Source organism: Meriones unguiculatus, chromosome 7 (assembly GCF_030254825.1).
Source record: "Meriones unguiculatus strain TT.TT164.6M chromosome 7, Bangor_MerUng_6.1, whole genome shotgun sequence".
Lineage (NCBI taxonomy): Eukaryota > Metazoa > Chordata > Mammalia > Rodentia > Muridae > Meriones > Meriones unguiculatus.
The window spans coordinates 64,742,412-64,814,500 of record NC_083355.1 but is presented as its reverse complement, the minus strand read 5'-3'; the positions used below and the strand labels follow the sequence as shown (position 1 = coordinate 64,814,500).

Genomic DNA, 72,089 nt, shown 5'->3' with positions numbered 1-72,089 from the left:
TAAAGGTTTATCTATCTTGTTGATTTTCTCAAAAAAGCAACTCTGATTTCATTGATTCTTTGAATTGTTTTATTTGTTTCTAATTTATTGATTTTAGCCCTGAGTTTGATTATATACAGACATCTACTGCTCTTTGGTGTGTCTGCTTCTTTTTTCTTGGACTTTTAAGACAGCCATTATGTTGCTTAAGTGAACTTTCCTCTTAGCATTTCTTTCATTCTGTCCCTTAAGTTTGGATATGTTGTGCCTTCATTTTCATTGAATTCTAGGAAGTCTTTAATTTCATTCTTTATTTCTTCTTTGAACCAGCTGTCATTCAGTAGCAAACTGTTCAGTTTCCATGTATGTGTAGGCTATTTGCTGTTTCTGTTGTTGAGGTCCAGCCTTAGTATTTGGGGCATAGATGTTCAGGATTGTGATGTCTTCCTGGTTTAATTCTCCTTGATTAATTTTGGTTGAAAGTCTACTTTATTGGATATTAGAATGGTTACTCCTGCTTGCTTCTTGGGTCCATTTGCTTGGAAAAACATCTTCGAGCACTTTACTCTCAGGTAATGTCTCTCTTTATGACTTAGATGTGTTTCTTGAATGCAATAGATTTTTGTGTCTTGTTTACATGTCCAAACTGTTAGTCTGTGTCTTTTTATCTGAGAATTAAGTCCATTAAGGTTTAAAGAGATTAATGACCAGTGGCTGTTAGATTCTTTGGTTTTGATGTTGGCTATGGTAGTGTATTTGTGTGCTTGGTTACTTTTTGTTTTGCTGTGCTTTGGTTATTTATTTCCTGTGTTTTCTTGAGAGTAGTTAGTTTTCTTGGGCTGTATTTTTCCTTCTAGTATCTTCTGTAACGCTGGATTTGTGTGTAAGGTATTGTTGAAAACTTTTTTTTTGTCGTTGAGTATCTTGTTTTCTCCACCTATGAGGACTGAATGTTTTGCTGGGTATAGTATCCTAGGCTGAGATCTTTGTTCTATTAGAGTCTGTTAGAGTCTATTAGAGTCCTTCCAGGCCCTTGTATATTTCATAGTCTCTGTTGAGAAGTCAGGTGTGATTCTGATGGGTTTGCCATTAAGGTTACTTGGCTTTTTTCCCTTGCAACTTATAGTATTTTTTGTTTGTTCTGCATACTTACTGTTTTGATTATTATGTGGTGTGAGGATTTTCTTCTCTGGTCTAATTTATTAGGTGTTTTGTAGGCCTCTTGTATTTTTATAGGCCTCTCCTTTAAGTTGGGGAAATTAACTTCTATGATTTTTTTGAAAGTATTTTATGGGCTTTGGAGGAAGGACTCTTCTTTTCCCTCTATTCCTATTATCCTTAGGTTTTGGATTTTCATGTTGTCTTGGATTTATTGGATGATTTGTGTCAGAAATTTTTTTAGATTTATTATTTTCTTTGATGGATACATCAAATTCTTCCATTGTATCTTCCACACCTGAAATTCTTTCTTCCATCTCTTGTAGTCTGTTGGTTATGCTTACCTCTGTAGTTCCTTTTATCCCTGCCATTTTCTCCCTCTCCATGATTTCCTCCGTTTAAGTTTTCTTTAATTTTCCAATTTTATCTTCAGGTCTCAAACGGTTTTTTTTATTTCCTTCACCTCTGTGACTATATTTTCTTGTTTTCCCTTCAATTCCTTCACCTGTTTGAATATTTTTCTGTTTTTTTTTTTTAATTTATTTCAGTGGTTTAATATTTCCTCTCTGAAAGCCACACAATGTTTGGCTGCATCTTCCTGTATTTCTTTAAGGATGGCCGTAATCTGTTTTACTATATCTTCCTCTAATACTTTATGCAATTTATTGCTTCCTCCATTGACCTCTTCATAAGCATAGATATGAGAACATCTTCTTGAATTTCACTTATGTTAGGGTGTCCAGGGTTACTTGTGCCTTAGTAACTGGGTTCTGGGAATGCCATACTGCTTTGCCTTTTGTTGGTTGTGTTTTACACTGGCCTCTACCCTTCTGGTTGTCTCAGGTGTTTTCTGTTAATTTCTGTTGCCTGCTGGGTCCTGGGGTGGGGAGAATCCTCATGGCAAGGTTCTGAAGGAGATCTCCTCAGCTATTTGGATATGGTCAACTGAATAGTGGTGCTTTTCAGGAATTGTCACAGTTCACCTCAGGCATATGGACCTGTGTGGTAACTGCAGTATTCAGGAAGGCTCTCCTGTCATCAGTAGAAGTCATGGAGATGGCTACCCTGCTACTGAGTTTCTTGCTCTGAATTTAGTGAGCTGCAGCTGCTGCTCTTAAGGTGTATTTGTTGGGTGCAGCCCTGTTGAAGAACCAGGGAGTCCCACAGTTTTATCAGTTTAGCTAGGGTTAACTGGTCGCAACTTGGAGCAGTTTATAAGGGCTGCTCTAATGGCTCTCAGGCTTTTGAAGGTCTGAGGTTGCAGCTGTGTATCCCTGTGCCCAAGTGGTAACCTATTGCAGGTGAGCACAACACAGTACAAGGGTAGAGCCTAGAGCTGGCATGAACCCCAAAAGTCTTTTTTAGGTGGGTGTCCTGAGCATTGAACCTGATGATCCCTCTGTGGTGGGGTTTCTTCCAGACAGGGACACCCAGACTGTGCTTTGGGGACCACAGTTGTCTGAGATGGCACATAGAACATGCATGCACAGGCATGCATGGCTCTGCCTTGCTGGCAATTGGGTGCCTGTGCTTCTGCAGAAACTCAGTAACTTTTCCTGAGAACTTTTTTTTTTGCGGGGGGGGAGGGGGAGTGTCCTCTGAGCGCTCTGAGGTCAGACCTGCTGTTCACCTCACTGTGGATTTCCACCAGACAGAGAAAATCAGTCCCTCGGGGCCCACAGTTCTATCTGTGTCAGTGAGTTAGGCACACAGGTAGGACTCTGTGGACACCTGTTTGCCCAGCTCTGGGCTGGTTGCTGGGTGCCCACTGGACCTCGGGTCTTTTCCAGGGATTGGCTGAGTGACCTAAGGTAGGTCCCGATTGTTACCTGCACAGTGGGGGTTTCTCTTGACTGAAAATCCCCAGTCTCTGGTATTGTGGGGCCCACAGTTGGGACAATGATCAGTGCACGCCAGTGTGTGGCTCTGGGCTGGCAACCAAGTGTCTGCTGTAAGTGGGACCTCCTCTGAGGTTTAGCTGGGTGAGTTGAAGCTGATTGAATCCCACACCATGGTGTATCCTCCCACCTTGGAAACAAAATCTCTGGTGTTTTAGGACTGAGAGTTCTGTTTGCTGGTCACTGTGCAGATCCTGCTGTGCTATTGGTCAGAAAGAGTGTCCTCTCAGTGCCGCCATCTTGGATCTTCACTTATCATGGATTTCACTTTGAATTGTTGCTAAATTAATAGAACTGCAAGACTGGGGTTAAATGGAAGGTTTATGAAAAGTGTTTATGGCAAGATCTACCAGGATTCGGGCAGGATTAAAGTTCACTTTTTATGGTTTGGGATTGAATCAATCAGCACTTTAATTTCTGCCTTCAGCCATACCTTTTTTAAAATGATACTTAACTATTAATCCTCAGTGAGCCTGCCACAGGTAGTAAATATCTGAGCATATGTGAAATCTAACCTCTCAACAAGGCTATACTGTGCGTCCAATAGAAAACAGATAACAATTTTAGACTAACCCTTCAAGTATGTCCATGGGATTAGAAGCATTATTTTCAACATTGAAAGTATGATGGACTTACATTTAGTCATAAGAATGTTCATATAGCAAAAGATAACATTTGAGTTAGTGCTAATTGCATTCTTTCTGGAAAATCAAAAGCAATCAGGCCCTTCAAAAGTATGCTCACTTGTTTCTAGACACTAAACCAGGCAAATATAAGAACAGAATAAAACTTTATTTTAAGTTTTTGAAAGCCTAACAAGAAAGAGTCTTTTAAAAAGTATTCAGCATACTGAGAAACCAAATCATGAAAAATTCTAAAATCAAGAGAAGGGTCATTTCTAAGAGTGGTTTCAAGACTAGTACACAGACTTTGGCAAAATTTTGTTACATGGATTCAGAACAGGGGAAAGATGATTTTTACAATGTCAACTGCCCACTGCAAACTGCATACTTAAAATGTCACTGGGCATGATGGCACACATCTATTAGTCCAGCATTCCAGGCTAAGGCAAGAGGCCTGTTGTGAGTTAAAGGACAGCCTGGGTTATACAGTAGTGCTAGGCCAGCCAAGGATATATGGCCACATGCTGTCTCAAAAATAAATAAATAAGCAAATAAACAAAACATCATTTTATAAATATTAAGTGAAAACCCTACATTCAGTGGAATATACTTATATTCGTAGACTATTTTAGACTATTTTAGCTTTGATGGTGAATTAACTATATCATAATATAATCTTCAAAACAAGATGAGGAGCAAGTTAAAGCTTACTGAGAGAAAGCAACCTCATCAAAGGCTCTAAACACAGTGTATTTCAAAACAGAAAACTATCTTCAGAATACTAAATTTGTGAATTTTATGGTATATTCAACATTAAAGACTCCTCCAGAAGACTCCTACAAGTAATAGCCACATTCAACAAAGGGGCAGAATATGAAAATCGATGCTTTGAACAATGGATTATCTCCATTACCATTTGCGGTTTGAATATATGGATGCACTGGCTACAATCAGTACTGTAAGGTCTAGTAACAAGGAAGCTCCTCATTTTATTAAAATATATTAAGGAGCTGATGAGAAAACCAAGGCTACTCAAAAACATTAGCACCTTTCTCACAGACTGAGGACGTAGACCAGATGATAGAGTGCACACCTCGCCTGCATGAAGCCTTGAGTTTGATCTCAGAACCACATAAACCACACAATATGCGTATAATCCAAAGACTTAAGAATTGGAGCAGGAAGATCAAGTTCAAGATCATCCCCTCAGCTGCACATCAAGTTCAAATGCCCAGCATAGGCTCTATGAAACCTTACCTCAAAACGAACAGCAAAAACAAAACCTCTATCTATATGAAAATATGATCTTTTTCTAGAAGTATTTGGCTGATACACTTTATCTAGTTAATCTCCATGTCCTCAAAAGTTCCTTGTCACTGTATTTAGCATTTATTAATTTATTATTTACTCAGTAAGTTATATGAACTTATTATATTTTGCAAATTTTTCTTGTATATGCAGAAACAATGAATAAGTAACTATAAATGGAATCTAATTTTGTTATTTGTTTACTGTACGGGATAGAAGCATGAGAAAAAAAACAAAAACATGAGTTTGAGACTGTCTAGAAAGCTTAAGCAGGGATGGAGAAATGGTTCAGGGTTTAAGAGCAATGGCTGCTCTTCCAAAGGTGCTGAGTTCAATTCCCAGTCAACCACTTGGTGGCTCACAACCATTTATAATGAAAGCTGGAAGAATATGTATCATCCATAGGAGAAAACACTTATGTGCTTGATTTGCTTATATAGCTAGGTTAATATTCAAGTCTCATATGATCCCTGTAGGACAAGGGTTCATATTATGATTGCTATTGCATAGGCTAAGGCTTGCTTCCTGGGCAAACGATTTGTTGTTGATGAGCACAGAGACAGAAAGAACAGAATTGTCATCCAATGCATTCCAATCCCTCACACAATAAATAAGATGGCTTCCTTCCCCTCTTTGCATCCCTGTCCCCACCTCCTCCAGTGTATTCAGTTCTTGAGTTTCTTCCATTAAGACATTTTTATTACTATATTATAACCTAGTGCTATCAGCATTTTTCAAATATCTTTCTCTCATCCAAGTAAAGATAAGCAGGAAAATTCAATAATAATACAGGAAAAGTCTTCTACAATATGTACACCTAAAGAAACTAATCAAGAAGGAGGACTCTGGCTAAAATGCTCAATCCCCATTCAGAAAGGCAAAGAAGATAGACATCAGAAGAAGGAAAAAACAGGGAGTAGGACAGGAGACTGCCACAGAGGGCCTCTAAAAGGCTCTACCCTGCAGATGCTGAGACTTATGATGACCTTTGGGCAGAGTGCAGGGAATCTTATGAATGAAGGGAGAAATAGAAAGACCTGGTGAGGACAGGAGCTCCACATGGAGAGCAACAGATCCAAAAGGTCTGGGCACAGGGGTCTTTTGTGAGACTGATACTCCAACCAAGGACCATTCATGGAGATGCATAGAACTCCTGCACAGATATAGCCCATGGCAGTTCAGTGTCCAAGTGGGTTCCATATTAATGGGAACAGGGACTGTCTCTGACATAATCTGATTAGCTGGCTCTTTGATCACCTCCCCCTGAAGGGGGAGCAGCCTTACCAAGTCACAGAGGAAGACAATGCAGCAACTGCTAATGAGACCTGATAGACTAGGATCAGAAGGAAAAGGAGGAAGACCACCCCTATCAGTGGACTTGGGAAAGAGAATGGATGGAGAAAGGGGAGGGAAGGTGGGATTGGGAGAAAAGAAAGGAGGGAGCTACAGGGGGGATAAAAAGTGAATAAAGTGTTATTAATAAAAATAAAAATAAAATTCTAAAAATACAATTGTCTTTATCCCACCTACATAGATATCCTCACAACGTTATAATTTGGAGAAAAAGCATGTGGCAACTCATCGTTAATTTTTGAACTGAACTGTGGCTTTTTATCATCCAGGTGTAAGGCAAGGAAGACACAGACACTCAAACTGGGGTACGACTGCCTGGTCCCAGCAGTTACCCACAATTGCACTGAAATCTTCTTTCTCAAGATTCCTGATTTTTTTAAATTATTATTATTATTATTTTTACAATTTTTTGCTTTCTATCCAGATTTTAGCCCTCTCCATCATCTCCTCTTGGTCACACCCTCCCTCCCTCTTCCTTCCCCTATCTCATTCCCCTAGTCCACTGATACACTGATAGGGGAAGCCCTCCTCCCCTACTATCATAGCCTATCAGGTCTCATCAAGACTGCCTGGATTCTCTTTCTCTGTGGGCTGGATTGGTCATTCCACGAGGGGGAAGTGATCAAGGAGCAAGCAAAGCAGTTCATGTCAGAGGCAGCCCATGCTCCCCTTACCCTTACTAGGGAACCCACATGGAGACTGAGCTGCCTATGGGCTACATCTGAGCAGGGCATCGAGGTCCTCTCCATGCATGGTCCTTGGTAGATGCACCAATCTATGCTGGGCCCCCTGGGCCCAAATTTGTTGGCTTTCTTGGTCTGCTTGTGGAGCTTCTGTCCCCTCCTGGTCCTTCTATTTACCCACTCTTCCATAAAACTCACTCTTCTCTGCCCAAAGCTACATCTCCTCCAATCCCTTACTGGATGGAATCTTTTAGAGGACATCTGTAGTAGGCTTTCATCCTGTTCCCTCTTTTCTGCCACTTCTTGTATTTACCCCATTTGCCCTTCTGAATGAGAATTAAGCATCTTCTCTAGAGTCCTCCTTGTTTAGCTTCTTTTTTTATTTATTACAATCCATTCACTTTATATCCCAGCTGAAGCCCCCTCCTAATCCCACCCTCCCTTCCTCTTTTCCTCCCGTGCCCCTTCCCCAGGCCACTGATGGGGAGAGGGTCCTCCTCCAGTTCCATCTGACCCTAGACTATCAGATTTCATCAGGACTGTCTGCATTGTCTTCCTCTTTGGCCTGGTAAGGTTGCTAGCTCCTAGTATATACTCATTTATAAGTGGATAGGAAACATATAATATAGGATAATCACACTAAAATCTGTACACCCAAAGAAACTGAGCAAGAAGGAGGACCTTCTTACTCTTACTTCTTATAGGATGCTCAATCCTCATTCAGAAAGGAAAAGGGGATAGGCATCAGAAGATGGATAAAACAGGGAACAGGACAAGAGCCTACCACAGAGGGCCTCTGAAAGACTCTTCCCAGCAGAATATTAAAGTAGATGCTGAGAGTCATATCAGGTTTAGCTTCTTTCGGTCTGTGGATTTTAGTATGTTTATCCTATATTATACGGCTAATATCCGCTTATAAGTGAGTATATACCATACAAGTCTTTCTGCTTCTGGGTTACCTCACTCAAGATGATCTTTTCTAGTTCTGTCCATTTCCCAGAATTTTCCATGATTTCCTTATTTTTAATAGCTGAGTAGTACTCCATTGTATAAATCTGCCACAATTTCTCTATCCATTCTTTGGTTTGGGGACAACTAGGTTATTTCCAGATTCTGGCTACAAATAAATTAAGCTTCTATGAACATGGATAAGCATGGTCTTTGTTGTATACTTGAGCATCTTTTGGATATATGCCTAGGAGTGGTATAGCTGGATCCTGAGGTAGCACTATTCCTTATTGACTGAGAAAGTGTCAGATTGATTTCCAAAGTGGGTTTACAAGTTTACATTCCCACCAGCAATGGAAGAGAGTTCCTCTTTCTCCACATCTTATCTAGCATGTGTTGTCACTTAAGTTTTTGATCGTAGCCATTCTGATATGCTAAAGATGGAATCTTAGAGTTGTTTTGATTTGCTTTTCCCTGATGACTAAGGACATTGAGAATTTCTTTACCATTCCACATTCCTCTGTTGATAATTCTGTTTAGTTCTTTACCTCACTTTTTAATTGGATTATTTGGGTTTTTTTGGTATTTAATTTCTTGAGTTCTTTATATATTCTGGATATTAGCACTCTGTTACATGTGGGGTTGGTGAACATCTTTCCATCTGTAGGCACTTATTTTGTTCTGTTGACAGTGTCCCTCCCTTTACAGAAGCATTTCAATTTCATGTGGTCCTATTTATTGATTGTTGATCATAGAGCCTGAGCTGTTGTTGTTCTGTCTAGGAAGTTGTCTGCTTTTCCAAGGATTTCAAGGCTCTTTCACACTTATTCTTCTAACAAATTTGGTGTGTCTTGTTTTTTGTTAAGGTGTGTGATCTACTTGGACTTTACTTTCATGCCAGGTGGTAAGTATGGATCTATTTGCATTTTTCTACAGGTAGACTTCTAGTTAGACCAAAACCATTTGTTAAAGATGTTATCTTTTTCCATCTTATGGCTTTGACTTTTTTGTCAAAATTCAGGTGTTTGTAGGTATGTGAGTTTATCTCTGGATCTTCGATCCTATTCCATTGACCCACGATTCTGTTTCTATGCCAGTACAATGTCACTGTTATTATTGTTGCTCTGCAGTATATCTTGAAATCAAGCATGGAGATGCCTCCAGAAATTCTGTTATTGTACTCGGTTATTTCAGCTATCTTGCCTGTTCTAGACATCTTTCTTTCATACTTCTGGGGCTTAGCATAAATATTAGTCTCAGAGAGATCTTCCCTTGACCTGTGTGTTACTGAGATCTCCATCACCATTACAAATACCTGAGGAAAATCAACTTATAAGGAAAAATGTTTGTCTTAGCTCTCAGGTGTGAAGGGTCAATTGGTCCTGTTGCTTTGGTCCACTGGTAAAGCCATATATCATGAAGAAGTACATAAAAGATACATTGGAAATTTTCACACTGTGGACAACGAATGAAAAAGAAAAGAGAGGGCTGGGTTCGTGGTCCCACAATCCTCTTCAAGGAGCATTACCCCAGTAAGGTGACACCACACACACACACACATACACTTGGCCCCTTAAATTTCTACCATATCACAGTGACATCGTGCTGGCAGTCAGGGCTTTAACACATGAGGTTTTGGGGGACACTCTAGATCCATCATAGCAACTGGACATCTAAAGATTTCCTCAGTGTTTTCTCTCAGGGCAATATTCGCAGTGTGACCTAACAGTTTGTAATCTCTGTCACTTTCATCGCTTCATTTGTTAGTATCCTAGGAATGATCCTAAAGGAAGGAAAATCATCTATTCAATATATATAGCTTTTATTCATTTCAAAACTGTTCCAACATGTTCCTGTTTCTCTTACCAGCTAAGCAGCTTTCCTCTTTCATCCTTCTGTCTAGACCTGGGATACCTGAAATCTGTCTTTGTACACTTATATATCCTGATGCTACCTGTATATTGAGATAAATATATTTTTTATTTTTTATTCATAGAAGCTTTATTTTTTATTAATTACACTTTATTCACTTTGTATCCCCCCAAAAGCCCCACCCTCCTCCCCTGCCAATCCTACCCTCCTACTCCCATCTTCATGCATGCCCTTCCCGAAATCCACTGACAGTGGAGGTTCTCCTCTCCTTCCTTCTGATCTTAGTCTATCAGATCTCATCAGGAGTGGCTGCATTGTCATCTACTGTGGCCTGGTAAGGCTGCTCCCCCCTCAGCGGGAGGTGATCAAAGAACAGGCCAATCAGATGTCAGAGGCTGTCCTTCTACCCATAACTATGGAATCCACTTGGACACTAAACTGCCATGGACTACATCTTTGCAGGGGTTCTAGTTTATCTCCATGCATGGTACTTGGTTGGAGTATAAGTCTCTGGGAAGACCCCTGTGTTCAAATTTCTGGTTCTGTTGCTCTCCTTGTGGGGTTCCTGTCCTCTCCAGATCTTACTATTTCCCATTTCTCACATAAGATTCCATGAACACTGCCCAACAGTTGGCCATAAGTCTCAGTGTCTGCTTTGATAGTCTACAGGGCAGAGCCTTTCAGAGGCCCTCCTTGGCAGGTTTCTAGCTTGTTTCCTGTTTTCTTCTTCTTCTGATGTCGTTCCTCAAGATCCAGCCATATCACTCCTAGGTATATATCCAAAAGAGGCTCAAGTACACAATAAGGACATTTGCTCAACCATGTTTGTAGCAGCTTTATTGGTAATAGACAGAAACTGGAAACAGCCAGAAACATTCTTCTCAACTGAAGAATGGATGCAGAAAGTGTGGTTCATCTATACAATGGAATATAACTCAGCAATGAAAAATAAGGAAATCATGAAATTTGCAGGTAAATGGTGGGACCTGGAAAGGATTATCCTGAGTGAGTTGTCCCAGAAGCAGAAAGACACACATGGTATATACTCATTCATTTACACATGTAATATATGATAAACCTACTAAAATCTGTGCATCTAAAGAAACTAATCAAAAGAGAGGACCCTGACTAAAATGCTCAATCCCCATCCAAAAAGGCAAGGAGGTAAATATTTTAATAAGGCAACATTTCTCATGCTTTTTGTTCAAAACATGATGCTTTAGAGGTTTATCCAAATTGTGCCCTTGTATCAGTACTTCACTTCATGAAAAATAACATTTCATTACATGTCTCTACAACAATGTCTGTACCTATTCACCAAATCATGGACATTTGTGCTTTTTCTGCTTTGGGATGTTGTGAATAGTTGCACTCATGTTTTTAAGTTCAAGACATACAATATAATATTTTCAGGTTAAATATGATAACTAGATTTTGCTTTGAAACAACTCACTTAAAATGAGTATGCAGGCTGGGGTAGTGCATGCATGATTTTAGCACAGTTCTATGGAAGCAGAGGTAGGAGGTTCCCAGAGTTCAAGTCCACTTGGATCTACATAGTGAGTTCCAAAACAAACAAACCCATATTTTGAGACCCTTTCTCAAAAAATTAAAATGGAAAAATGAGTATGTAGTATGTAGATATTCTGTATTCTTTTTCTCCCGACTTCTATATAAGAATGAAAAATTCCATAATTAACAGGGTTTTTCAAATATTTGTGGAGAAAAAATGGTATGGAATTAGATTGTTTTTCTTTGATAAGACTAACAATATACACTTAACAGTATATAATAATTTATTCACAATTCCCTCTGATCCTATTCCTTTAAAAGATGTCATTTACACAGAATGTAAGCTAAGACTGCTATTGACAGAGAAAAAAGTCTAGAAACTCAGTGAAATTTCTTATTAGATCCTGGTGAGGATCTACAATTAAAAACAAAATTTTATGTCCCACTTCCTAAACTTCTTCACAGATGTAAATAAGAAACCAAACAATTTGTTACTATGTAATTACTAAATGGGGGCATGAAGTATGCACCACAGACAATTGGATAAGAGACTGCACACAAAGAAACCTCATCTTTTAATAGAGCCAAACAGAAAGACCCAACCCATTATGGTCAGTCATACTGTCCAGGTAAACAAGGATTGATTCTCAAGAAAGACTTGACAAACAATATTTGTCATAAACAGGTCATTCTAAATTCTTTACATTGCTATATATCAGCTAACTGAAATTTTTCAAAAGAAAAGATTAAACTTTCAACACCTGTTGGGGGTTCATCCTGTGCTATATGTTCAAATGCTGATTTCATTGCTTTGAGATTTGGTTACTGCCCTGCCATGGATATTGTTACAATACTGAACTATCTCTTGTAACCATGTGATGAGAAAGATTGTTTGCCATTATCCCTGATTGGTTGGTAAAAAGGCCTGTTCCTGGGCAGGATGAAAGGAGGTAGGCATGGCTAAGGTTCCAGGGCTTTGAGAACAGGAGAATCACAGGAAGAGACAGACATATGAGAAGGGAGAAGGAAGGAAGACCTCATGCTGGGTTAGCATGGAAAAGGAACATGTGAGCCAGGAGAAAGGACTCTGAAAATGGTGTGGATGGAGAAAGTGACTCAGATGAAGAATTAATAAATATTTATGGAGTTATGGATGGGAGATAGGCCAGATAGGAACGTTTAAGACTGATGGCATTGGGTTGTGGCTGGGAAATGAATGGGGAGGTTATTGAGACAGTGTAGTTAAAATTATCTGCCAGCCCAAGGTGTTTTAAGGCAAATATAAAATGTAACAGGTATGTGCATTTTATTTGATTGTGTTAGTGGGTGATATAATACCACCATATTAATTAGAGGGCTAATAATAAACATATTTAGCTCAACACCATTTATTTCCAATAACAAACCTATATTACAATATCAGCTTTGGAACTTAGAAAAAGATCCATGAAAGATAAACAATACACAAAGAACAGGAGGGGACACAGATAACACTTGACTCCATTTCAAAGAGATGTTTGCCTACTCCTTGAGAAGTCCTTGTTCACCAGGCTGGTAAAAGGCCTATTGCACCCTTGAAAGGTTTTGTGTATATTTCAAAGTGAAAAAACAATGTAAGTATTCTAAACTAAGAGAAGGTTCTTATTTTTACAATGTATAATGTGGATTATTAGCTGTCACTGATATTTACTAGCTCTTCTGAGGCAGAAAAAGACATAAGAGCTAGGCATAACAACTCATGCCTGTAAACTCAGCAACTCAGCACTTAGAAGGCTAAGTAAGGCAGGAAGATTTCCATAAGTTTAAGACTAGCATGGGTTATCTCATGAGACTCTGTGTCAAAACAAACTAAAAACAGATTATCACAAATACAATGTTTTGTCTGTAAAATATTCATGACATCAGTTAGTTAAAGGAAATAAGTGGGAAAATAATCAACCTGTGGTTGGTTTGACTGCGCAGAAAAGGTCCACAAAACTGTAGTAACTATTTGCAAACTTAAATTTCCATTTGATTACATGGGAATTCTGTTACAGAACAAATTCTGATTCCATTGGATCTGGCATCACATTAATGGTCCTCAAACATAGATGTACTTTGGAATCATCTTGTATATTTTGTAAAATAACACATATTCCTCTGTTCACACTTGTAAATTATGAGTTAATTTGCATCTGGAAAAAGCTAAGCTCAGGAAGTCTCAAAGTCTGTCCGGGTGTTCCTAACATGCACCAACATCTGAGAACCACTGCACTGGACTGTGGGCTCTGCACAAATAGGAAATCAGCTGTCACTGCTGCATCCCAGGTGCCTAGAAAAAGTCTTGGCGCTATTGCTTTCTCATAATATTTATTAAGTGATCATATAAATAAAAAGAAGAAAAAAGAGCAAACCCTTGAGTATATCCTAGTTTTCCTAGTGATATACAATCACTGTCATCTTTCAGGCCACAGAGAAAGATGATGCAGCCAGTCCATATAAGACCTGATAGGCTAGGGTCAGATGGAAGAGCAGGAGGACCTCCCCTATCAATGGACTTGGGTAGAGGTATGGGAGGAGAAGAAGGAATGAGGGTGGGAATGGGTGAGGATTAGGGAGGGGACTACAGCTGGGACACAAAGTGAATAATTGTAATAAATTAAAATATAAAAAAAAGAATAGGAAAGTGGCTCCTGTGTTGCTCAAGTTGTATAATAGGAAATTATCCACATTTGGTTGCATGCCACCAGTAATATTTGGAGTTGTGGGTTCAACTAAAGCAAACAAGCTGTCTTTTGAAACCACATGTGAGGTTGTATATCTATAATCTCACCATGGGTGTGGTGGAGTCAGGAGGATCAAGAGTTCAAAACCAGCCTCAAGAATATAACAAGCTGAAGACCAGCCTGTGCTAAATGAGATCCTGTCTCTAAAAGACAAAACTATGACCCAGGAATCAATGTGCTATCATATCAAGACTCAGGAAAGTGACAGAGTAGGTTATGAGAGTGACAAAGGCTGGCAGACAGCAGCAAAAGGCAGGAAAGAGGTTTCAAAATCTGTAGCTCCCTTCTGGTACATTTCTCAGTTGATGTTCCCTATTCCCAGGTGACCCTCACTTGTGTCAAGTTGACAAAAAGTAACCAGCCCTGTTGTCTACATGAATTTTCTCGTCTTAATGTGTATTGAAATACACATTTAGTTTTTTCCCACCAAGGCCGTGTGACTCAGGGGAGATTGACCGTATTTCAGCTCCAGGGGTAACTTCTGGCTAATCTCAATTGATAATGATAATCTAGTTCCCTCCTTGGGGATTAGCTCAGAACCCAAACTCAAATCTAACAGTGTGTGACCATGCTTCACAGTCACTATTGAATCAGGTCGACAAAAACTTAGCTTTGTCCCACCAAAGGAGTCCATGGTGGAGACAGCTCCCTCCGCACTGAATGCAAGCAAGGAAGCTTGAGACCCACAAGCAACAGGACTCCATCTCTCCATCATGGGGAAAGCCATCTAAAGACCAGCCAACACATGCAGGAAAACAGAGGGGTAAATTAAAGCAGCTGAGCCAGCCCTGGTCACAGCTGGGGGCGCTTTGCTTTTAGACTTTCTGTTCCAAGCTAACAAATGCCTTCAGGAACTAAGCTGGGCTGAATCAACATTTCCTTCATGTGTAGCTAAAAGCATTCTCATTGAAACTATTTATATAGTACTGTTTCCTTACAAGGAAAGAGAGCTATATACTTAAAATATCTGAAGGTGGCCCACCAAACAGAATTCACACTAACCTCTAGTAAATGATGGTGGGCACTGTGGGAGCCAGCAATGCTAAAATAGAGTGCTGGGTTCCACAGTATGTAACTCTGGTCTTTTATTCTGCCAATAAGTATATGCAGGGTATGTTTTACATTTTTTATTTTATTTTATGAGTGTTTTGCCTGTATGTATGTATGTCGGTGCCTTGTGCCCACTGAGACCAGAAGGCAGCACCTGATTCCCAGAAACTGGAGGTACTGGCTGCCAAAAGATATGTGGGTGCTCAGAATAGAACCCCAGGCTCTGCAAGTGGAACCATTGATCTTAACCTTTGAGCCCTCTCCCCAGCCCCAGTGAATGTTTTTAATAAATGTGCTCTAGCAAAAGTACCGTGAGGAGATTAACTGATGGACCTTACAACAAGACCTTCACATTCTATTAGGAATCATTTCTTTATTTTTATTTTACTATGGGTGGTAGTCATAGTAGTAGTAGTTTGGGCAACTAATTATAAGGAAAAGACAATATGGACAAGGTGATCTATGGTAGCTTCCCAACCCAATCACATGTCCACTAAGAAACATTCTACATTAATGTCTCTTCCTCTGTATCTCCTTTCCCTCCTCACTCATACCCTCTTCCAAGAACAACCTGTACCAGGACTCCCAGAAGCCACAGTTAGACTACGAACCTTGTTCTCTTGGGCTCAGCTTCATAGCCTAGAGATAGGCACTTCACCAAGATAGGCTTTTTGCCCCTGACTGAAAATTTACTCTCTACTAATAACAAGACAGGAAGAGACCTTTTTACATATCAGTAGCAAGAATTTATGTTAGGTGTTAGAATTCCTAGTCTAGTACAGAAACCTAGAGACTGTGAAGTGCTCAGCTGGAGGTAGAAAGTCTACATGACACCCACTCCCCTGAGGCTTAGGGAGCATCAAAAGAGGAAGGCAGAGTGATTGTGAGAGTCAGAGGCAGTGTTTATTGGACATGGCAAGGCCTTGGTACACATGAAATCACATCAGCTGTGACTCCATGTGCAAGACCTGAAGAAGATAAAGCCAGACAAAAATCCCAGCATGGGAGTAGCAGGGGTTCACAGAGCCCCACACCTAGCTGAAGAAAAATTGTCTATCGGAGGGTGGGGGGGAATGCTGGCCCAGGGATGCCATCCTTAATAGATTGCCCATGCTCTGGGCTTAGTTCTATGTACATAGAAGTAGCACTATGTGGACTTAGTGGGTTTAAAAGACCACATGTAGTTGGGGAAAAATGGAGGTGGGGGTTAGTATATAAGAGGAGCTGGAGAGGATGAAACATTGATGATTTAATCAAAACAATATATGCACTATTAAGTTCTCAAACAATAAACATTTTAAAATTCAAGTCTAATTCCTATTGAATATTATTATTGACTATGATTTCCTCCCTGAATTGCTAGGTGCTATGTGTTTCTCTTACATTTCTAATACCATTTGTCACCCTAACACTACCTGAACCTTTCTAGTAGATTATTTACTTAGAATTAATTAGAGGTGTGTAGCTGACCACTGCAGCCGAAAGTATTTACTGAGAGAACTGGGGAGCATAAAGCTAGGTGCCTGCTCATTCTAACAAGCAGCACTCAGATTGCTCCAGTTTCAGAGAGACAGGGTAACTGGATGGCTTAAGCTTGTATTAACCAGTGTAGGAAAAATGGACTGTAAGTTCCCAGGATGATTTTTACTGGACCATCCTTTTCCAGAAAATATCATGATGTCACTTTTTTTTTTTTTTTAGCTGAATAATACTCCATTATTTAAATTCTCCACATTTTCCACAAGGAGATTCTCAATCCTGTCCTTTGGCACTTGAAAGTTACTGTGACTTTTATCATTTTGAATGACAAACTATCAGGATGACTATCTTCATTCAGCCTAGAGGTCTCCCTCCATCTTCCACTTCTTGGTGATTTGAATTGGAATGTCCCCATGAATCGCATATATATATATATATATATATATATATATATATATGAGCTTTATGTATACATATATATACATATATATACATTTATATAAATGTGTACACATTTATATATATACACATTTATATATTTATTTATACAAATATATAAATGTGTATATTTATATATATAAATATATATAAATGTATATTTATATATAAATATATATAAGTATAAATATATATTTATTTATCATATATTTATTTATTTATACAAATATATAAATGTGTATATATATAAATATATATATACATATTTAGTCCCCAATGAGGAAATGTCAGAAACAGGGTTAGGAGTTATGGTTTTGTTAGATAATATAATTTCCATTGGAGTTATATTATAGGAGGGTGTGCTTTAAGGTTGATATACAAATTTAAGTGACTAGACAGAATCTAGTCTCTGCCTCTCTGGCTCTCTGGCTCTGTCACTTTCTGTCGGTCTCTGTCTTTTTGTCCTGAATCTGTCTTTCTCTCTCTTTTTTTCTCTCTCTGAAACTCTCTGTCTCTCAATCTGCCTACCTTTTCTGGTTCAGTATGAAAAGCTCTCAGCTCTGCTAAAGGGCAACAACAAGATGATTGCTTGCTGACAGGACATAATGGATGAACACTGTAAAACTATAAGCAAGTCCAATTAAACACTTCTTGTTCAAAGAGTTGCCTTAGTCAGGGGGCATTTTCACAGTTAGTAATACAATGATTAAGAACATATCTGTGCATTAATCAAATACTAATGAAATCTGTGATAATGTTAGAGTCGCCTGTCAATGACACGTGACTTTATTAATGACCACTTGAAATGTTAAAGTTTTCCTGAATGAAGAGTCTTAGGAACAGGGACTATCATCTCTGGGTTGTGTGCTTTCAGCTGCCCAGAAAGAGACATGTAGAGCTGCTCAGCCTTTTTCTCAAACAGGGTGTCTACTTGTCCCTTTTAATACATGGCTCCTGGAAATATTATTGGCTATCACTTGTTTCATGACATCATTCTCCCTCTCAGGCAATCAGCACCTGATAGAATCTTGAGGTTTCCATGGAGATGAGTAAACAAACTTCCCTCAGTGTCCAGTATCTCTGATCCTGTGTACAGGTGACTTTTTCTTATGAACCACAAGCCTGTATCTTATCCCTTTTTCCAGATCCTATCCCCTTTATTCCTATTTACTTCCATGACAATATTAGAGAGGAAATGAAACTACAATGTTCATTTAATTGGACAGCTTTCTAATTAAGGAAGCTTCAAAATGATGTGGGATAAAGCGGAATGTACCTAATGACAAGATGGTCTCCTACTGTGGTCTTGGATCTGAAATTTCCTAGGGTTGTGACTGTCAACTGAACAGTTACTCACATACTCACTAAATGTACCTTCATATTCTTTTTTATATAATAGGCTGGTAGGGTCTAGGGTTCCCTGGGTATTGAGTCTTTAAGAAGAGGGGAAAGGAAAGGAAATCAGAGAATTCCAGGGACTGTTTTGTCTGGAACAGAGAGAGGGCTTTGTATGGAAAAGGAAAACTGAGGGGCAAGGTACTCTTTGATAGTTGGTGGTGTTACACACTAGTGTTGAGTTCTGAGGGACTCAGTAACAGAAAAGTCACCTTTGCTATTTGTGTTTCTCTGATGACTCCTTGAACACTGCTGATGCCTTAAAATTACAAATATTTGCATTCTTTAAGTACAGTGTACTAATCGTTCTTAGTTGAGTGTCTGTGGTCAGGTGTGAAACTGCAGCTCCATGGTGACTGAACCAGAATGACTGTTGCTGGTTCATGGTAATTCAAGAATGATTTGCAAATTATAAGCCAGATTTTGCCAAAACTCAAAGTATTCCTGAAGGAAGAATTGAATTCTTTTTGTACCCATACCGCTTAGGGGTCTCCAAGGGATGAGGGATGGTGCTGGGGTCTTTATTCTGTTCTAACCTTTGGAAAATACATGAAATGTAGGCAGTCATTGTGACCCTGTGTCTCTTCATGATTGGCTTGGAGGCTAAATCTGTCTTCTCTTTGCAGTCATTTCCTTCACTGGACACTTCCTAGTCCCTAGACACTTCAATAGTCATTTCTTTCACTAGACACAGACCAAATTTTGTAACTGTAAGGCATTATAAAGCAAAAGAGAAAAGACATAAACCCAATAAACTCAGTTCTGCTTCTCTAATTTATTTGAGTTTTTTTTTTTTTCTAGAACTCTTGGGCTAGAGCTACCAGTGAGTTATATGATACATTCTATATCCTAGCCACTTACCACCTGATCGTCTTGTGATCCTGATAATGCTGACAAACCTTACTCCCCTCAGGATCAGTATCTCTGATCCTGGACATGTGGGTTATTTGCTGACTTGTTCATTTTTCTCTGGAAATTGACAGTGTTCTTATGCTTTTACGTGATTCTTATAATTGTGTTCATATTGATCTCCCATCAATATCTGGTAAGGAAAAAAATTTAGCTATTTCTTCGATTCTATTTTCACATGTACTTTGAGGAGTCCAGTCAGTGTGGAAGCATGAGGAAAGTACTACTAGGAACTGGTTCCCTAACATCAGTCTTAGCCCTGATATATCTGTGCTTATAAATTTGGACATAACTTTTCTTCTCTCAGTAAACGAATCTTTGCATTCCACAGTAAAATAACCAACAGGCTGGTCTCTGTTCACTAAGATATTGAGTGTTTTGGGTGGGGCAGTGTAGAGAAAGCACCCAGCTAGTTCCTGATGCCTTTAACAGAGAGAGCTGGGGTTGTAGACAGGAGCAGAGACAAGATGGTTCAGTGTGTCAGCCACACTCAATTTAAATTTCCACATTAGCATTTGAATGTCAGTACTATTCAGCAGTAGAGTTGGGCTGTGAGGGGAACTGGGTGCTCCATTTGCCAACCCTCAAAGCACAGGTCTGCCTTGGCTGACCTGGATGGATAGGCAGCTGTGTCCTACTCAGTGGTCAGTGAGCAACCTTACTGGTCCTGAGGTTTACAGTTAAAACTGGGCCTTCAGAATAGAGAAATGGGTCCAGGTTATATGTCTAGGATACAAGAACAGCTGTGTTCCCTGCTCTGGTCCTCCAGACAAACTTTTTAAAAGTAGTCTTAGTGCCTGGACTACTGAACTCATGGGGGCTGAGGTAGCTGAGTAACCATTACTTCATGGCTAGAATTCTCTGCTCCATAATAAGTTCCTGGAAAGCATGCCTTACAAACTAAAACTCTTCCCTCCTTGAGAGGAATATTTTCTCCATGTTAAAATCATTGTAAAAATTGTCAACATATTATTTTTATTGATTATGTGGAAATTTTCTACAATATACACTATACTCCTTTTCCATTGTTCCCATGTTAACATTGCTACCACTGTATCACACTCAAATTAAAAAAAATCATTTCAAATATGCATTGTTCATATACTCATTGGAACATGGTCAAAGTCTCAGTGACAAGACCATTAAAGATAAATGAGTTCATCCTTGCCCCACCCTCACAACACCCCCAAGAAGGAGCCATCAATCCTAAAGAGCTCTATACTTCATCACCTTAACCACAATCTTTCTTATTTACTTATTTGTTAATTATTATTTATTTATTATTTACTTTGTGTTTTCTCTGCAACCACCTCCCTCTTCTAAACCTTTGCCCTTTCCTAGTCCCCTGATGGGGGAGGATTTCTCCCCTTCTATCTGACCCTAGATTATCAGGTTTCATCAATGCTGTCTTCATCATCTTCCTCTGTGGCCTGGCAAGGCTGTACCCCCCAGAGGGGGTGTTCAAAGAACACTGAGATTATGTCAGAGACATTCACTGTACCCCTTACTAGGGTACACACCTTGAAACTGAGCAGCCTATGTGCTTTCTTTGAATAGGGAGTATAGGTCCTCTCCATGCATAGTCCTTGGTGGGAGTACTGGTCTCTGCAAGCCCCCTTGGGCCCAGGTATTTTGACTCTGTTGTTCTCCTTGTGGAGTTCCTGTCCCTTCCAGGTCTTTCTATCTCCCTCTTCTTCCATAAGGATTCTGGCACTCTGCCCAAAGTTTGGTTATGCCTCTGAGCATCTGCTTTGATAGCCTGGTGGGTAGAGTCTTTCATAGGTCCTCTGTGGAAGGCTCCTGTCCTATTCTATGTATTCTCCTCCTTCCAATGTCTAGCCTGTTTGCCCTTTTGATAGAGGACTAAGCATCTTGGCTAGGGCCCTCCTTGTTGTTTAGCTTCTTTAGTATGTTTATCCTATATTATGTGGCCAATATCCATTAAAGGGGAACCTTCCTCCATTCCTGGTGGGAAAGTAACCTTGTACAAACACTTTGGAAATCAATCTGTTGCTTTTTCAGAGAATTAGGGATAATGCTACATCAAGATCCAGCTATACTACTCCTAGGCAGATACCTAAAAGATTCCCCACCATTCAGTAAGGACATTTGCTCAACAATGTTCATAGCAGCTTTATTTGTAATAGCGAGAATCTGGAAACAACCTAGATATCCCTCAATGGAGGAATAGATACAGAAAGTATAGTACAGTTACACAGTAGAACACTACACAGCAATTAAAAACAAGGAAATCATTAAACGTGCAGGCAAAGGGTGGGACCTAGAATACATCATCTTGAGTGAGCAAACCCAGAAAGACACATATGGTGTATACTCAGATGATCACAATTTTTAAAACTCTCTTCAATGGCTTCCTGCCTAAACTGTATCTTCCTTTTGGTGTAGAGGCTAAGAGAACATGCCCTGACACATGGTATCAGGCAGAGGCAAGCACCATGGGCACCACCATGGCCTCCAGCTACAATGCAGACCAGGGAGGTTTTGTTTTCTTTTTTGTTTTGTTTTGTTTATTTTTAGGAGGCCCCATCCAGAAAATGAACCCATATCCATCTCCACCATTGCCACCTGCTGTGGCTCTAGTTTCATTTCTCTGCCCCATGCATGGGATCTGCTCAACCATCTTACTTTCTCCATTTTAATGTGACCACTTTTTCAAAACATAATCTCCATAGACTTGGTATTTTTAGTTGTTCTGAAGATAGTGTGTTCTCTGTAGACTTGTGATCTACTGCAGTGTATCTCCTCTGAGCATTCATGGGTCTCTTAGGCTTCTTATAGCTGCTCCAACGTTCTTAGGATGCATGTAGCTACTGCCATCTTTAATCCAACTTCATTGTAATGACTTCATCATTTTCAAAAACAATGACTTACTGGTTGTTTTTTTAATTAAAATTGTTTTTAAATGTTCACTCTTCAATTGAGGTTGTGACCACCATCCTGCCTCAGTCAATAAATTGCAGGATAAAAAACCTGGATTTTCTTGGCTATAGTTGTCATTACTTCAACAAGTTAAATATAGTTTAATGTATATTAACATTAATTCCCAGAGAAGCAAAGGACTACTTTCCTAAAATCTTTTTCATCTGTTGACAGGAAAGAACTTTGTGATACCTAGGCAATTAGACCATGAGAGTTGTCCAGATAATAAAAGACCTTTCACTACTGGAATAACAAATTTGGTAAGTCTCATTGCACTTTACCATAAAGGTAATTTACATGAAATCATATTTGGCAAATTTAAAATTCTAGTGTCTTTCTCTGTGTTTAAACTAAAGAACTAGAGTGATAATATATCACCTTTTCTTTACATTGCAGAGGGATAGAGAAAGGAGGTCAATACTGTAAATAGGTAGTCTTAGAGTAGTTTGCATTTCTTCTCTCAAACACCTCCACTTCCCTGAAAACTTTCACAGTTCTCAAAGGTTCATTTTTTTCTGCTGCTTGTCATTCTTAGTTCCTGAAGTCCTTCAACAGCAGGAATGGAGTTTTCATTCCTCATTGTCACTCAGATGTTCTTGAAGATTTGAGCATTACAGATATTAATTAAATTAAATTAAATTAATTATCTGGGATTAAATTCCTGGGAGTACCCAATTCCAAAGCCTTTTGCTTCTAGCTGGTATTGAATTATGGAATACATGGATATGGGTTCCTCCAAGCTCAGGTGCTCTCTATTTGTCTTGGTAACAGCAGAAGAAGACTCTGGTGAGTGCTGGTTTTACCTGTGTGCACAATCCTCCAATGTGTGCACAGCCACTCACAGCAATGTGTTGTAGGTATTTAATATTTACTATTGATATATATCAATAGTATATATGTAATATATATATTATTTAAGCAGTGGTTATTCCTAAACCTTCTGCATACCTAACTCATAACACAGAGATTAGGATTATTTAATTAACCTAGAGCACAATGCTGGGCAAAGAGGACTCTCTTTTAAAACTTCTGCTCACCTCTGCCCCTACCCTCTTGCTTCCTTCCTCTCCCCTCTGGACCAGGATGTCCCACCCTATTCTCCCCATTGCATAGCAATCAATGGCTGGTGGTTCTATTGACAACAAAGAGAACAAATGGTGGCATGTTTACACAAATTGAGATTGATGGTGCTTATTACAATGCAATGTCTTGACTGAAACCAGTAGAGAAATCAGCATTTGAAGGAACAAAGGTAAATTGTATACAATCCAAAAAACATTATACCAACATTTCCCACTTTAAGTCCAATAAAAGATTTCTTTTCTTTCAATACAATAATAATTATAAAACAGTTATGAAAACTGTTAGGTAAGATTTACATGTACAATATGCAGTTCTTGTGCATTTAGCAAATTAGGAGAAAGAATTTGATTATCATATTTTGACATTTAGAGTTCTGTACCTAAATTAACGTTTATCTTTATTGGTATTACCTATATGAAATCATTTTCTTAAACTTAAACAACTTTAACTATATTGTGGAACAATAACTATTTGGTCTTCAACTCCAACAGAGAATTGAGAAGGAATAAAATTAGTTACTGGAAAAAATAGGAAATGCATGTTAGCAGTTTCCAAAAAATAAAAATTAAAAAATAAAAAATATTGACAAGGACAGTTTGCTGACTGAACAGTCACCCATAACGGTATATAACATTGGAGCATCATCTTCAGCCTTCTGGCTCAGAATATTTGACAGCCATAAATGTGAAGCAGGAACAATTTAGGACTTTCTTACCCTGTCTTGGCAGAGTCAGCAGTCGACTTGCCCTGCACTTAAGCTTGCTTATTTGTGGCAGAATTCTATCTGTCGTGAAGGGAGGATATTTTCTTTACCCAAGGGGCACGTTTGCCACATATGGAGCCATCTCCAAATTGAGGTTCTTCAATGCTCATCATCTTCTTTGAGGAAGGTGGGGTGCTGCCAGGATATGACCTGTCTCATTGTCAAAGAATCTTTAAAATAATAAAGACATTTTAAATGCCATATTCTGTAAGTCTCTGAAGTTTTTGAAGACATACTTATCTTTGTATAATTAACCTGTCTACAAAATTATATCTATCTGATAAAGTTAAAATGTATACTCTTGTGATGAATTAGCCTAGTGTCTGACATGACTATGAGTTGATTAACTAACAATTAACTTGCATTACCTAATACCCTCAACAGTTTGTAATAGAAGCTTAAAAGTATTGGAAGAAACCATGAATTTGTATCAATATGCCAAAATTTACCAATGTAGTAAAAATACTTATTTTTGCATCAATGTGCAAGATCCCATAGCAGAGTTAAAAACAACCTTATAAGAGAATAGTAAAGCCTTGAGTAGATTCAATAATCTACATTTTGTCTTATTATTCCTATAAGATCTCCCTGTATTCCCCTTTCTTTTTTTTTTAACTGCCTTTCCCCTTATCTAAGAGAGAAAGAAAAAAAAAAGAAAGGAGAAAGTTCCCTGAATCTAAACTTTTTTCTCTGAATAAGACCAGTAATAATTTATAACCATATCCCAATGACAATAAACATTCATAGCCATAGAAAACAACCAAAAAACCTACCCAACACCCTTTAAAGGAAATTGGATGTCGTTCTCGTGAATTTCTTATAGCTGACATTTTGGACATGCAGAAATCCTGTTAGGGGGCCCAGAGGAAATTGGGAAAAATCATTAATTAAGCAAGCATTAACATTTGTGGTTCAGTCTTTCAATGTTGAGATATTTCAGGCTTAATAGAAGTCTTTTTTGGAACAGTCTAAAATGCTTGACCAATTCAGATTAGTAGTTTTCTTCAAAGCTCTCTTGGGAGCAGCCTTTGATGAGAAACAGCAACTGAAGCACTTGAGGCAGGAACAAGCAGAATGCAGGGACATGCAAGATACTGGAACAGATATGTCAATGTCTCAGCATGCTGGAAGGATGATTTCTGTCAGGTTTGATCTAGTGTCTCTGGTGTCCAGTCCTTTATTTCTGCAAATATACAACTTCTCACAAGCATTATACATTCCTAAAATTGTAAATGCTAGATGTTCAGCATTTACTAAACTGTAAACCAATTTTATTTATGTCATTTAAAAAATGGCATAATAAACGTTGAGGATATTGTAGCCAAGGATTTATTGGTCATACATTGTTGAAGATCTGGCTGGAGACATTTTTTATGTCTCAGGCAGATTCATAGTTGTTTTATGTAACTTATATCAGCAACATAAGTTACCATTATAATTGAACATACACTCATTATCACATTGAAATCAAAACATGGTTGTATAGATCAAAATATCTTTTTGGGCTCTTGGGCACCTCTTGTATTAGGCCAAGCTGTTAGCTATCTCCTGAGGGAAGGCCTCCCATTAGAGAGACAAGCTGGTTGCCTAAGCAGTAGAAAAGGCATGTTCTAAGTAAACTTTATACAAACTCTTTTGTAATTTAGAATTTAAGCATACCCTAGGCATCTTGTACCTGGGTTTTTACGTTTGTTTTGGCTATCTTTGGCTTGCCCCCTTTTTGATATGTGCTGGACAGTTCTGCCATTTTAAGATATCAATTATAACTTTTGAGGTTTAGGACTTAACGAGGCTGACATGTAGTTTGTCACCTGTAAGCCTCCTGTCTCTTTCTTGCATCAGGCATGACTGACATTTGTCCCCTGTGAAAATGTCTCACTCTCGAAACAATAAGCCAGGCTCCAGAGCAGTATGACACCTTAATTTAATCAACATTTGTAAGTTTTTTGACATGGGAGGCATGCAGTTTACATGTTTGTCTCCCAGCCCAATTTTGAGTCCTTACATTGGCCAATAGAACATATTTCTTAAGCCAAAATGCCCTTTTGTACCATTTTTGTGGAAGTACCAGTGTTTTAAATTGGCTGGCCTTTTTAGAGCAATGTGACATCATCTCTATTTTCATAAACTTAAAATTGATGTGAATCTAATTTTTAGAACAGTAAGGACATAACATCTATTATTAAGAAAAAAGAACTTAAGGTTACATGGTAACCTTAAGGCAAATGTTATCATTTTAGAGTCCTAAGACTATCTCTGCAAGTGGCTAAAAGGCAGGAGTTGCCACCCTGGCTTTTATTATGTAAATTAGGCTGCTCCAGAACTGAGAGATCTGCCTGTTTATTTTTACTTTGTGTGGGGAATAAAGGTATGTGCCTTCACCAACTTGTTCAATTTTTTTTTTTCCAAATCCATATCACTGTAACCCAAAGCTTTTAAGTGAAAGTCAAGCAAAGAGACAGGAAAATTTAAGTTTTAGGTCAGTTGTGCCAATTTAGTTTGTAACAAGCAAAGCTCACTTGATTATCTCTTGGAATTTAGTTGTTACAGTGAGTAGACTGATCCTCACCAGAAAGGGCTGACAAGTATCTTCCAGCCAGAGATCTTTGAATTTTGGCCATTATTAATCTAATTCTCATTAGAAAGAGTGTTCTGTCTATTGTCTGTAACTTAGTATTCCATTCCTTTCCTTTTTCTCCATTTTCTATTTGAACTTTCTTGGAGAAGGCATGGAGAAGAGCCATCACCATAAAACTTACTGCAACCAGATCTATGACTATGACAAACAAAAAAAAGGCAAAAGGTATTAAAACATACTCTACCATAGCATTTTTTTAATTTTATGTGCAGTTTTAGACCAAGCTATGTCTAGAGCTCTGTCTGCCTCTAATTCTTTTCTTTAAAGCCATGGCCGCTGAGCTGAGCCCACCACAGTATAAGGAAGCCATGCTTGTGTACCACTCCTGTGAGACTGTAGCAGCAGCCAATTTTGTTATGTTAAGTCTCAGGTCTGCCCTCAGTAAGCTGTCTTTTGCTCCTGGCCTGTTTAAGAGTGTTTCTTAAAGACACAGTAATTGACCTGGTAATTTTTAGATTTTAAGTCTGGGTTGTATCCTGGGAGTTCATTCCCCCACCCCCATTTTTGTAGGTATTTAATATTGATATATATTTTTAGTTAAGCAGCCATTTTCCTAAACCTGCTCTTTACCCAAATCACAACACAGAGACTAAGATTTATTTAATTAACCTGGAGCACAATGCTGGGCAATGATTACTCTCTCCTAAACTTCCAAACCAACATTATATCATACCACTCAGATTTTACGCATTCTACTTTCCTTTAGTCAAATTTTAGGTCAAGTTCATCTTTCCATGTGGTTCCAAGTTCTCTTCTGCTAACTTTCGCCCTTACCCTCCTGCTTCCCTTCTCTGCTCTCTGGACCAGGATGTCCCACCCTATTCTCCCCATTGCACAGCAATCAATGGCTGGTTGTTTTATTGACACTACAGAAAACAAATTTTGGCATGTTTATACAAACTTGAGGCAGGTGGTACTTAAAATAAGCACCACAATTCAGTGTCCTGATTGATTGAAACCAGATAGGGGGTAGAGAAATCAGCATTTGAATGAACAAGGGTAAATTTTATACATTCCAAAAGAACAATTATACCAACAGCTATATAAAATCATCATAGTTTTTTTTTTCACTTTATATACCTACAGTAGCCCTCTCACTCCATCTCCTGCCAAACCAACGCTCCCTCCTTTTTCTCCACCCATGCTCGTCCCCCACTCCACTGATAGGGGAGGAGCTCCTTGCCTTCCATCTGATCAAGTCTATCAGGTCTCATCAAGAATGGATGCATTGTCTTCCGCTGTGCTGTGTTAAGGCTGCTTCCCTCCTCAGAGGGAAATGATCAAAAAGCCAGCTACTGAATTTATGTCAGAGACATTCTCTTTTCCCATGACTAAGAAACCCACTTAGACACCGAACTGCCATGGGCTACACCTGTGCAGTGCAGGGGTTCTAGGTTATCAACATGAATGGTCTTTGGTTGGAGTTTTTTTTTTTCTTATGGAGCTCCTACCCCCTCCTGTCTTACTTACTACCTCCCCCTTCACCAATAAGGTTCCATGAACACTGCCCAAAGTTTGGCCATGAGTCACAGCATCTGCTTTGATACCTTGCAGGGTAGAGTCATTAAGAGTCCCTCTATGGTAGGCTCTTAGTCCTTATTTTTACTTTCTTCTAATGTCTATCTTATTTGTCTTTCTAGATGAGGACTTACCATCTTACCAGCGATAATCCTTCTTGATTAGCTTCTTTAGGTGTACAGATTTTAATATGAGTATTCCATATTATATGTCTACATTCCACTTAGAAGTGTGTATATACCATGTGTGTCTTTGTTTATGGGATGGAATCAGAAATTGTGGTACATTTACAAAATGCTATACTACTCAGCAATTAAAAACAAGGGAATGATGAAATTTGTAGGCAAATGGTAAGAACTAGGAAAGATCATCTTCACTAGGACTTCTTGATCCTGTGCTTACATGGCCAGGTCTTTGAAAATAACCATTGGCAGGAAAGCAGGGAATATCTGAATTGGTGAGTATATTTATCAACAAATGAAGTCCTAGCCACAGGATTATCTTTGATGTGTAGCCAAACACACATCTTTCTTCTCTTTATCCTGAAGCCTCTTGAGTTGTATAAGAAAAAGGGTAGACTTCCCTGTAGCTACTGTCACCAGAGAACTGTCGAGAACCTGGAGTCAGTGGGGTTCAGCACAGTAAGGATTTTTCCAAGCTCTTCATCATATTTGCACAGGCAGATTACATACAAGATTGTAGAGCTATCACAAGGGAAAGTCTCAGTGACAAGAATGAAGTGAATGATTTTAAACTCTCACTAGTCATGTCTAGCCCTGAAACAGAACCTAAGGAGATGCATAGGACTCTGAGGAGCTCAGGCAATGGGGTTGGGTTTTCTGGCCATGACATCCCTGATCTTCAGAAGACTGTGTGTGCTGAGGAGAGACATCACCTTCTTGTTCCACAGAGGAGGAGATAGGTCAGGTATAGAAATGAGTTCAGCAGGAAAGTGTGCATTTCCCTGCTTGTACAAATCCTAGAACAAAAGTTCTTCTGTTTGTTTTCCACTGTTGGTATTCTGTAACATGAAGAATGTATTCTCTTGAGCTCATGTTGTATGTCCCTCTCATTTTCTTTCCTTCCAAAGACAAATCACTCTTACAAAGGACTCTTGTGTCCTCTGAGACATCAGCTTTTCATACAGTTATGAAAAGCACATATGCAAAAAATGATTCTGATCATGCCTTCCCCTCAATCAGAATTTCTGACAGGGTCATGAATTGTTCTTGATTTTTGTACTGATGTGAGGGTTGAAGCAGGTCAGCAGCATCCCTGGGTGCAGCACCCCACCAGGTAACCACAGCACATGCACTCCTAACTCTAAGTACCCTCAGTGTCTCCTTTCATTGCCTAATAGTCTCTCAGGTGAGGTTGTGCCCTGCTGGGAAACAATTCACAAAGGCGCTCTGTGAGCAGCAATCCATATTGCCATTGGAAATGGAAGAAAGAGACCACTGTCTTTATTTCCTGTTTTGAAGTTCAGGGTTATGCCTTGTTTCCTCACGGATCTGTAGGTCCTTTAATTCTAAGTGCTGCCTCCTGGGTGCTGGGAAGACAACCATGTACCTTAAGAGCTTAGCTATGCTTCTTGACAGCTATATTTTCTGAATGTGCCAGTTTAACATTACAGTAAAGACACATCTCTTTACTGGGATGGAAACTGATGCTGGATTTCAGGGTGTGCCTCTGTAAACTCCAGGAACTTTTGAAATCCTGCATGTGGAGGTCAAATTTCCTCTGGTCCTCATTTAAACATGTCAACGTTTTCTGTAAATTTTATTCACTATCCTTTATTCCTTTAGATTATACTTGGAAAAAAAATCAACATTGGCCCAAAACATCAAAAAAGGGATGCCCATGGAAGAAGACTGAATTTCACCAAGGTGAGTCTTTGTTGCCTAAGCTGATGAATATGTTGGAGCTATTCAAAGACAATCCACAGATCCTGACACTTGGTGGAATGGGGTCAGCTGCTGCCTCAGCAGGGCAAAAGAGAGGATAGGGAAGGCTGGGAATAGGATTCAAGCTGAGTATGAGTTACTGCTGCCTTTCCCAACTTGTTTTACTCTTTTTTTTTCTCACATTAGAAATATTCTTATTCTACAATTTCATTTTGTTTTTCAAATCCTAAACATCGTTTTTGACAAGGTTGAGTCTCTGAAGAGGAATCTACTAAACAAATATAACAGGGAATACGAAGAATACCTAACAGAGATGGTCAGTATGAGGAGTACAGAGACAATGGGATTGTATGGCAGCTATTCAGCTTGTTCATGGAATGTCTTGTCATGTTCCATTGGAGTGTGTGAGTCAATGAATAGAATAGGCTCCACATTCACTTGCATATCAATGCTCTTGCATCTGTACAAGCCAACACGCTCACACACAAAGTTGGGTGGAGTGTAGAGAAGACTGACTTCGCTGTTATTAGAGACACCCATATAAGAACTGAGTAAGGGGATGGTGGTTGTTTTCAACCACATAAGAGTTATTGATCCTATTCTAACATGACAGACATAAACAGAACTAGGTTTTCTTCATCTCTGGGATGACAAGAGTTTTCTCCTGAGATTTCAAATATTTACCTAAATACTTTTTCCTCTAGAAGAGGAAAGAAGTGGAAGCAGCACAGTGGGCATCTTTCTGGGAGGACAAAAGAGACATCTTAAAACAATCACAACTTTCTAGTTGGTGCTCTATGCCATTTGATCTATTGTATGGACCTGGAGAAGACAAATGTGGAGAAGTAGGACCTAGTGCAACATTAACAGCAAAGGAATCTCAATGTTCCTCAGCACCAACCAAAACCTCCAACTCACCACAGCAGTGTTCAACACAGGAGAACGCTAAGATCATCCCCACAAGCACATCAACATCTTCCAAGCAGACTGAGGAAAATGGCACTGATAAAAGCACAGGTAAATAACCACAGGTTTCTGAGTTTAAAAACCCTTGTGTAGAGTTGGTTCCCCATTTAAACACAGGAATGAGCTAATTACAAGATGAAGATATAGTAGAGAAATGCAGATTTAATGGAAACAACTCTTGGATGCAATACTGGAAAAGGAGACAATTGAAAGAGAAAAGCATGCACAAAGAGAGAATGAAGAATGGGTGAGGAGAAGAAGAGAGGGAAAAATACACAGAGAGTAGACTGAAAGGAGAGAGTGATAAGGGAACCTAAATGTCTGGTTTATATAATAAGGGGAAGCCCCTGCCCGTGGGTTTAAGAGTACAAGTTTGGGGGTCAGAGCTTATCCTATCCATGCCAAGTAGCAGGCAGGGACCAAGGGATGATGGGAAAACCTGGAAGCCAGATGCATTTTGATATGGACCGATACCTAACAGTCCCCATTGCATCTGGCTCAGCCACAGAGGTCTGAGACTAGAGCTCACCAGTAAAGTATACATGTACTCATGGACAGGTGTCTGAAGTCTGGAGACCTGAGCACCATCACAGAGAATGTTGCATTTCCTTGTCCATGTCCTCCGTCTTTCACTTCCGTGGTCCATTTACACTCATATCACCATTACATCTAAAAATATTGCTCCACCCACTCAAGGTGGCTATAAAGTCCATGGTCCTAGCTCCCAGTCAGCTGTAGCCAGAGCCTCGAGAAAACAAACCTGGCTTACTTTGTGATTCCATCATGGGGAGAGAATCATGGAGAGAATAACAATGACATTTCATTTCTCTCCCAGGTTCTCAAGATGAGTTCTGCTCATGAACAGCAGGCCTTGTTGCCTAAGACTTTTCACTCTTTTCCATTGCTATTCAAAAAGTCAGAAGTCTACATCCTGTGATCCTCGCTCATGATTTATGTGAGAAGTTTCTGAAGTCTGCGAGGAAGAACACTAAAAAGAAAATTGAGACCTGTGGTGTTCAGTGCAGATCCATGGTAAAAATATGAAAGGTCCTGATCTGAAGTTGTTTCTTCCCCTTGTCTTCTCTTGATTACCAAAGAACATATCGAGGGTCTGTGTCCATAGATATCACCCAATAGAAGGAACTATGGGTGACAAGGGCTGGAAACCTTGAATTTGATGACTTTGTATTTGGTTGATTTTCAGAATCCCCTGATGCTTCAATGCTATAGTTAGAATTTTTCATTTTAGTGGTAGCTAATGCTGCTAATTCCTGTTAATGCCAAAAGAAGGCTGGACAATTCCTCCAAGTTTAAACCAGCTTCACAGGGGAAATGAGACATTGCCTTGAAGGCAAAGAAAGCAGGCCAGCAAACAGACAGGAAGATAGGCTGGAATGAGGCATATAGACATGCATGTTAACTAATTGTAAAAGGAAAAGGAGGACTCAATTACTTTGGGGTCCTGCTCTAAGCACCTACTCTGGTAAGTCTAGGAATGTAAATTATAAAAACCTCAGCTTCCTGAGCAGACCTGCTGGCTGCTGCAGGGAGGAGACTAGGACAAGGATTTCCCAAGGGGGACATCTCAGGGTCATCTCCACATCTGTTTCTTGATATAGAAATAACAAGAGCTCCCCAGGTGAAACACTGAGGGGAGGGAGACCAGTAAGAGCCATTCATTTGAGTGAGGGATTCACTTACTTGTGTTATGAGAGAGTGGGAATGAGTCTTATAGGGAATATTAATAAGTTGTTTTCTTTTGGCAGGTAGGAGAGGAGTATCATATGACATGCATAGTCATACCACTGCAAGAAGGATTCCCTGACTATTGCTATGCCACCAATGAGGAAGAATATTTTTATTCAAGAAGAACTGTGTTTCTCACCTTAGGGTGGATTCTTGTAAGCAAATAACCTACCTGATGGCAGGGCTCTCTTTTCCCTCTTAGAAACACCCTGCCTAAATCTTTCTCTGCACAGAGACAATCTATTCCATATCATTTTTCTGTTTAAATATGCCAGTCCATAGCATTCCAGAGTGAGTCATAAGACAACTTCTTATAGTTTTTACAGCTTTTTAAATTTTACTTTTTAATCAAAGCAATTCTGCAAAGTTCCCATTCTTTGAAATTTGGGGTAGAGAATTGCACCTTGCTTTGGATGTGAGGGAACATGGCATAGGAGTCACATCCACAAAAGTTACATATATTACACTATTTTAAATAATACAAGAGAGCTATTCGTAATGACTTTATTTTGTATTTATGAAGAAGCACTTTTTTTTGCACACCCAAAGAGATCCTACCTGCGAGATTTTCAAGTGTTTGCACATGCTGAACATGCTTCAGTTGATTTTCAAGTAAACTCAGCAACTTTCCTAGAGATTTCTTCTTAATGATTTTCTCATTATCAAGTACTGAAGGTCACAGAACAAGAAGCTTTCCTTGGAATATTGACAGGTGTAATCCACAATCACATGGTTTATTTCTAGGTTTTAAGATCTCATACATACTTATACTCAGAACTTGAGAAACTGAGATTATTGAAGCAGTTTCCTTTGACTTTATGAGTTTTGGCTCAATTTAAATTCTTACTGTTTTTCTGAACTCAATATCATAATATGTAATAATCAAAATTTGGCCCTTTGTGCCTGGCAGCATAAATGGATGATCACACACAACCCAGTATCAATTCAGATGAAGCATTTCAAGCTATATATTTCAGGAGGTAAATCTGGGTCCCTATGAGTTTCAGAGAGGAGAGGCCATACTTGAAGTGACTTATGATGACTTGTAAAGATGGGCCAGAAGGGCTTCGTGGGAGAGAGGTCATCATTGGAAACATACACCGTGCTCCTGCATCAGTGAGCAGTTCTGTTGGTTGGGACTGGTGTTTGGTGTCAGAAAAGGATGACATATATTTGTTGATAGGACCTATCCAAGCCATGGTCTCCATTGTCTGGTGTGGGCAGGAAAAATAGTGGTGATTTTGAGTAGAGGGAGAACTGTTTGGGTTATGCTGGGTAAAACCATTTCTTGACTAAAGCCATAGTCCAGAAGTTAAAGTGAAGAAGATTCAAGGCTGATTGAGATGTGAAGATCAGTTAAGCTTAGGAGTTGCTGACATTCAATGAGACAGTGGGAACAGTATGTTGAGGAGGAGTGAGATTTCAGAGATCCAAGTAATGAGGATGAGATGCTGTTGCATCTGGCTCATGAGTTGAGTTCATGTTGATGGCAGTGATCCCCTCATAACGATGAGTAGGGCTTCTAGAAAAGGACTGTGATTGGAAGTGGAGTTAATTCTTACTGTGTGGAATTTAAGGTATTTGTGAGATATCAAATCTATATGGCCATCGGAAGGAGGTTTTGTGAGCCAGGGGAAACCAGGAGAGGCACCTGGGAGACTTCTGCATGGAGTTGGTCTAGGAAATGTGGTAAATGGGGAGAGCTGGCTGCAAGAGAATCCATTTCCTGGCAGCTGAGGTGGAGGTGTAATAAGGAGAATATGGAACACAGTGGGTGATGAAACAGCAACAATGCTGCATGAGTACTGGTTCAGAGGTTCCCAAAACCTCACAGCAAGGAGAATTGAAGAATTAGTTCTTCATGTGACTCACAGATAGGCTTCAGCAGAGAGAATATTGATATCCCTGCTAGGGTTCTGAGGATGTTGGCTAATGGATTTTAAATCATGGTAGGGAAAGACTTCAAGGTTTAGCAGATTCTTAGAAATCTGGGTATAATGGCACCATCACGGAATTTTAGCACTCAGGAGGATGAGGCTGCTGCATAGTGATTTAGAACCAACCTGGGCTAATAGTAAGACTGTCCCTCAAAACAAAAGTCATCTAATGAAGGTCATGGGTATTTTTAGAATCTGTCATTACTGTCATACTAAACTTGGATCTGACCCCTAGATTCTTGGAGAAGTAATTATGAGTCTGTTCTTGATAGAACTTAGTTAAGAGAGTACTGACAGCTGAGGGAACTGTCAGACAGTATGAACATGGTTTTACCTTGATGATGTTGGTTTTCTTGATTTTACATTTTCTTTGACTTCACTTTAGATTTTCAAATCAGTGATACTTAAAATATAGCTAACTTGTGAGTATACATATATGAGCAGTACAGTTTAATAGCTCAAGGAATAAATTTGATGTGTATACACAACTTAAAGAAGGAAACAGGTATATACCAGGAGCCTAGTCCAAATTCCTTCCTTCTGTCCTCCAGATAGAATTTTGCTTTCACCATGTATTCCTGCATTCCAGTAGTGATCGCATCCTACATGTGCCTCCCACCATGCCAACAGGACTTGAAATGCAACGGCTAGATATGTAACTTTTACCTTTGCCTTCCTTGGCTTAACATCTGCAGGATTCATCCCCACTCTAACATGCAATTGTCTGATGTGTTTTTATACTGTTGAACCAGTTAAAAGGAGGAGGGAAGAAAAGGAAAGAGGGGTAAATCAAGTGACAGTAGTACAGTACCACCTCTTAAGGGTGGTACTCCTTCAGGAGCAGAAGGTACTCCTCTTCCCATAGGGAGTAATCACATGGGGTTCAGTAATCACATGCGGCAGCAGTGAAGGCAGACAAATGAAGACTCAGAGAGATCGTTGAACCAATATTTGTAATGGTCATCCAAAAGCTTGATGAGGAAGGACTCAGTCTGCTGTTTGTAGCAGGGAAGCAGATGTGAGTTAGAAACTGAAGGATAAAACTTGAAATGGTTACCTTTTAGATATCAGGTATAACTAAACATGGATTAATAAAAGAGTCTTATTTTCAGTGAGGGACAAGATAAAATTATAGAGAGAAACTTAGCATATTTTACCCTTTATGATTTAGGAGGACAGAACAGATTGTTTCCTTTTCCTTCTCCACTGAGCAGAAAAGTGTTTCCCTTGAATGATTTGAGGAATCTTGGTAAGGGTCAATTGTTGAAGCTGGTTGGGCTTGCCTTTCTTGGTGAATCTGACCTGGCTGGCTATGCTCACTTGCAATTCTTGTCTTCTTTTGTTTTTGTAGACCCATCCAACCAAGAGAGCATTCTTATCAAGTGTGGACCTACACACCTATTTTTGCTACCAGCAGATGCTGCCTGAGTCCATCACAGTGGTGTGTGCCCCCAAATACAAAAAGCAACTGTGTGAGTTTCAAATCTGTTAGGTACAAGAGCAAAATGCTTTCATGGTTGAAAATTATTTAAAATTTATCTATAGAGTGTCTTACCTGATTACTATTAAAGCATTCAGTTAAGGGCAACATTCTAATTCATACTAGCTGCTTTATAAAAATATGGTGATATCACTGCTGATTTACTAGGACAAACTATCAAGAAGTAACCTCAAGAGAAAGAGGTTGAAGAAATTCTACACCAAAAATTGTACATGAGTGTCCTTCCCAATGTCAAGATTTTCTGAATTTTTCAGGAGATCTAGTATCAGAAAAGCAGTGAATTATCCTGCTTTCCTTGGTAAAAAAATAATTTTTTTACCCTCGATATTGTCCCACAGTAAGAAGAAGACATTGAATTTTAGCAATTTTCTCCATTGTTTCTCACATTATTGATCTAAATAGACCTAATGCATTGCTTACTTCTTCTTCCTATTCATTTCTATTTTTTAATTCCTCTGCCCACTTTGGTTATGGTGAAATAAAGATCTTCAGAATGACACAGGAGAGTGTAGACAGGTGCAAAAGTAGGAGTATGAGAACAAGTAGAAGGAAGAAAATTCAAACAGAAAGAAAAGAAAGGAAGAACAGATAGAAAAACAAAAGAAGAAAGTCAAAAAAGAGGAAGAAGAGTATTGTGATTAGGAATAGCACACGGAGGACAATGTCTAGGAGAATGATGAAGATGACAGTGACGATTTTAAACTGGAGTAGGAAGATGTTTACAGGTTCTAAAAATGGGAAGAAGAGTTGTGCAGAGAAAAGAGATAGGAGGAAGGGTGAGAAGAGTGAGTGAAAGAGAAATAGGGAGAGGGATCTAAGAAAGGAGAGGAGACAGGAAACAAAAATTAAAAAGGAAGGAAAGATGAGAGAAAGGTTGATGAGAGGGAAGAGACCTAAGGGCATAACTGATTTACTGTGAGTCTACTTTTTCATTTCCAAACTATAATTTTCACACTGACAGCTACTGGACTAAAAGAAATTCCCTACTGCTCCAGGAGGGGTTTCTGTCCTTATAGAGAAGACACTCCTCTCTTCTGTGTATGTGTCTTTGTACAATGAATCAAGACCTTGGTCTCAGCCAGGACATAGAGCTGATAACGTTTCTCATCGTTTCTGGTCCATTTGGAAGTTCAGCATCATTGGTCACATTCCTAAAAATCCACAATTACTATGTAATTAGAAAGTTTTGCTCAACCTGATAAAACAGGGTGAGATGAATGGGGAGGAAGTCCCCCCCATCAGTGGACTTGGAAAGGGGAAGGGCGGAGAGGGAGGAAGGGAGGGTGGGATTGGGAGGGATTGAAGGCTCAGGATACAGCTAGGATACAGAGTTAATAAAATGTAACTAATAAAAAAAATAAAAATTAAAAAAAATCTTTTTGCAATGAGAAGTTTCCTCTCATTGACATCCTGGTCATTCATGGTCTTTCAGAGTAGTGACCCTTACTAATCTTTTACCTAATATCTGTGGATTTTAATACAATGTGACTTTCCAGGGCTCTTGAGAGAATAATGGAAGTAGGACTGGGGTGTACATCAGGGTCAGAGTGTGAGCACAGCATGCTAGAGACCCTGGATTCCATTTCCAATATTATGGGGAAAAGAAGTAAGAGACAGAGTATGGAATCCACTAGCTTTTTCAATGTTTATTACATGTTAGCTTGTTCTTCACCAGTATTGGTTATTCCCAGCCCAAATGCTAGGATCCAAGAAGCAGAAAGACACTTAATGAATAGTAGAGGAGAGTCAGATGGATAGAGCAGGTGGGATGTACTGGCAGGCTGTGTGGAAGAAGCCAGCAGAAACACAGACTCTAAACTTTGCTGTGTAGATATAGTTGAAGTTTAGTTTTGTCATGGAATATTTTGTTTTCTCCGTCTGTGTTGATTGAAAGCTTTCCTGGGTATAGTAGTCTGGGTTGGCATCTGTGCTCACTTATAGTCTGCTTGACATCTGCCAGGCCTTTCTGGCCTTCATAGCTTCTGTTGAAAAGTCTGGTGTGATTCTCACACCAGGTCTGCTTTTGTAGGTTACTTGTGCTCTTTACCTCACTGCTTTAAATATTTTCTCTTTGCTCTCTAGATTTAGTGTTTTGACTATTATGTGCACTGAGGAGTTTCCTTTCTGGTCTTGTCTATTTGGTGTTTATGGACATCTCTTTCTTTAAGCTGGGCAATTTTTTTCTATGATTTTCTTGAAAATATTTTCTGGACCTTGGAGTCTGGAATCTTCTTTTTCATCTATTCCTTTTATTCTTAGATTTCCTCTTTTCATGGAAACCTTGATTTCTTGGATGTTTTGTGTTTGGAACTTTTCTGATTTTACTTTTTCATTGAGAGATGATTCAATTTCTGCAACTATATCTTCAGTGTCTGAGATTCTCTCTTGTATTCTATTGGTGATGGTTGCCTATGTGGTTCCTGATCTTTTCATTAAGTTTTCCAGCTACAGTGTTTTCTCTGTTTGTGTTTTCTTTATTGATTCTAATTCTCTTTTCACGTCTTGCACTATTTCTTTCACTGTTTTAATGTGGTTTCCTGTCTTTCAATGTTGGCCTCTATTTTTTGTTGGTGTCCTCTTTCTATGCCACTGCGTGTGCCTGTATTTGTTTGGCTGTATTTGCCCGAATTTCTTTCAGAGCTTTGTTCATTTCTTCTTTATGTGCCTTTAATAACTGGATAAGCCTAGAATTGAGATCATTTTCCTGTGTTTCTAATGAATTAGCAAATGCATTGCTTCTGGGGGTTTCTGGTGAAGCCATGAGATCCTGATTGTTGTTGGATATGTTTTTAACTGACCTTTAGCCATCTGCTTTTCTGTAACACTATTTGTTCTTGGAGTCTGTACTTCAGATTGGGGCCATCTGTCTCTGGTGCCTGGAGTATTCTTCAGGAAGATGAGAGATGTCCACTGGTTTGAGAGTGGATATTGGTGTTTCAGCTCTAGCTAAGGGATGAATGTTGCAGGTGAATGTGTGTAAGAGTGAGTGGGTGCTTGGAAGTATTCCTTGAAGGACAGAGTGTTAGGGCTTGTAGATGACTGGAAGAGGGAGCTTAAGTGCAGTAGAGTGTGCAGGTGCTGGTGCTGTTCACATATGCAACACACATGCACAGGTGTCCTGAGTACCTCAGTGGCCTACAGGCCTGTCTTATTCTTCTCCAAGTATTATATCTGTCTGGACTCCAGGAGTTGTTTGCCTTGACTCCCCTGGTAAACCCAGAGAACATGAGCTTCAATGCTGAGAATGCAGTCCCAAGAATCTCTATTTTGCTCACATTGAGTGGGTGGGAAGGATCTGATATTTGGCTGCTAATATAGAGTAACCCTGGACCTGGAGCTCTACATGCAATCACATGCACTCATTTGCTAGCAGGCCTATGCAGAAAAAACAGGGGATTCCTCTGTTCTCTTCTCTCAGATATAGGCTTGAGGCGCTACAGGCCAAGTTCTACATGCAGCTATACAGGCTTCCCAGTGTCTCCCAGTGCTGACTGTATGGGCCTTCCAGGTCTGCAGCAGTGGTGGCTGGGTGGCAGCTACCCCTCCAGGAGCCTCCATGCTCCTTGACTGACAAAAAGGAAATGGCTACCACAGGTAAGGGTCTCCCTGCCCAGTGGACACCACTGAGCTGACAGATCTGCTACACTCTCATTTGTCCCTGCAGGCCAAAATCTGAGAGTAAAGAACAAGGTGAACATTGTGTGCTTTCTGATTTGGCCTGCTAGCATGTGAGGATGCCTACATGTGAGTACATGCAGAACCCCAGATCCAGGGGCCTGACATCAGATCACTGCCACCCACATGCCCCGTCTGAGCAAGATAGGGATTCTTGGGACAGTATTCTCTACGTTGAAGCCCCTGTTCTGTGGGCCTACCGGTGGAGTCCAGGCAAACAATTCCTGGAGCCCACACAGATATGAATACCAAGAGGACAGTAAAAGAGGCCTTTAGGCCACTAAGGTAATCAGGGCACCTGCCTATGCTCATTGCATCCTCAAATAGCGCCACATCCTGCACATGCTCCTGTGCTTAAGTCTACATTTAGGGATTTAGCACCCTGTCCTTCAAATCACATTTCCATGTGTACACCCAAGCTTCCTCGCTTGCACTTTTGCACCTGTGGCTGAGACTTTTCTCCCTTAGCCTCAGCTTAAACACCAACATCCACCCTCATACTTGTGGACTTCTCTCATCTTCCTGAAAAATACTGCAGATACCAAAAATAGATGGATCCAGTCTGAAGTACAGACTCCAGGAAATAGCAATGGTTAGAGAATAGCAGATAGCTAGAGTTTGGCATAAGAACATATCTAACAAAAATTAGAACATCATGGCTTTACCAGCAACCCCCAAAAATAATGGAGATGCTAATTAATTGTAAATAAAGGTAAATTATCTGTATTCTAGGCTTATAAAGAAAATAGAGGCACATAAAAAAAAAAAACAAAACTCACAAAGAAATACAAGTAAATATAGACAATCAAATACAGGCATGGGTAGAGGCAGATAGAGAGGAAACAAACAAAGCTGTAGAAGAAATCCAGGCAATTACAGTCAACCAAATTGATGTGCAAGAAGAGGCATGATTAGTGGCATATAGAGAGGAAATGGAAAACAACTAGAAGCCATCATGGAAAGACAGGAATCCATATTCAAACAGATGAAGGAAATGGTGCAAGACATGAAAATGGAATTAGAATCAATGAAGAAAACACAGAGAAAACCCTGGAGCTAGAGAACTTAATGAAAAGATCAGGAACCACAAAGATAAGCATCAGCAATAGCACACAGAGATGGAAGAGAAAAATCCCAGGTGCTGTAGATACACTTGCAGAAACTGAATCATCTCTCAAAGAAAAAGTAAAGCAGAAAAGTTCCAAATACAAAATATTCAAGAAATTGAGGACGCCATGAAAAGCCAAAAACTAAGAATAATAGGAATATATGAAACAGAAGATTTGAGGCTCCAAGGTCCAGAAAATATTTTCCCGAATCATAGAAAAAAATTTCCCCAGCATAATGAAAGAGATGTCCATAAACATACAAGAGGCCTATAGAACACTAAGTAGACACACCAGAAAAGAAACTCCTCATGGTACATAATATTCAAAACACTAAATCTACAGGACATAGAAAAAAAAATCTTAACAGCAGCAAGGGAAAAAGACCAAGAAACATATAAAGGAAAACCTATCAGGCCAGATTTCTCAACAGAAACTATGAAAACCAGAAGGGCCTGTGAAGATGTCATGCAGTCTCTAAGTGACCACAGATGCCAATCCAGACTACTATGCCTAGCAAAGCTTTCAATCAACATAGATGGAGAAAACAAAAAAATTCCAAGACAAAACTAAACTTCAAAAATATCTACACAGCACCTCAGCCCTACAGCACATACTAGAAGGAAAACTTCAATCCAATGAAAACAACTGCACCCCAGAGAACACAGGATACAAATAACTTCACCACCAAAAAATTAAAAGAAAGCACGCATTGAAACACGGCAACACCACCAACTCCACAATAAAAGGAAATAACATTTATTGGTCACTATTATCCATAAAACTCAACATACGCAACTCTCCAATAAAAAAACACAGAATGGTTGCATTAACAGGATCCATCATTGTTTTGCATCCAGAAAGACACCTCTGCAAGAACAATAAACACTACCTCAGAGTAAAGGGCAGGAAAAATATTTTTCAAGAAAATGGACCCAGAAAACAAGCTTGGGGAGCTATGGTAATATCTAAAAAATAGACTTTCAACCAAAATTAATCAAAAAAGATGAGGAGGGGCACTTCTTTCTCATCAAAGGAAAAATCCACCAAGAGGATATCACAATTCTGAACATCTGTGCCCCCAATACAAGAGTACCTACATTTGTAAGTGAAACATTATTAAAGTTTTAATCACACATCGATCCCAACACCTTGAAGTGAGAGACTTCAACACTCCACTCTCACCAGGGGACAGATCATCTAGACAGAAGCTAAATGGAGAAATAATGACATTTACAGAGGTCCTAATCAAATGGACTTAATAGGTGTCTACATAACTTTTCACCCAAACTGAAAAGAGTATACCTACTTTTCAGTACCTCATGGAACCTTCTCAAAAGTTGACCATATAGTTGGTCAAGAAGCAAGCCTCAACAGATACAAAAAGATCAAAGTTATCCCTTGCATCCTAACAGACCACCATGGATTAAAACTAGACCTCAACAACAACAGAAAAAACAAAAAGCCTACACACACATGGAAATGAAATGCACTCCATTCAATGACAGCTTGATCAGGAAAGAAATGAAAAAAAAAATTAGAGACTCCCGAAAATTCAATGAAAATGAAGGCACAACTTACCCAAACTTATGGGAAACAGTGAAAGCAGTGCTAAGAGGAAACTTCATAGCACTAAGTGCCTCCAGAAAGAAGTTGGAGATATCTCATATGAGCAACTTAACAGCACATCTAAAAGCCCTAGGAAAAAAAAAAAAAAGAAAATATATACCCGAGAGGAGAAGATGGTTATAAGACAACATGTGAATGCTGTGAATTGAACCCAGGTCCTCTAGAAAAGCAGCACATGCTCTTATTCATTGAGCTATCTTTCCAGACCATGAATTATACTTTTTATTACACCAAAGAATGTAGCATTATCTGTTGAGTTTAACAAACACCCACCATGGACACAGGTCATATTTAGAACTACAGGTACACCATTGATGATAATGGATTCTAAACAGAACATTGTTTTTCACCTTTTCTAATAATTTATTTATTTCCCCTTACCTTTCATCTTCAAGATACATGATTAAAACATGGTCAGATGAAAGGGGAAGAGATACTACCCTATCAGTGGGCTTGGAAAGGGGCAGGGAGGAGATGAAGGAGGGAGGGTGGTGTTGGGAGGGAATGAGGGAGCAGGATACAGCTGGGGTACAGAGTTAATAAAATGTAACTAAGAATAAAAATAAAAATAAAACAAAAAAAGAGCTTTTTAAGTAACATTTCCCAATCATAGGAAGGTACTGTTTTTATAAATCATCATAAAAACAGATATCAATGGAGTTAGGAGACCTCTCTTCGATAAGGAATTTAGATGCATAAAACATACCCTGTGGGTTGTACATGACCTGCAATGCAATGTATACACTGGGTTTATTCAGCACAATAAAATTTTTATCCCATATAAAACTCTATCAACAATATTTCTGAATTAATGAAATAATAATTTATTTTAAGATGAAAGATGAAATTTTAAAAGCTTAATTGTGCTTTTATTTGTGTGAGGTGTCAGGCACATGTACTCATGTGGAGGTCAGAAAACAACTTGTGGAAGTTAGTTCTATCCTTCCACCACATGGGTACTGGGAAATGAAACTCAGGTCACTGGGCTTGGTGGTAAGCACCTTTACACACTGAGTCATCTCATTGGCCTAATAAATGCAGATTTAGTAGAGGAAAGTGAAACTAAGGTTGTTTAAAATTACACTTATACTTTGTTTTCTCACAGTCTTTAAGAGACAATATTTCTTCAAGCACAGCACGTCAACATCACAGGACTCATTTCTCTAGGACTGTAACTAGCCCTGACAATTCTTCTAATACACTTGGTGGCACACACCTACAATCCCAGTGCTTGGAAAGCTGAGGCAAGAGGATCCTGAGCTCATAGCCAGCCAGACTACATAGAAAGACCTTGTTTTTAAAACAAATTTCTTTTTTTGTCTATTTTTATAACTAATTGTACTCCTTCCTATGTGTTAGTAACACTCCTCTTTTACAGTACTTCATTCTTCCCTCTTCTTACCACTAAAAATAACACTGTGGACCCACTTTTTAAAATTCAATGAATTTACACATTAGGGTTTTGGAGTATTTTTAATCAGTACTTTTGACATAGAAAAATATTGAGAGAATCTTTTGTGTCTCAATGGAAACATCACCTGTCAATAAAAAGCTAACGACCTAAAGCTGAGGAAGGAAATAGGTGGTAAGACATTCGGCAGGCGAAAAGGATTCTGGGATAGAGCCAGGCTCAGAACATCCATCTGGCAAGATATGAGAAAGACAGATGCATGGTACCTGAACAGAGGTAACCAGGCATGTGGCAGAATGTAGATTAGTATAAATGTGTTATTTTAAGTTATGAGCTAGTCAGAGAAAAGCCTAGCTATATGGCCTGGTTATTTATAAATGTATATTGTGAGTCTTATGAGTCTTTATTTAGGGAGCTTAGGGTTTGGAGGAAAAACCACTACCATAAAGAGAAAATTAGGAAAAAAATATCTGCAAAAGGGCACCATAATTCAGCCTTCAGATGTTAATTATTGAAAGTGTTTCTGCATGTTCTTTTCTAGTTAAGGTACTTCAAGAGATCATTTATGAAGTTAATCAAAAATATTTATAGCTCATCTGATATGTGTTAGTCACTATTCTAGGTACTAGCAACACCATGATGAACTGAACAAAGTTAACTGCCAGTGTGCAAATAGCTATAGGCAATTAACAAATATATAAGAATACAAGTACTGTGATGTAGAAGTGTGTCATTTAGAGCAATGGGGAGACTAGAAAAAAAGAGGACAATAAAGTAAATAAAGAGTCTTATTGAATTATGTTCAGTTTACAAGGAACATTAGCTGTCTGATGATATGTACTGTTGGTTCATGTTCTGTATCTACATTGTACATTTAATGGGTACTTTTCCATTCAAAAACATACATGGTGCTGTGGAGATGGCTCAGCCATAAAGAACAATTATTTTCCTTGTAGAAGATGCAGGTCTGATTCTTAGTACCCACATGACGGCTCATAACAATCTACAACTTCAGTCCCAGGGGTTCGATTGCCCCCTTCTGACTTCTGTGGGAACTACACACACATGTCTCCACAGATATATATGCTCGTAAACCACTCACATAAAACTAAATAAATAAATATAATAAAATAGACATTCTGGACAAATGTGATCAAATGTGATAGCCCATCTGTAATTCCAATACACAGCAGGCTGAGGAAGGAAGTTTGCCATGACTTCAAAGACATGAAGTGACACCCTGTTCACACACACAAAAAAATTAGCAACAACAGAGAAATACACACACACACACACACACACATATAACCTAGAAGAGAGGGGGACAAGATGGCAGTGCCTGGAGGACACTACATCTAAGGAGCAGGACAATATTTTCTGTACAGCAACCATGAGAATGAACTCTGAGCCCTAAAACAACAGCAATCATGTTTCCCAGGTGAAAGGAAACTCCACAGTGTGAGAATCAATCAGGTCCACTCTCAGGTCACCCAGCCAGAACCTGAAAGAGATCCAGGGTCATGAAGTCACCCAGCCACCAGACCAGAGCAACACACCTGCATGTCCTGATCACCTTCCCAGGCTAAACGGTGGGCACAAAAACACTGGAGACTGGGCACAAAAACACCAGAGACTGGTAGTCCTAGTCACGAGAAAAATCCACAGGAAGGAAGGAAATGGGACTGACCTCAGGTCACCCAGTCTTGTCCAGGACAAGGTCCCACAGAATGGCGGCCGGCACTGCCAGCACTGAGTGGGGCTCCAGCTGCCAGCTGTGAGCACAGAGACTTGCTACACTCCCAACTCTCCTTCACAGACAGAATTGTGCATTCCAGGGCACCAGAGACTGGGAGTCCCTGTCGTGTGGGAAATCCCACAGGGAACGAAGCAAACAAGGATGAAATTAGGTCATGCAATATAACCTTGGAAAAGGTCCTGCGGACCTGTGAGCACATCAGCCCCTTGACATGCTGTGCACCAACTAGTCTCCTGCTGCTCCCATTAGAGCAGTACTCACGTGCCACTGATTACTGCTTGGGTATTGGGGCACAGAGCTCCAACCTAAGACCTACAGAAGCATGGGATCCCTGAGATCAACCCCCAGATAATGCTCCAAGGGCAACCAGATATCCCAAACAAACCTGACCAAACCACAGGACACCCAGGTTAGAGCAGCAGCTCACTAAATTTACAGCAAGAAACCCAGAAGCAGGGCAGCTGTCTCCAGGACTTTCCGGGTGAGAGGAGAGCCCTTTTGACTAACAAGGAACATAGTTACCACTCAGGTCTGTATGCCTGAGGTGAGCTGTGGCAATTCCTGAAAAAGACAGGCCATATAGTGACCATACCCAAAAAGCTGAGGGTGCTTCCTTCAAAAAAATACATCTTCCTGCCAAAGGGATTCTCTCCACCACAGGATTCCAGGAACCACCAGAAACTAACACCCAACACCTAAGATAGTCCAGAGGGTAGAGGCCAGCATAAAAGCTTAACCAACAAAAGACAGAGCAATATGGCATCTCCAGAACCCAGTGATCCAGAGGCAAGTAGCCCTGGACACCACAGCATAACTGAAATTCAAGAAGATGACCTAACATCTATGCTTATGAAGAGGATAATAAAGGAAACAAAAATGAGTAAAAAATTAAAGGAAGATAAAGTCACACAGATTATGGCCATCCATAAAGAAATAGAGGAAGTTGCAGCCAAACAGTTTGTGCCCTTTAGAGAGGAAATACGTAAATCACTGAAGGAAATAAAAGAATCAGAGGATTGTTCAAACAAACAGCTAAAGGAATTGAAGGAAAAAGAGGGAAATACAGTGAGACAGGTGAAGGAAATAAAAAACAAACAAACAAAAAAACGATCCAAGATCTGAAGACAGACCTGGAAAAATTAAAGAAAACACAAATGGAGGATTGTGGAAAGAAAGAACTTAGGGAAGAAAACAGAAACTAAAGAGGTAAGCATAACCAATAGCCTACAATAGAAGGAAGAAAGAATCCACACAGAAACTAAAGAGGTAAGCATAACCAATAGCCTACAATAGAAGGAAGAAAGAATCTCAGGTGTGGATGGGACAATGGAAGAAATAGATATATCCCTCAAAGAAAATGTTAAATCTAAAAAAAAATTGCTGATACAGACCTTCCAAGAAATTCAAGACAACATAAATAGACAAAACCTAAGAATAGGAATAGAGGAAAAAGATTCCCTCTCCAAGACCCAGAAAATATTTTCAACAAAATCATTGAAGAAAATTATCCCAACTTAAAGGAGAGGCTTACAAGAATACACCAGGCCTACAGAACACCCAATAAATTAGCCCTGAAAAGAAAATCCTCCCACCACATAATAATCAAAACAGTATGTATACAGAAGAAAGAAAAACTACTGAAAGCTACAAGGGAAAAAGGCCAAGTAACATATAATGGCAAACCCATCAGAATCACACCTGACTTCTCAACAGAGACTATGAAAGCCACAAGGGCCTGCAAGGATATCATACAGGGCCTAATAAAACACAGATGTCAACCCATGCTACTATACCCAGCCAAACTCTCAGTCCTCATAGACGGAGAAAACAAGATATTCAATGACAAAAACAAATTTCAACAATAACTACACACAAATCCAGCATTACAGAAGACACTAGAAGGAAAAATACAACCCAAGAATATTAGCTGCTTTCAAGAAAACACAGGAAATAATTAACCACACTACAGTAAAACAAAAAACAATCACACAAAATTATTTCCACAGCCAACATCAAAATCACAGGATCTAACAGACACTGCTCATTAATCTCTCAACATCAATGGATTCAATTCTCCATTGAAAAGACAAAGACTAACAGAATGGATGCTTAAACAAGACTCAGCAATCTGTTGTATACAAGAAACCCACCTAAGTCACAAAGGTAGATATTACCTGAGAGTAAAAGGCCTGACGACAGCTTTCCAAGGAAATGGACCCAAGAAGCATGCAGAAGTAACCATTCTAATATCAGATGAAATAGACTTTCAAGAAAATTAATAAAAAGAGATGGGGAAGTTCATTTCATACTCATCAAGGGAAAATTCCACCAGGAAGACATCACAATCTTAAACATCTATGCCCCAAATAAAATGACACCATCACTTGTAAAAGAAACATTGATGAAACTTAAACCACACATAGATCCCCACACATTAAGAGTGGGAGACTTCAACACCCTACTCTCAACAAAGGATAGGTCAACAAAACAGAAATTGAACAATGAAACAATGTCTCTGACAGAGGCCATGAATCAAATGGACTTAGCAGACTTTTACAGAACCTTACACCCAAACACAAAAGAATTTACCTTCTTCTCAGCACCTCATGGAACCTTGTCCAATATAGACCACATAGTTGGTCACAAAGTGAGCCTCAACAAATACAATGAAAATGAAGGTATAACATACCTAAACTCATCGGAGTTTAGGACTCAACTTCATATGGAATACAAAGAAACCCAGAATCATTAAAACAGTCCTCTATGATAAAAAAAAATCAAGGATGTATCTCCATCCCAGATCTCAAGCTGTAATATAAAGCAACAATTATAAAACCAGGATGGTACTGGCATAGAAACAGAATGGTGGATCAATAGAATCCAACAGAAGACCCAGAATTAAACACTTATGGACACCTGGTTTTTTAAAAAGATGCCAAAAGCGTACAATGGAAAAAAGATAGCATCTTCATCAAACAGTGCTCGACTAACAGGATGTCTACATGTAGAAAAATGGAAATAGACCCATACTTATCACCCTGCATAGAACTGAAATCCAAGTAAATTAAAGACATCAAAATAAAAAGGACACACTAAACCTCTTAGAAAAAAGATGTGGGGAAGAGCCTTGCACTCATTGGCACAGGAGACAACTTCCTAAACAGAACACAAACAGTAAAAGGTTCTAAGATCAACAGTTAATAAATGGAACCTCATGAACCTTAAAAGCTCCTATAAGGCAAAGGTCACTATCATCAGAATGAAACTAAAGCCTAGACATTGGAAAAGGATCTTCAGCAACCCTATATCTGACAGATGGCTAATATCCAGAATATATAAAGAACTTAAGAAGTTAAAAAGCAACAAATCAAGTAACCCAATTAAAAGTGAGGTACAGAGCTAAACAGACAATTCTCAATAGAGGAACATTGAGTGGCAGAGAAACTCTTAAGGAAATGTGCAACAACCTTAGTCATCAGGGAAATGCAAATCAAAACAACACTGAGATTTTACCTTACACCCATCAAAATAGCTAAGATCAAAAATTCAATTGACATCACATGCTGGAGATGATGTGGAGAAAGGGAAACCCTCCTCCATTGCTGGTGGGAATGTAACCTTGTACAACCACTTTGGAAATCAATCTTGTGCTTTCTCAGACAAATAGGAATAAGGCTATCTCAAGACCACCTGTACCACTCCTAGGCATATATCCAAAAGATGCTCAAGTATACAACAAGGACATTTGCTCAACCATGTTTATAGCAGCTTTATTTGTAATAGCCAGAAGTTGGCAACAGCCCAGATGCCCCTCAGTTGAGGAATGGATACAGAAATTGTGGTACATTTACACAGTGGATACTACTCAGCAATTAAAAACAAGGAAATCATGACATTTGCAGGCAAATGGTGGGAACTAGAAAATATCATCCTGAGTGAGGTATTCTAGAAGCAGAAAGACACACAGGGGATACAATCACTTATAAATGGATATTAGACATATGATATAGGATAATCATGATAAAATCTGTACACCTAAGGAAGCAAGCAAGAAGGAGGACCCTGGGTAAGATGCTCAATCTTCATTCAGAAAGGAAAGATGGAAGAAAACAGGGAACAGGGATCACCTCAACCTGAGGGGGGAGCAACCTTGCCAGGCTACAGAGGAAGACAAAGAAGACCTGATAGACTAAGGTGAGATGGAAGAGGAGGAAGACCTCCCTTATCATTGGACTGGGGGAGGGGCATAGGAGAAGAAGAGGGAGGGAGGGATCAGGAGGGGTTGGGAGAGGGGGTAACAGCTAGGATAAAAGTGAATAAACTGTAATTAGTAAAATAAAATAAAAGTATAAAAAATTGTTTTAAAACAAATCTTTGTGCTGACAGTGCCCATGCCTCATAGACACCTGTGTGTAACTACCATCTCAAGCTTCACCACAAGAGTATGCCCCCAGGCCAATGGCGCTGCTTTTAAATGCATGTCCAAGCCTAGCAATCACTGTATATACCAATTCCAGGATTGGAAGATGGAGGAAAGAAGACTGGAGATTAAGTTACAGTTTGTCCTCAGCTACACAGTGGATGCTAGCCTGGATGACATCAGACACTGTCTTTTAAAATTAAAGAGAGACTAACTGAATGCATTGTCACATCCTGATACATTCAGCTGGCTCAAGAATTCTGGGTGTAAGGACCACGCATGGACATAACCTAGAACCCCTACACAGATATAGCCCATTGTAGTTCAGTGTCCAAGTGGGTCACCTAGTAAGGGGAACAAGGACTGTCTCTGACATGAACTCAGTGGCTGGCTTTTTGATCACCTCTCCCTAAATGGGAAACCAACCTTACTAGGCCACAGAGGAAGACAATAAAGCCAGTCCTGATGAGACCTGATAGACTAGGGTCAGAGGGAAGAGGAAGAAGACTTCCCCTATCAGTGGACTGTAGGAGGGGCATGAAAGGGAACAAAGGATGGAATACAGCTAGGATACTTAATCAATAAATTGTAATTAATAAAAAATTAATTTAAAAAAGTATTCTGGATGGTACTACAAATAAAGATCCATTTTTAATAGATCCTAAATTAATTTTGATGTGCATGTTTGAAACACTATGAAAAGCCATTTAAAAATACACCTAATTCAACACATGTACATATATGTGTGTATATATTTTTTCAAGAAATATATATTTATATACTTCAAGAAAACTGTTAATATTTTCTTCTTTGAGCATATATTATACTGATGGTATATGAACAATGATGTGGTTTTTAATTATAAGGATTGTCTATCTTGACATCTTCAATTCACTAGATGTTTTCAACTATAATCTCTAATGCGGATTTGTTTAATAATGTAATATCTGAAATCATGAGTTCTTAAAATCACAGTAATCATCCTAAAACTGTGTATATTACTGTATAACATAACAAAAAAGATTTGGGTTTTGTTCTTTGGACAAATGCTAATGTATCTATAATGTTTCAGCTATTATAAGTCATGGATATTAACTTGTGAGAATGTTTCAGGCAACATCATTTCACATAAACACTGGTATATACTACTGAGCCTGGACACACAGCAAGCTATACCACCTAGGTTTTTGTAAAGGAACTTTTACTTGCTTGATTTAATTATCATCTCAGAGGTTTACTACCTCCATGTGTTAACCTAGGCCTGGTCCTGGAAGCTTCTAGCCTCCATCCAATCTAACATAGGCCTAGAATGTTTTCAGTCTCTGAGACTTACTGCTGAATGAGCTCACCCTTTCTAGTTTTTTCTGAGCTCTGGCTGACTGGCTCGCTCAGCTGATCTGGCTCAAACCCCTCTCCCAGCTGACTGATTCAATCTGGCTTTTCTCAATTTCTCACTGAATGGTTGTGCTTGGCCTCAAACTTACTCTAATAATTTAATCTAATCTTCCAATCTTCTGGCTCCTGATCATTCTGTCTTCACCTGTGCTTAGTTTGTTCTCTCTCCAACCTCTCTCTCTGTAAAACTCTCTTGGTAAAAACTGGGTCTGAATGCCACGAAATGAACTGTCATGAACTCATCCCCACTGCACTGCCTCTTAACTCACTGACTCTCAACTGCCTGAACAGAACTGACTCAAACTCAGAGATCTGCATGCCTCTCTCTCTTGAGTGCTGGAATTAAAGGCATGTACCAAGATGACTGAACATAAGCTTTCTTTACTTGAAACTTGCTCTATTCCAGGCTGTCCTTGAACTCAGAGACCTGCTTGCCTGTCTCCTGGGATTAAAGACATTTGTGTTTTCCATGTTGCTAGATTAAAATCTGATGTTTCTACAACTACAGCATCATATAACAATGCATTTTACAGAACACAACTCCATCAGTATGGTGCATACCACTGTAGATAGGTAAATATACTTTGAACATATTTTTAAATACATACTTGCCTTCATATTTCTCCCTTTACTAATTAAACATTATGACATCCAAATCAAACTTATTTTATTTTAGTTAAAATCCTCCAAAAAGAACTTCTAAATTTGCCTAAAATTGTGTATGGAAAAGCTGTGACAAGGGACCACTGAGATGTTTTACTGGTTAAAGGCACTTGACACCAAGCCTTATGACCTGAATTCAATCCCTTGATCCCCAAAATCCACCTGGTAGAAGGATAGAATTGACTTCTGCAAGGTGACCTCCACAAGTGGTGACCTCCACAAGTGCAAGATATGACCTGTGTGTATGAACACAGACATGCATACTTATATACATACATACATACATACGTACATAAATGTAAATTGTGTGTGAGACCAACTGGCCACACATAACTGAGTGATGAATAAAGACAGCATCAATTGGAGGAAAACAGTTTAACAAAGCAATGTCAAAATATTATTTCTCTAGTTCTTCATTTTTACATTGACCTGCACCTTAAAACCAGTTTGTGTTAACAAAAACTGAGTGGGTAAAAAATTATAAACTGGAAAGTAAACCAATCAGCTCAAATAAGGTAATCAAAGACATGGTTTTTACTTCTCAACAATTAGAGAAATATAAGTGAAGGGTTCCTCTGGGAATCAAAAGCTTAGAGAGCAGGAGGTATACTGGAACAAAGTACAATGACATCTCTGTGTGTGCGAGAGTCTAAATTAGGATGGAAGCAAATAAGACTTGTATTTCAAAACAATGGAAATGTAAAGAAATATAGAAACAGAAAATGAAACAAGATAAAAGAGAGTAAACACACAAAAGTCAAAGGGCTTCAGACTGAATGCAAAGCTGCTATTTTAAAAAGATCCATGCAATGCAAAGTGGTGAGAGTAAGATAAAAGGAAAGTGGGTGCTGGAGATTGGTTCAGTGGTTCAGAGCACTCTTCCAAAGGTCCTGGGTTCAATTTCCAGCACCCACATAATACCTCACAACTGTCTTTAACTCCAGTTCCAAGGGATCTGACACCTTCATTCCAATGTACATAAAATAAAATTAAAACTATAAAATTATTTTTAAAAAGATAAAAGGAAAAGGGAAATATAGGAAGGACAGTGACAAAGAAGCAGTGATGGAATTATAGTATCAATCGAAGGGCATTTTGTGCTGAGAAATTACATAAGGCAAACAGGATCACATACCTTGGCATCACATCAGAAGTCATAAATGCAAATATGGCCAGAGTTGTTCTGAAGTACATACTTCAGGTTTTGTACATTTTCAGTAAGTCAGCAAGTTCCAGTGCATGACCTCCATTTTGACAAATCAAGTAAACAAAATATAAGCCATGACAATGCTGTAAAAAAAATGCCTAATGAGACCAATCTAATGGCAATTACCTGGTGCAAATCACATTATGTACCCCACAAACAAAACATTACATCTCAAAATCTTCTAGCCATTTATTTTAGAAAGAAATAAAACTATCATTAGAAACAATTTAGAGATAACAAAATGAAAGTATGACTTACAAAAGAATATGATATCAATGAGGCACTGAAAGAAAAATCCACAAACACTTTAAATAGTAACCATAAGGTATCAAAATCAGTTAACTTAATACCTGTGAAAAGAAGCAACAGCTCTTAGAATCTTCCTGTGGCCGTGCTAGCATTTTCCTGTGGCCGCCTCCGGGACTACATTCCATAGCTTCAGTCTGAGTCCAGCCCAGGAGTAAGAAAAAAAAAAAGAAAAACCAAAATATTAATTATCTTTTCTTGCTCGCAAGAAAAGAGCAAGAAACTAGCAAAAATTTATTACCTTACTTGAAACTAGCAAAAATTTATTACGGTAAACCTTAGCAAAGAGGGAAATCGTGCACATCCAGGCCATACAGTGTGGCAACCAGATCGGTTCTGGGAGGTGCTCAGCAATGATCATGGCAGAGGCCCCAGCATTACCTACCACAGAGACAGCAACCTGCAGCTGGACTGGATCTCTGTGTATTACAATGAAGCCACAGGTGGCAAGTATGTCCCTCGAGCTTTCTTGGTGGACCTAGAACGTGGGACCATGGACTCTGTTTGGTCAGGTCCTTTTGGAAACTTTGTTTTTGGTCAGTCTGGAACAGGCAACAACTGGGCCAAGGGCCACTACATCAAAGGCACTGAGCTAGTCGACTCTGTCCTGGACGTGGTGTCGAAAGAGGCAGAGAGCTGAGACTGCCTGCAAGGCTTCCAGCTGACCCACTAGCTGGGTGGAGGCACATGCTCCGGCATGGGCACAATGCTCAGCAACAAGACCCGAGGAGTATCCTGACAGCATCATAAACTGCTACAGCGTTGTGCCCTCACCCAGTGTCTGACATCGTGTTTGAGCCCTACAGTGCCACCCTGTCTGTCCACCAGCTGGTGGGGAACACAGACCAGACCTACTGCATCAACGAGGCCCTCTATGACTTCTGCTTCCTCACCCTCAAGCTCACCACAGAGACCTACAAGGGCTTGAACCACCTTGATTCGGCCAGCATGAGCGGCATCACCACCTGCCCTGCTTCCCAGGCCAGCTCAACGCTGTCCTCCACAAGCTGGCCATCGACCTGGTGCCCTTCCAGAGTCTCCACTTCTTCACGCCTGGCTTTGCCGCTCTCACCAGCAGTGGAAGCCAGCAGTACCAGGCCCTTACTGTGCCTGAACTCACCCAGCAGGTCTTCGATGCCAAGAACATGATGGCCACCTGTGACCTGCCCCGAGGCAGGTTCCTTACCATGGCAGCTGTCTACCGTAGACAGATGTCCATGAAGGAGGTGGACGAGCAGGTGCTCAGTGTGCAGAACAAGAAGAGCAGTTACTTCGTGGAGTGGGTCCTCAACAACGGCTGTCTGTGACACCCGTCCGCGTGGTCTCAAGATGGCAGTCACCTTCACCGGAAACTGCAGTGCCATCCAGGAGCTGTTCAAGAGCATCTCTGAGAAGTTGCTGGCCATGTTCCACTGGAAAGCCTTCCTCTGCTGGTACTCCAGTGAGGCACATGGACGAAACGGAGTTCACCAAAGCCAGGAACTACATGAATTACCTCGTCCCTGAGTATCAGCAGTACCAGGAAGCCACTGCGGAGAAGGAAGATGATTTTGGGAGAGGCCTAAAGCAGAGTGCCCAGAGTCACCTCAGGCTGCTCAGTTCTCTCTGCTTCCTCCCCCTGCTCATTTTCCTCCTTCAGAGTTTCTTCAAGCTCTGTCCTTTCTTTTTTCTTTTTTAATTGCAGGTTTATTGGTGGCTGGCTAATAGTAGGTGATCAATAAATATTTGTTTGTAGAATGCCTCTTTTCTCCACTCTGACAAATCTAGATTTCTGCTGTTCTGTGCTTTGCACTCTTATTTCTTCCTGGTACACGTTCATCATTAACTGTCCAGTTAACACTCTCCCACCATCTTTTCTAAGATCCTGAAATCTTTTCCAGACCCTATATAGAACCAGCCCAGCACTAAGAACCCAGACAGTAGCTGCCACCGTAAAAAGCTAAGTAGTGGATAGGGAAAGGAGGGTAGAGGGTTAATAAGTAGAGGCCACTAGGAAGAGAGGGGTGGGTTTTCCAGTCAAGGCCATTTAGAGCAGAATCCACTGAGGCTTTCAGTCAATAGGTTCTTGTTTTGTTTTTTTTTTTTCCCTGCTTCATCTCTCAGCCTCATGATAGGAGTTGACAGTACTATCTCCATTGATAGCCTCCCAGCTGTCAAGAGCCAAAGCTGCAATTGGGGCTCTCTTGCCCCTATTGTTACTCCCTTCTCCAAGAGATGTAGCAAAGTGGGTGGTGGTGGGCAGAGCCTTGGTCTCTGAATGTCCAGAAACTGCCCAGTTCACTTAGACTCTAAACTTGGAAAGGTATGCTGCCACCTGGTGTTAGGGAGACCTCCCAGATGGGAGGTGACATCTTTGCTACTGCCATTTTCCTCCTGCCCTTGGTTTGGACACACTTTTCTACCTTTCTGTTTTGTGTTGAACTTGCTGCTTTTTTCATATTGAAAAAATGATATTGCCCCAAGAGCCAAAAAATAAATGGGAATTTGGAAAAAAAAGAAGCAATAAAGCAAGTTATGGATAAAGGTGAGGAAGAAACAAATAAAATATATACTACCACACCCCCCACATCTGACCAATTACTCTGCAAATATCTAACTACTACTGCCTGGATATAGGTGAATGCACTAAATTTGCCCCCAGAAAACTGCTTTGAATTTGAGGAGAGATAAACAAGAGATTAGGGAATTCAAAGTTGATCTCCAACAGGAAGTGCAATGCCTGCCTAGGAGGCGTCACCTGAGAGCAGGTGGTTCTCTGTGACTTTCACATATTTTATTGTAGCACTCTGCAGTCTTGTCCACCAGGGTCAGAGAAGCCTAGAATGAAGAGCTTCCTGGCTTTTTATCCCCAAACACACTAGAAGATGGAAAAACAGCAGGAACTCCACAAGTCCATAGTGGATCACTGTGCTAGATCTAGGGCTGTGCCTTCATGTGCACTGCAGGGTCTAAGAATTCTATTTGTGCCTGCTCAGGGGACTTCAAAAAGGCATGCTGTCATCTTCCATGGAGCAATACCTATAGCACTCTTCATTTTAATTGATTCACTCCACTCTAAAGAATAATGAGCAGCACATGCCTTTAATCCCAGGGCTCCAGGAGGCAGAGGTTCGAGGATCTCAGTGAGTTCAAGGCCAGCCTGCTGGTCTACAAAGGGAGCCCAAGACAGTCAGGCTACCCAGAGAAACCCTGCCTCAAAGAACAATCAGACTCTTCGATGAAAACACTGTATCAAACCCTAATAATTCAAGAATTAGGGGTAAGCATGCTTGCTCTTAATAGGAACAGTGCATTTTCATGGGAAAGATAGACAAAATGGGAAAATAAATAGGATATAATGCTAACTATATGTGGGGACCTATGAAAGGCAGCCATGGAGGTCAGGAAACTTCACTGAGACAGTATTTCCAAGAAAAAATGTGTGGGGTTAGCAAGACAGCTCAGCAGGTAAAAGCATTGGCCACCAAACTTGGTGACCTGAATTCAACCTAAGTTTGAATCCTGACACCTATATGATATAAGGAAAGAACCAGCTCCCAAGAGTTGATCTCTGCATGTGTATACACCTACACACAGAGGCACACAAGATAAACAACATAAAAACAACAAATGTTTTTAAGAATTAGTGTGTCAGTGGTAAAATAGTGGCACTTTCATCTTGGGGTCAACCAATGGCTGTCTAGTTAGACTAAGGCTCACTCAACATACCTGCTACCATAGACCTAACCAATTACCCACAGCTGGAGAGGTCATAGGTCAAAAAAAGAGTCTACATCTGCCAGTTTCCTACACTAATACAATTTCTGTTTCCTTTTACCCACACAAGTGTAGCTCTGACCACCCTCGCCCCTGTCAAATTAGCTTATTTTTGCTACATGTGGAGATGATTACAAAGACCCACAAGTGGTCCAAATACAAAGAATAAGTGATCTTGGGATGCATAACTCCAACTGTTACTGACAATTCACCCCTACACCTAAAGGTCAGGGAATATCACAAAACAGAGGGAGAAAAGATTCTAAGAGCCTAAGGCTCAGGATGCCTCTGGAGAGGGGGCTCACTCTGGACCAAACACAGAATATTGAAGGAGCTACCAAAAAATTTAAAATGAGCATACAGACAGTGGGCAGAGGGATGATTAGTAAATTTATGAAGGCCAGCAGCAAGGTAAAATCCATAAGGGTCACCAAGGCATCTGGACTGATGTTTCCTGGCATGTCATTGATAGAAAAACAATAGAGTATAGGGTGACAGTCTGATGAAGGCAGCTAGCCAGAGACCAAATGCAATGGCCTCCTAGGCAGAAGCCACAGAGGACCAGATCTCAGTTCAATAGGAATTTTGGTTACTGTTAGGGGAAAGGGGAGGGGAGCGGCATGTGTTTTCAGGCAAACATCCTGCTGACAGCCCAGGTAATTCACAAAGAGTGTTATGGTGCCTATTTCAAGGCAATCCTCAGCACACAGAGCTCAGGCTCTCCCTGTGTGGAGTCAGTTCATATTGTCAGTCACTGCTAAAGACATTATCAGTTTGCCCTTTGTGGTTCATTGTGTGACTCTCCTGTCCACAGTGTAATCTGTGGACCTTACTTCCAGCCAGTCATCAAGGAGTTCTTAAGATCCTGAAACCTTTATTTCCTTCTCTGTAAAAGGCAAACACTAATGCAGTGTAGCTCACATGGAATGAAGACTCAAAACAAGGTCTCCTGTGATGGTGAGGACAGAGAGTATTTATAGGGCATTTCTTACAGACTGGCAGTGTTCTTTTCAGGCACTCAGCCAGTCAATTCTCACACACCTGTGTAGATCTGTGATTCTCCCCATCATGCACAGAAAGATTCCAGCCCAGAGAAGTTAGGGAAAGTGCCTAGATTTACTCAGGTTGAAAAGCACAGGCTGGGACTCACTGGGTATCCCAGAGTTCCTGCTGCCTCTGTAACTTCACATTCCTGTGTAAAGGTAGTACGAATGGGATTTCTCCTTAAAAAGAATGGCCTGTACTCTTTCCCCTCTTTTCTGGGTAAAGATGTATTTCACAATACTTTTTTTTTTCTTGTTTAAAGTCTGTAATGAATTTTATTATAAAATGCTGAGTGGGTGAGAAATACAAGAATCGTTAAGCCTGATTGGATATGGTAAGCAAGTGTAGTTACTAGAGCAGAAGGGAAATTTCTGATCCAGGTTACTAAATCAAACTTAATCATAATAGAGTTTAGTCTATTCCTTTTGGAATTAGAGCTCTTCGTCTTTTAAATATCCTGCATACACATTAAAATGCATGGCTGTTCATATTAGAGGACAGTTGTTACATGTATTATTGTTTTTGAAACTATTCACTAAGTAATATAACTGGTTCTCATAAACTGGAGGTAGAGAGAGGTGGGGGAGGAGAGAGAGGAAGTTTCATGGTAAAATACCAGGCTTCTCCAAAAATGTAAGGAGTGTTTCCTCCTCTCCCCCCACCCCCCCGCCTCTTTTCCTCTCTCTCTCCTTCTCCTCCTCCTTCTCCCGGCCTCTTCCCCCTCCTCATTATTTTTCTTTCAGGAGCAATTGTTCTCAGCACATTTGTCTTGGAAAAGGTCATTCCTTAAATAGTATATAGAGGGTTGGATAGTTAAAATGAACTTCTGAAGAGTTTAAGTTAGCCTAGGTATAGTTAACCAGGGTATAACTCCATTTTTGAAATAAAGAGCCATCTTGACTGGGAGCTGAATTCAGGTACCAGGAAATATCACAAAATGTGCACCTGGCAGAAAACAAAATTAACTCTCCTAGCAACAGCCTCCAAGAAATATTACAGAATAAATACTTCATCGAAAATAAAGACAATCTCCCTGGCAATAATCAATGAGAATCGGTTGGGAATCAGGTGGGAAAATTCTCCCCAATGTTTCAGATATAGTTTAGAAGAATAGCCATTGTGCCTCAGAGAAGCATATGCCTTAGGCAATTGTGCCTCAGAGAAGGTCATCTCGCTCCCCCCAACTTTTACCTAATCTGGTAAAGTCAAGACATGCTCCCCACATGTTGTCATGGAAACCCCCTACTCACAGACTTTTCCTTTAAAAACCCTGCTCACTCAAAGATCGGGTCCCACTTCTTTACTGCTGCATCAGTGAGACTTGGGTGCCAACTTTGATTACTCTACTAATAAAGCTCTCTTGCTATTGCATCAAGTAGTCTTCTGGTGGTCTCTGAATGTCCCGTGAACCTGGCATTACACTTTCACAAATGAGTCATTTTTTTTTGTTGTTGTTGTTGTTGATGACAGAGCAGGCCTCAAATGGAGGAATCAAATCTTCATTATTCAAAAAAGAAAAACAAACTAAAAAACAAACAAAGAAAAAAAATGGATTTCAAAATTCAGAAAAACAATTTTCTGGGTGATCCTGGTTTTTATGTTTTATTTAACTATCATAAGAAAGACTTAAAAGCTACTATTATCCTCCAATCCTGAGAATACTTTTTAAAGATTTCTTTTTTTTTAATTTATGTATTTGAATATTCTGACTGCCGGTCTCTATGTACACCACATGTGTGCCTGGTGTCTGCAGATGCCTGAAGAAGGCACAGATCCCATTGAACTGGAATTACAGTTTTTAGCTGCTGTGGGTGCACTGGAAACTGAACCCAGGTCATCTGTAAGAGCAGTAACTATTCTTAAGTACAGAGTCATCTTTCCAAGCCTTAGAAATACTCTAAAAAAAAGGCTTAAGGGCTGAAAATATAGCGCAGTTGGCAAAGTGTTTACCTATCATGTGAAAAGAACTGGGTTCAGTTCCTAGCACTATATAAACCCACTGCAATCACAAACACACACACTCAAACACACATGCACACACACAGAAGTAAACACACCATCATTTCAGAGGTAGAGGCAACTGGATCAGAAATTCATAGTTATGCTAGGCAACACAGTGGACTGAGGCCATCTCAAACTACTTGAGACATTGTCTTTAGAAAACAGTTCTGGGGGCAGAGAGATGGTCAGCAGTTGAGAGTACTTGCTGCCCCTGCAGAACACCTGGATTCTGTTCCCAGAACTGCACACAGGATGGCTCACAATCGCCTGTGACTTCAACTCTTTTGTGTCTGATGCTGCTAACCTCTGTGCTCACCTGCACTCAGGTGCAAAAACCCTGATGCATCATACAAACACATGCATAAAATGAATAATAAATCCTGTATTTCAATTCTCTATAGAAACTACTATCCAATCTGGATCCAGCCAATACTCAGGCTTCTGATTGCTGAACTGCTGATCAGCAATATCTGAGCTTCTGACTCTTCCCAACATTTAATGAAATTGCATATTTGAAACCCTCTGCTCAAATGAGACCTAGGAACTGAGCAGCTTTGAACTGCAAAAATCATCTGCTAAAAGTAACTTTCTTATTCCCTGCTGTGGCTGGATTTTACTGAATTAGGATTACAGTCATGCCTTAAATTTATATTCAGGTTGTAAAGAAAATGGAAATGTAGCCAATATGTTAAACATTCTATGTAAAGATGTAGGTCAAGCTTATGGACACATCTGGAGGTGCAAGAATCTTCATCTCCACACAGGCTTCCCTGTGCTGTGGGCTCACAATCGCCGTTTTTAAAATGCATTGAGTCACATAGAAAGCTAAAGGCTTCATGAACTTACCATTTTTCTTCGGGAACACAGATTAAGAAAGCTTTTCACTTGAAGTGTTTTCCCATTATATACATTTTCTCCAAACTGCATTTTACTTTTAGGGACCAATTATTTAATAAAGAAAAAGATATCAGCTGTCAAAAATCAAAGATTAGCAAAGCATCAACATCTGTAAGGTGAAAATCACAAAAATTGTTAGAAGAAATTCAAATTTTAAAGTAGAGTCCAGTTTCCTGTTGTGTGGTAGCTACTGCTGCCTGGTGAAGCAAATGTGCTACTGCAGTCAAGCTGCCTTAGAAGGTTTAAAGGACAGGTCACTCTGAAAAGTTTTTTAATTTATTTTTAGCATATGTTCTCTTATTTCATTTGTTTAATAATTGAATTTCCTGTTTGATGAATGCTTCATAAGGATCCACTCAAATGTTCACTCAACCCAAGAACTGTGGGAGCAATTCTCCAAGTCAGTGAATGACACAACACAGAGAATCAAAATGACACAGCTCCAACAGAACAAAAAGCACAGGATAATCGTCATCTCTTGATGAGGTTTTCTTCACCACCCCTCTAAAATTTAGCAGGAAAGAATACTTGGCTAGAAATAAAACTGCATCACTAATTTTGTGAAATCACAAGATTCGAAAATCTTTAGGACAAAACTTAATTCCAGAGTCACCTAGCATAAGGAAAAACCTTCCACTGATTATTTAAAATGAGACCGTGATTTTCTTCCCAGAGAGCTTTGGGGAGGACAAATGATTAAATACCACATATCTCTCTCCCTGCACATATATGGATAGTAGGTTATTTCTATTTCTAACATTCTTGAATCATTAACAACCTATATTTTCTGGAACAGAGCACTGCTCTATAAGGCATTTCATCTTCAGCTTATCAGCATTGTGCCACCTTCATATACTGCATAGAAGATAACTGAATGGCAGCATCGCTGGGCTGACATTTACCAGTGTTGTGAAAGGCTGAATAGTGCTTTATGAGAGTGTAAACTCCAAACAGGGAGGGACTTTCCTCACTAAATAGTGTTTCTTCCCCATGGCTTCAGTCTGCAAGGGACACCCCACACCAAGACAAAGCCAATGGACAGAACCCCTTTAGACATAACAGGCCACATGGTGTTCTGATCTCAGGTCACCATTATCACTAGAAGGAGACAGGTGCTCTTGTCCAGCAGCAAGGAGACAAGCACAGCGTTTCTATTTATTGCTGTCATGGGTATTGTGTTGTGCCATGCATGTCTGTGTGCATTTTGGAACATGTGGGCATGCACATGCCTGTGGAGGCTCAAGAGTATCTGTGCTGGTCACTCTCCACCTTATAGAACGAGGCATAGTCTCTTGCTGAACGTATAGATTACCAGTCCTCTTGTCTAACTAGCTTGTCCCATGGATTCCATGTCTCTGCCTCCTGTGTGCTGGTGGCCAGCATTTTTTTGTATGACCAGTGCGCTCAGTACATCAAAGCTCAGATTTTCATTAGAACTGGTTGAAACTCAGCTTTTGCTGTTGTACATGTGACTGAGAAATGAAACTAGACTCCACAAATATATGTAATTATTATGTGTCTAAGTTTAGAGAAATCAGCTCTTAAGATTTAGGGGGACAGTGTATAAGCAAAATCTGTGACTAAGAATAAAAGTTTTTTTTAAATACTGTATGTTCAAGAGAAATCATTATGGGGCAAGGGTATGGATGCATCTCAATAGAAATTTCCATGAGCTAAATGAAGAATACATAGAACAGAGCCATTCCCAATACAAGCTGTTTAAAAATCATTCTTAGAATCAGGATGAGAATTTTCTGTGTATCATTTATATTCTTTTGGTGCATAAATATATAGCAAATGGCTTGGACTAATGTCAGTATCATACAGTACATTCTATGTGAGCTATGAGCTAAATCATCACATGAAAACATAGATGAAATGATTTCTTAACCCAGAACAGAACAAGGTGAGGCAATTGTTAAGTGAGGCTATTTGTAATTGTGTGGCTTTGAAGATGCAAAAATCCTCAGCTTGATGGCATTTGTTGAGTGATTAAAGGTGAGATGCCCTCATACTAAGCAAGGCTAAACAGACAGTTGGAGACAAAAATAAAGTAAATAGTTTTGGTAGTATAGTTCAATGGTAGTGTGTGCTTAAGATGAATAGGGACCTGGGTTCAAGTCCCAGCATTACCTGCACTCACACCCACCTTTCAGGGTTAAGCATGGTGGCAAAGGCCTTTAATCCTAGCACTGGGGAGGCAGAGGGAGGTAGATCTCTTTGAATTCAAGTCAAACTTACTGTACAGTGAGTTAAAGATCAGACAAGGCTTACATAGTGAGACCCTGTGTCCAAAAGAATTTTTAAAAATTTCACCTTCTGTAATTATTTGGCCCTTGTTTATTCAGTGCCCTAGTAAAAAGTGTCTGTATTTCCTCATTAGTGATGTATTTCCTGATTACTGGTGAAGACCTTCTGTTATTGGGAGGTGAGACAACCCAGCAGATAAAGGTGCCTGCCATTGAGCCTGACTATCTAAGCTCAATCCCTGGAAATGCACATGGTAGAAGGACTGACTCTCAGCGCTGTAATTTGACTTCCACATATACTGGTGTATAGAAATAAATAAAATTAATTTTTAAAAATGTAATGTCCTTTCTCCCCAAGCATGGTTGGATACCATAAAAAGCTAAAATGATACGCTCAGGATGCGAGGCTAAGCACTGCACTCAGGGTCAGCCGCTTTGGACCCAGAGAAGAGCATGTCTGATTGCATGCGGGTTGATGCCCCAGGTCCCGCCTCTGAGAAAAAGGTATTGGACGGGTCTGATGCTCTTTGGGTGGATGACACCTAAATGAACATCTGTACAAAGTCCCAATTTATTTCTAATATCAGAGATCAGACCTCTACTCTTGCCTGATGCGTCTAAAACAAAAAGGGGGAACTGTAGAGAGCTGCGGAATGCTATGCCTTAAAGATGGAGCTGGTTTCCGCCTTCCACCTTCCCGATGGTGAGTGCTCTCTGTCACGAACAACTCCACATTTGGCTAAGGCCGAGGATCTGGCTTGCTTCCATGTATGTGGACCTATCTGCATTGCCCCCGTGGCATGCTGGGGTTGGCTACCCAGAGGCTATTTAAGCTGTGGGCTGGCTTTCCCCGGGGTCTGAGGATTGTTCAAGATTCCTGAATAAACTGCATTGAAAAAAAAAAAAAAAAAAAAGAAGTAAAAAAAAAAAAAAATGTAATGTCCTTAAAGAGCAGACAACAGAGTTCACAACAAGCAGCCCCTGAATCCCTTACTCAGAAAACCACATGGAGACTGAGCTGCCTATCAGCTACAGCTGAGCAGGGGGTCTAGGTCCTCTCCATGCTTCCTCTTTGGTTGGTGCATCAGTCTCTGCAGGATCCCCTGGGCTCTGTTTATTTTTGGCTTTGTTGATCTCCTTGTGGGCTTCATGTACCCTCCGTGTCCTTCTATCTCCTCCTCCTTCCCATAAGACTCCCAGTGCTCTGCCCAAAGTTTGGTTGTGTGTCTTAACATCTGCTTCAATCCCATGATGGATGGAGCCTTTCAGAGGACCCGCTTTAGTAGGCTCCTAACCTGCTCCCTTTCTTTTACTGCTTCTGTTTGATTATCTGTTCCTGGCAAAACAGTATTGCCAGGCCACAGAGGAAGAGGATCCAGGCAGTCCTGATGAGGCTTGATAAGCAAAGGGCAAAAGGCAAAAGAGAACTCCCCATTTTAGTGGACTAGGGGAAGGGGATAGGAGAAGAGGGTGTGAGGGTGGAACTGGGAGGAGTTGTGGGAGGGAGCTTCAATCGGGATATATAACGAATAAATTGTAAATAAATAAATAAATTCCTAGTCTGTTCAGAAAGCTGTAAATATTAATTTTGCTGGATACTGTTAAATAAGATACCTCAAGTGGGTAGAATTTATCTTTTCTAAGCAAACAGATGAGACATAAGAAGGCATCGCCGGGAACTGTCCCAATATTGCCACAATATTTCACTTGTGACTCTGTTGGGGAACACTGACTGTATTCCAATGTAGTCAGGCCACAGGGTAAATCATTAGTCACCAGGACCTTTGTTCCACAGGAAAGTTTAATTTATCTCAAATAATGAGTAGTTATTTCAACAGCTGAATAGGTTCAGGAGCAGTGGTAGAAGGAATCTACAGCCACACTTCAAGGTTTAGCACAGTCTTGGGAACCATTTTGCAGCAGCAGCCACTGGTGAACCTCCACCTCAGTGTCCCACCACCAACTGGCTGAATCTAGACAGTGTTTCTCTTCTGTCTGCCTGCTTTCTTCCCATTACAGGATGCCTGGTGCCTTCTGAATTTTCCTAGTAGACTTTCTGGAATCTAACTCATTGGCCACCAATTACCCTTAGATGAAAACTTCTCCTTATCAAACCATTTCATAGATCAGCAGCAGTCTAAGGACTGAGTAGTAGAGAAAACTGGGACACTTCCCTTGGCTTAAGGAAGAGAGTGACACTGGTTGCTTAGCTCAGCAGAGCAGCAAATGAAATGGTGTGAACACAGTCACTAACAGGCCTAATTTCCTGTGCTGAGGATAAGGATATTTTACTCTGAATAGGTAATTGTTTGTTGACAGGTTTTTATTATAGGAGTAAATCTGAATATAACACATAACATTAGCTGCATCATTATCAAATATATTTTATGATTACCTTCTTCACAAAAGTTAGCTTTGTATATACTTTAACATTTCCCTATTTGATAGGCACAACTTTAATAACTTAATCATAAGAAACCCATCAACTTGGGCATGGTGACACACCCATTTAGTTCCAGTGCTTGGGAGGCAGAAGCTTTATAAGTTTGGGCCAGCTTGCTGTGGGCTCCAAGCCAGCCAAGGCTATATAATGAGACCCTGTCTCAAAAAATAAAAGAAAAAAGAAGGAAGGAAGGAAGGAAGGAAGGAAGGAAGGAAGGAAGGAAGGAAAGAAGAAAAGAAGGAAAGCCATTATTCAGAGGAAGAGCTTGCAGAAGGGTGGATATTTTCCAATCCAGTAGTCAGTTTCCTTCCACAGATTCAGGAAGTTTCTTCAGTTTTACAGACATTTAATAACATAGACTGAGATCCAAATGTAGTGATGGAACAGATGAAGCTGTCATCATACAAGCTGAGTGTGAGCACTGTTGGGAGCTGTGACTCAGCGGCCTGCTTTGATATTGTAATCTCAGCTGAGAGATGGCTTTTTGGAGGCCCTTACTAATGGCAGAGGAGAACTTGCAAGTCCATCTCCTTTTGTTTGTGACAACAGGTGGGATAGCTTGTGAGGGTTACACCTCTTCCTCAGGCTCCTTGTGCAAATTAACCTATTGTTCTGGGATGTTTTACTGGCTAAAGTAACTCCTCAAAGAATAAAGTGGTCAGAAGGCTGGAGGCAGAGGAGGCAGGCAGAGACCTGAGACGTGCTGCTGGCACTGCTTGCTGCAGCAGTCTGCCTTTTGCTGTGGCTGTTGAGTCTGGACCCTTAAAAAGTTTCCTGTGTGCTGTGTGTTTATTTTATTAATTTTAATCCTCACACCCAACTCAAGAACCGTTCGACTCTGCCCGGCTGGCTCCGGCAAAGCACAACAATTGTGCTTGCCATTCTTGCTAAGAAACTTACAATAATAAAACAATAGCTCCCTGTAACTGTGCTGGACTGTAGACCAGATGGAAATTACTCTTTAGAGTCATTTACTGTGAGCATTCAAGGTGAGCACATGGTGCTCAATAAGTAAATATAACTGAAATGGCCACTTTTAAAAGAAGAAAGCAATACACAGAAAACAGAAAACAGAACTCTGGTCAGCTCACAGTGAAATTTATTTTTTTAGTTCCAGATAGTCATGTCTATGCACCCTGCAATAGTTAACTAACCAATTCTAAGCATACCTAAGTAGGAACATTTCATAATAGGCATTGGCATCCTTCTACCATCCCTAAAAATGAGATCTCTCTTAATTAAAAACAACTATTAATTGAGCCATTTCACAGTTTATTACTCAGTATCTTATTTTCTCAACATCTGTATTAAAATACAGAACATAATTCTGGGTATTATAGCCCAGGATTCAATGAAAACTCTCTCTTCAGTTAAATGATATTGTGCCACCATTAATATTTTAGCAACTTGATAGCTTATATATATTATCTTTGATAAATCAGTAGGCTTAATGTTCTCATTAAAAATGAGTTTTAGATTAAACATCATAAGAGCCCATGTGTGATAATATAATCCATGGCCAAAGGAAATAGACTGTGTCTGACACTTTGCTCCCTGCAGACGTTGTTAGTTGCTAATAAATAATTAAAGAAGGGCCATCTCATCTAGTTGCAAAACTTAAGCTATCCTCTGGTCCATGCCTCTGGTCCCCAATCTGAGTCTTTGGATTCCAGAACACACATTACTCACTGTCTATCTTCCCCTGTGTCCTGAAACAACCATGACACATTAGACTCCCTCCTTGGCAGCATTGATATCTACTTGGTGCTGTTACAACTGCAAACTCTCTGACAGCACACACACAGGCATACACACAGAGAGAGAGGGACATGCACACCCAGATGCACACACACAGGCCCACACACAGAGAGACACATGGTGTTCCTGTGCATGTTCAAAGCAAAGCAGCACTGAGTAGGGTGCTCATTTCTGTTGAATTTTACCTCTTCACTAATGTTTCCAAACATTTAACCAATTAGTATTTCATGAGTATTTCACAAAGATTGATTTTTTTTTTTTTTAGAATCACTGGAAAATTAACTTCTTGAGTTCTCTATATATACTGAATATTAGCACTATCTCAGATGTAGGTTTGGTGAAGATCTTTTCCCAAACTGTAGGTTGTCATTTTGTTCTGTTGACAAAAACTGTGGTATATTTACAAAATGGATTACTACTCAGCAAATAAAAAAGTTGCAGGCAAATAGATGAAACAAGAAAAGATCATCTTGAGTGAGGTAATGAAGAAGCAGAAAGGCACACATGGTATATGATCACTTATAAGTGGATATTAGACATATAGGATAAACATATTAAAATCTGCACAATTAAAGAAGCTAAACAGGGAGCATACTGGGGAAGAGACTTAACTCCCATTCAGAAGGTCAAATGGGATAAACACAGGAAGTAGGAGAAAACAGGGAACAGGACAGGAGCCTACCACAGAGTACTCTACCCAGCAGGGTTTTGAAGCAGATGCTGAGATTCATAGCCAAACTCTGGGTAGAGGGCAGGGAATCTTATGGAAGAAGAGGGAGATAGAAAAACCTGGAGGGGACAGGAGCTTCACAAGGAGACCAACAGAGCCAAAAACTGTGCTCAAGGGGTCTGCAGAGACTGATGAATTAACTAAGGACCATGCATGGAGAAGACCTAGACTCCCTGGTCAGATGTAGCCCATGGGCAGCTCAGTCTACATGTGAATTTCCAAGAAAGGGAATAGGGGCAGTCTCTGACATGAACTCAGTGGCTGGCTCTTTGATCACATTGCCCTGCCAAGAGAACCCTCTTATCAGTGGAATAGGGCAGAAATATGGGGGGCGAGATGGAGTGAGTATGGGACCAGGAGGAGATGAGGGAGAGTACTACAGCCAGATGCCCCTCAGTTGAAGAATGGATACAGAAATTTTGGTACATCTATACACTGGAATATTACTCAGCAGTTAAAAGAAACAAGAAAATCATGAAATTTGCAGGTAAATGGTAGGAACTGGAAAAGATCATCCTGAGTGAGGTATTCCAGAAGCAGAAAGACACACAGGGTATATAGTCCTCCTAAGTGGATACTAGACATATAATATAGGATAAACATACTAAAATCTGCACACCTAAAGAAGCTAATCAGGAAGGAGGAATCTGGCTGAGATGCTCAGTCCCCATTCAGAAAGGCAATGAGGATGGACTTCAGAAGAGGGAGAAAACAGCTAACAGGACAGGAGCCTACCTTTTCAATAGCTTCAAATTAAAAGTGTTTTTCAATTTGAAGAGTCTCATACTAACTGAAAATGTCACATGAACATGATAAAAATAAAATCTGATTCATTCAAATGTATCTTTAATTTATTTTCATTTTATTAATGATAAAGGGGACATTTATGCTAAATCATTTTTCATTATGCACCCCAGTGAAAACTAGAGTTATACAGTAGCTTACTTGCCAAGAAAATCACAGGCTATTAGAGTTATCAAACCAAATCAAAGATGGTAGATTGTTGGTCAGTTTTGATTAAAAGATAGTTATTTAGACAATAAATAGAAAAATGTGGCTTTTCCTGAAATCACCATGATTATAGACATAAATCTCTTCAGGAAACAAATTTTTTAAGCTTATGCAGTATGGTGGCCTTAGTGTTTCTTGCCCACTCAAAATAGAGTGTTAAAATGCCATTTCTCGCTATTACAAATAAAGCTGCTACAAACATGGTTGAGCAAATGTCCTTTTTGTGTACTTGAGCCTCTTTTGGATATATGCCCAGTAGTGGTATGGCTGGATCTTGAGGAAGTGCTATTCCTACTTGTCTGAGAAAGCGCCAGATTGATTTCCAGAGTGGTTGTACAAGTTTACATTCCCACCAGCAGTGGAGAAGGGTTCCCCTTTCTCCACAACCTCTCCAGCATGTGTTGTCACTTGAGTTTTTGATCTTGGCCATTCTCATGGGTGTAAGGTGAAATCTCAGGGTTGTTTTGATTTGCATTTCCCTAATGGCTAATGAGGTTGAGCATTTCTTTAAGTGCTTCTCTGCCATTCGGTATTCCTCTACAGAGAATTCTCTGTTTAGCTCTGTTCCCCATTTTTTAAGTGGATTACTTGGATTGCTGCTTTTCAGCTTCTTTAGTTCTTTATATATACTGGATATGAGTCCTCTGTCAGATAAAGGGTTGGTGAAGATTCTTTCCCAATCTGTAGGTGGTCGCTTTGTTTTGATGACGGTGTCCTTTGCTTTACAGAAGCTTTTCAGTTTCATGAGGTCCCATTTATTGGTTGTTGTTCTTAGAGCCTGTGCTGTTGGTGTTCTGTTCAGGAAGTTTCCCCCTGTACCAATGAGTTCTAGGGTATTTCCCACTTTTTTTTCAAGCTGATTTAATGTGTCTGGTTTTATGTTGAGGTCTTTGATCCACTTGGACTTCAGTTTTGTGCAGGGTGACAAGTATGGATCTATTTTCATTTTTCTACATGTAGACATCCAGTTAGACCAGCACCATTTGTTGAAGATGCTATCTTTTTTCCATTGTATGGTTTTGGCGTCTTTGTCAAAGATCAGGTGTCCATAAGTGTGTGGATTTATTTCTGGTTCCTCTGTTCGGTTCCATTGATCCACCATTCTGTTTCTATGCCAGTACCATGCAGTTTTTAAAACTGTTGCTCTATAGTACAACTTAAGATCAGGGATGGAGATACCTCCAGAAGATCTTTTATTGTAGAGGATTGTTTTAGCAATTCTGGGTTTCTTGTTATTCCATATGAAGTTGAGAATTTTTCTTTCCAGGTCTGTAAAGAATTGTGTTGGTAATTTGATGGGCATTGCATTGAATCTGTAGATTGCTTTTGGTAAGATGGCCATTTTTACTATGTTAATCCTACCAAGCCATGAGCATGGGAGATCTTTCCATCTTCTCATATCTTCTTCTAATTCTTTCTTCAGAGATTTGAAATTTTTTTCATACAAGTCTTTGACTTCCTTGGTTAGGGTTACTCCGAGGTACCTTATGTCATTTGTGGCTATTGTGAAGGGTGTTGTTTCCTTAATTTCTTTCTCAGCCCTTTTATCTTTTGTATACAGGAGGGCTACTGATTTTTTTGAGTTAATTTTGTATCCTGCCACTTTGCTGAAGGTGTTTATCAGCTGTAGGAGTTCCCTGGTAGAGTTTTTGGGGTCACTCACATATACTATCATATCATCTGCAAATAGTGATAATTTGACTTCTTCCTTTCCAATTTGTATCCCCTTGATCTCCTTCAACTGTCTTATTGCTCTAGCAAGGACTTCCAACACTATGTTGAAGAGATATGGAGAGAGTGGGCAGCCTTGTCTTGTCCCTGATTTCAGTGGGATTGCTTTAAGTTTCTCTCCATTCAGTTTGATGTTGGCTATAGGCTTGCTGTATATCGCCTTTACTATGCTTAGATATGTGCCTTGTATCCCTGATCTCTCCAATACTTTGAACATGAATGGATGTTGGATTTTGTCAAATGCTTTTTCAGCATCTAGGGAGATTATCATGTGGTTTTTTTCTTTCAGTTTGTTAATATGGTGGATCACATTGATGGATTTCCGTATATTGAACCACCCCTGCATACCTGGGATGAAGCCTACTTGGTCATAGTGGATAATATCTTTGATGTGTTCTTGGATTCGGTTTGCAAGTATTTTATTAAGTATTTTTGCATCAATGTTCATAAGGGAGATTGGCCGGAAATTCTCTTTCTTTGTTGAGTCTTTGTGAGGTTTAGGTACCAAGGTGACTGTGGCTTCATAGAATGAATT

The 72,089-nt window shown here is 39.8% G+C and overlaps 1 pseudogene; it reads left to right on the top strand.

Moving 5' to 3' along the window:
* Positions 1-31,013: 31,013 nt before the first annotated feature.
* LOC110541631 (tubulin beta chain-like) lies at positions 31,014-55,612 on the top strand (annotated as a pseudogene).
* Positions 55,613-72,089: the final 16,477 nt, after the last annotated feature.